The sequence below is a fragment of the Limanda limanda genome, chromosome 12 (genome assembly GCF_963576545.1).
Source record: "Limanda limanda chromosome 12, fLimLim1.1, whole genome shotgun sequence".
NCBI classification, from domain to species: Eukaryota; Metazoa; Chordata; class Actinopteri; order Pleuronectiformes; family Pleuronectidae; genus Limanda; species Limanda limanda.
Window position 1 is genome coordinate 18,966,186 of NC_083647.1, and position 72,089 is coordinate 19,038,274.

The following is a 72,089-nucleotide window of genomic DNA, read 5'->3' on the forward strand; positions in this document are numbered from 1 at the left end:
AGATTCCCCTGATGAATTCTCAGATGGGCTCACTCTGACATTTACCGGACATTTCTGGAGTTCTGTTAAATGTCCGGAGCAACTGACTCAGGCATTTGTCTTGGCACAATCAGCGTTATTCATTTTATGTGTATAACAATAACTGCATAATGAGTCACTGTTAAATTCCTGTGAATCAAACAAAGCTTACGTTTTGTTTGGCTTGCCTTGTGTCTTTTGTGTCCTCACTTGATCGCTATGGTGCACGGAACTATCGCTGCTCCCTGCTTAGAATAAATTAAGTAAATAAAACTATCAACAGAGCAAAGTCACTTTCATCGTCACCCTTTGGATCTGCCTTCATATTACGTCACATAAGCTTAAAGGGAAAAAATTGGACGGTCACTCCTGTTCCAAGAGCAGAAGTGTACATGTACACACGGACACTAAAATATCTGTTCGCACACGTAGAGACACAAAAAGGCACAGACAGAGGACAGAGGGATCACAGACAGAATTATCTGTAAGGTGTGTGACATATTGTAAAGGGCACACAGATTGGTTTTCCAACACTTGGAGTCCTCAGACTAATGTAAAACACACAGATCAGATCTTACGATCATAGTTTGTCAAGCAAGGGCACATATATTATATCTGTTACTATATTATAGACTTAGAATTGGATTCATATCTTGAGTAATTGACTTATTTTCACACCAACACTTCTATTTATTAAGGATCATAAAGCAAGCCGGCTGGGTTCTGACATTACCGCAGTACGTAAATTGCCCGTGCTATCGCTTGCTCTCTCCCTCCCTCTCCTTATCGCCTCTCTCCCTTTTCTGCCCCTCCCCTTGTGCCTCAGTGAGTAGCTGAGACTAAAGGTTAGTGAAGCAGGAGACGAATGATCTGCATACCAGCCTGCCATGCACGCCTAAAATGACAATGTTGGGAGCACTCCTGCAAATCGTCCTTGCCTCTCACGATCCAAATGTACTTCCCTGCGTATACTCTCTCCATGAATCGTGTAGTCAGCCAGTCACAGTCGGTTTTCTGGGAATGACTGTTGACGCAGGAAAGTTGGCAGTGGTGACAGATGGTGAGCTTGTGGAATCAGAGAGGAAGCCACGGCTCTTGATTCAGTTATTGAAGCCAAAAATGGCCACAAGGGGATCGCAGTTCATAGATTTTATTAATTGTGTGTCAATGTTTTATTTTCCATTTGCCCATCTTTGATCTGGCTGGAATTCTCAGTGTAGATGCTGCCACTGTCAGTTTCCAAGTTGAGTTGAATATGCAACAGAAAAAAGGGTTAACTAAACATTTCCTGTCCATTAATTTTAGGATTTTCCTGTGCGCGTGTGTATGTATTGAAGAGTCATCCTATGATGGAAACTAGAGGGTGTTTCCCAGTCGGTCAGGCTTCTCGGATGTCAATGAGGAATAAAGCCAGCCTGCTGCCGGCTGAGCAAAAGTTTACGCTACATATTTAGCTACATATTTATGCCCATGAGGCCGAGAATACACTCTGTGACTGGTGACACAGGTTTAAAAGAACTGGACATACATTTTTCACCTAATAACCTTTTAATCCTTGATGTTTCATTTGCCTTAATCTGGATAGCTGTGAGATTAAAACATTACGAGGCTCTGAGAGGGTCAGACCTCTCTGCTGGTTGTGACATCAACGTATAGTCTGGTTTGGTGTGATTAAGAGATGATTGTTAGCCATCCATAAACGTCATGTGTTTCCTGTCACACACTATAATCTATGACACAAGTAAAGGTTATTGTTCCTTATGAGGAAGATTGTGTGCTTGGTGAATACCCCAGTCATCAGGCAACAACTATTTATGGATGGACCCATCAGTGCTGCGATGGCCAAATGGACTTCACTGATAGCTTAGCAAATACACATCCTGTGTACTCAGCAGGTCTTCCTCCTCAGACTTTCACCTCAGCTGAGACACACTCTGCTGACATTTGCAAGTCTGATTCACTGAGTGAGTGAAGCCCTGGGATTTGTAGACTTTGCTGATTTGACTAACAGATGCTGAGAAATCCTTTTTTTTTTCTTCAAGCCACACCCTGATTCAGAGATTTAAAGTTAATAGAACATGGTTTGATTGAGCTTCAGCTTTGAGCGAACTGTTCAAGATTAGCATACAGACACATGAATTTAATTATTGTGGGGTTTTCCCACGAGGAAAATTAAATTAGATTAGTTTTTTTTATCAAATCTTAACCTTTAACCACTTGTGTCAGTGAAGGGTTTTAAATGGAATTATTCACTCAATTGCCAAATTATTATTTCAGTTTTATATATAAAGTGATGTGTGTTACTGTGGAAAAGGGGCATTGTTTCACGTAAAAGATCGATGCTCACATTAATGACTCCACTTACAGAACATTAACATCATTATAAATAACAAAATAATACACTTTCAGGAACATCTGAATTTGGCTCAGGTAAAACATTTGCAGCATCATAACTACTTATTTGACCCATTTTCCCTGCAGAAACTTCCCTGATTTCATAAACAGAATTCTATCACATATGTTCAAACCTCGTTCTCTTTGTATGGTTATAGCTGGTGTTTGTCCCTGGCTCTGAATGGGATTCTGTTTTCAATAAGTTTTAAGTCTTAGTGTTAAGAAAGTGTGCTTTTATTTGTGTCTCGCTTTAAAAAAAAAATGTTCAATAACTTTTTGCCATTTTATATACTTTCTTTTAATTTTGTCATGATCTGTGTTGTTAACTATTTTCCCCAAAAGTGCTGAGCAAACAAATTTTAATTAACGCTTTCTTTTTCATAAACTTCCCATTGTAATACAAACACAAAAGTTGAAGATTTTAGAGAAATTATGCTTAATAGTATGTTGCTTTTATGATTCACATGAAAGTCTACCTCAGTCATCTACCTCAGTATGTCAAGAAGCGCTGCATTTTGGGTTGTAGACTCTTATATACCGCAGCCTATAACTAAGGCTTATCTCCAGCTTATTTCCTTGATATCTACCTGCAGCCACCAGGCCCTGTCGATAACCAGTACAGGCTCTGTGTGTTGGTAACCTGATAGCAGCGCTACTTGATAGATCGGCCTGTTCAAGAGCGATGACAGTGGTAGCATGTGTGACTGATGCCAGGCTTGTGGCCGTTACTCACTCTGTCGGTTGTTTAGTTTTCTCCCACCTGCCTCCTTTCTACCTCCCTTTTCTGTTCAAATGGAGTGGATATCCGACGAGTGCTAAAACTACATGTCACAAGCGAAAACGCTGTCAAGGTACTGTAAAATACCAAATTCTTTGTTTTGTTTTATTCTACCACTGCTGTATTAGATCTGCTAGCTTGAATCCTCTCTCCTCGTAGAACCTATAGGTCTCCTAGGAGCCTGATTTCCCTTTTGTTCATGGTTCAGACCTTTTGAAATCTAATAGATAGAGCTAGACCTAGGCTCAGTTAGAATTGGTTGTATTCAATTGATTTAGGCTGCTCTCCCTCTATTGCAACCATAACTGGGCCTAGTTGCTAGAGCGTCTCCTTCTGTGCTGTGACCTAGAGTTTTGTACTTCTGCTGTAGCTGATGCTGCTTGATGACCTATTGATCTATCCCTCATCTCCTTGCTGGGATAGTAACATGGTTCAGTAATCTACTAGGGCAACACCCCTTAAACCAGTGGATCTACAATGAATAAGCTGGTCCTCAGAAAACCTCCTTTACCCATGTTTATCTCGCCAACCCTGTCTCCCTCTTTCTCTCTCATTGCTTTCTTTTTCTCAGTCCCCCCCGGCAGTTTGAGCTTCATTAATGAACTGCTATCACTTGCTCCCGCGCTCGGGGCAATGAACAAAGCGCTCTGTTAAGAGCCCTTGCACAAGTGATGAGCTTCACAGAGGAGCCATTGTGGCCGTTTACTATAGCCCCCAAACATGCTGTGTGGAGTCGGCCTCTTAGAGGTCCATCACCGTCCTACTTCTAGGTGCCCCATCATATAGTAAATCCAAGGGGCCGTTGACCTAAAATCTAGTATCCTAAGTAGAAATCAACCGAGACCTTGAATAAGAGTATTATAGTTTTTAAAGTAGCACTTGTATATTGTAGAAAACCATAGCCAAGAAAAAATGGATCCTTAGGAAACAACTGTCACAGCCCCAGACTACATCATTATTATGATTCATTCAAGGAGCCCTTCCTTTTCATCTCTTTCCACCCCTCTGTTCTCTGCTCATTGCTTATTGCATCACTCTCAAATTGTCTCACACAAATTCCCCTCTTTACTTATTAGCTTATCCAGCCTGTTCCCACAGTCATGTACTTTGCCCCTCACTCTGTAATGTGAAATCCTCCCTCACCCTCAGTAGATCTCCGCAGCCATCAGAGAGCAAGCTCAGTAAACTCTTTAACCTTGTGTCGGTTGACTGCCAGTTCCTCAGTCGCCCCGACCCCCCTCCTCCTTTCCCTTTCCTTTCTGATGCATTGGCCTTCATTGTAAAACAGGAAGTCTTCTTGTACAGCACATAAACATCTCTCCCCCTTACTGGCAACATTTCCCTTTCTTAAGTCTCATCAACTTTCACATTTGATATGAATATAATATTAAATAAAAAACTGCAGAAATATGCATGTTGTAGCTGACTTCAAAGACTTCCTGTCTTACAGTGAACTCTGCTAACGATAGGGCTCAACAGTCTGAAGTGGCCCTCCTCGTGTAACAGTTGCAGGTCTCATCTCTCAGATCAGCTTACTCCTCCGAGTCTTCACCTGTGAGTGCATGAGGTAGAGATAAGAACAGGGGGCCACTTTAAACTGTGCGGTGGTAGAGGTTAAGCATCCGCTTCCTTTTGGTGCAGAGCGGTTTCATCTCAGGACCTGCAGAGGTAAATGGAACCGCGTGAGAGAAGAAACTCAATCGCTCACCTCTCGTTTCACAGGACTTCAGCTTTATTATTTTATATCCGGGGTTAGATTTCTTTTTAATTCAAAGTTGGATTAAGGCCCTTCTTCTGTCCAACAAATGTTTCTTGTCGTGTTCTTCTTCGGGACCCTGCTTGTCCGTCTCCTGTAGAGGCAGTCATTCATTTTCAGACTGGCTCCACTCACTGTGAACAGGTCTCAGTCAAGGTACGATAATTGCTCAGTGTCACATGACCCACAAGTCATGCTTGTCCAAGGAAGACATTAGTCTGCCAGTCAACAGAGGTTCAACCCCACCATGTGACACACACACACAGATAGTTGATATGCAGTATAGATTGTTTTATTGATTCACGTGGGAATTGGAAAGAGAGACAGACACATTTTTTCGAAATTTCTTGACAAAATGTCATTTACTTATTTCTGCCATGTAAACCTGGCTGGTGAATTATCAAGGAATGGAAAGGAAGGCAAGTTATTAAAAGATTAATGAGCAGGTAAAACAACTCTTGAGAGGATGCAAAGATCTGACACAAGACATAAATGATTCCCTAGTCTACTCCTGTACAAGGAGCATGTACAAAAGACATTAAAAAACATAACACTGTATGTCTTCTACACTTGTGTCCTTGTTTGTGAGGCAATACTGTTTTGAGCTCAAACAAAAGCATTGCGTTTCTCCAGCTCTAAAGGGTTTTAATCCCTAGATTGGTTTCGAGCAGTACAAAAAGCCATGACTATGCACTGGACCTACGCCAAAGCCTTCCACCAATCTCAAGATGAACTTGACTGCACAGGACATCTAAGGGACATGCTGCTGCAGGCACATAAATAGATCTCTCGCCAATCTACCAGTTTCATATGTCATCCTAGCTTCTGTAGTAAAGGGTGTCGCCTCTCGAACCTGACCTCTGCTCTCATTTACTTCAGTCGCTGCGACGTAAGAGCGACTAGTCATAAAATATATTGAAAACAATAAATATGTAATTATCTAAATGTTGAGGATGCACATGCAGGACGGACAAGCAAGAGCTGAACTATTCAATCGTGGTGTGTGGTAGTTTGATGTATTTTCTTACTACATGCAGATCAATGCTCCAGACTGCATTTGATTGGGCTGTTCAGATGATTCTAGAAATGTCCCTTCTTTGTAACTTGGTGTTTACTGGTGCTGGATTCAGTCTCTCACTCTTTGCACTCAAAACACTTTGTATCGGTGAACCTTTTTCCTTCGTCCGTTTCCCTGGTTTTTCCCTTCTCTTTGCCTAATTTCCCACTCTGTCTGACAATGCCCTCCTCTCTTTCCATTCATTCGATCAATCACCCTCTCTCTCTGCCACCCTCCTGCAGCCATCCACAGTCTGAAGCTGAGTCGGACCCACATAGATTGGCACAGCGTGGATGAGGTCTACCTCTACAGCGACGCCACCACCTCCAAAATTGCTCGCACCGTGACTCAGAAACTGGGTTTCTCCAAAGGTTTGTAATCACCCACTGTCATCGTCTTTTTCCAGATATTTAATGGCCCCCTTTTTTTTCCCTCAAGCATCACCTTGTGGTTGACATTAGCATTTAGCTCAAAGCGCCATTGTGCAGTGCAGTACAGAAATGCTAGCCTGGCGCTCCACCCTCAAATATAAACAGTTGATCGCTTTTGCTAAAGCTCTGGTTATAATTTGTGTGAAACCAAACACCACTACCCAATTCTGTCTCCATCTGATGTGCAAATTAAATTCTTATGACTGTAATTTCATTGCACAATAATTTTCTTGTATCAATCACTTTTGCAACTTGCTTAAACATGCCTGGGTACAGTTCAGTCTCTTAAATGGATTAGCCCAGATAATCACTGTGTCCATCTGCTGTTATGAGGGGTTAGTTTAGATGAAATGGCTTAAGCCTAACTGTAAAGATGGCGACTGCACTTTAACCCACTGTGTGATGTTTGATCTGTAAAGAATCCGAGAGACTCCCAGCTCTACGGTACATTTTCATCTCTGTAAGAGGAGGAGCGGGCCCTATTTATCTCCATCTCCCCTGACACACAAATGCTCTCTGAGGGGAAATCTCCTTAGTGCTATCCAGACAGCAACCAATGCCATTGGCTCCTGTCGCCTTGCCGCACAGCACATGACTGGACGAGACTATAGATTCTAAATAAGGACCCACACTCGATCCTCCAGAAGCACCACCTGTGTTGTCACGGAGCATTGGGACACGGTGCCAGCTGAACTTTGTGTCTCACCTGCTGGCCTATTTGGAGTCAGAACAACACATTACTTAACAGTCAACAAGATATAATTATAGGCTGCTGGTGAACAAACTAAAATTGTGTTTATTTAGCAGGGCTGGATAACAATGCTGTAAATAATGATTTAATAACGACCCCACCCTGTCATCTTTCCTCCTCCAGCCTCAAGCAGTGGGACAGGGCTCCACCGGGGCTTCGTTGAGGAGGCCTCACCCGAGGACAGACCCCCTCAGACTACACACATCGTCTTTGTGGTCCATGGGATTGGACAGAAGATGGACCAGGGACGCATTATTAAAAACACTGGAATGTGAGTTGCGGTGTTAAATACGATGATTCAATTGAGTATTTGCTTGTTTTGGCAGTTGCACAATATTTCCTGTTTTATTCCTATATCCAATGTAAGTTAACTAATGTAGGAGGTGAGAGAGAAAATCTGCCCGGCATGAGGTGATGTTTAAAAAACCATGAAGTTTGTTTGCTCTCTGTTCCTCTTCTCCTCTCTTTTCAGTCACAATCTGTCCCTCACACTTCTCGTTCTGTTTTTCCTGTGGCTTTTGTGATGACTGTCCTCTTCTTCCCTCTTTTCTCTGTTGCTCTGTCTGTCACGAAGCAGGCACAAAAGCATGATAATGAAGTGTATTAGAGAAGATTCTGTGGGTTCAGTGCTCTGGCCTCCTCACTAAGCTGCTTATGCACATTGTGGTTTTTAGTAGCTGATCAGGGGTTTCAGGTATCAACCTGTCTGACAGGTTCTTGTGATTCTAGATATGGTCATTTCGGTAACTAGTCCATTTATTGATCACAAAGCTAAAGTGCTTGCAGAAAATGAAGGGACTGCTCATCACTGTACATGTTAAGCTGTTTTTAAACATGATTATACAATTGTAAATTCAGTGAATGTCAGTGGGATAGTACTGCATTAACTAAATCTGGTTTACCCTCTGCTTCATTCATCCAAAGCCTCTCATAGTCACAGAAGAGGAAGTTATTTCCAGCATTTCTCTTGATACCACTGCACCTGCAGCCTTTGTTTCTTTTTCTCTTCCCCTCCTCCCTCCAGCTTTCTCCCTCTCTTTGTCTGCTCAGGCTGTTCTCTAAACTTTGTCCTTCTATCGTTATTGTGCCAAGAAAGCGCTACACACAGAGAACCGAGGCAAACACAACAGAATAGGGAAATGCATTGCAACATAAACCGAAACTGTGTAAAATGCTTGCAATGCATCTGCGGCGACATAATGTAACCACAGCAGGAAACACTAAAGACTTTTCAAATTATAATACTTAAAATTCAGATGAAATGATGAAAAGCCCTTGATGAATTCCGATCAGAGATATACAACCCAGTGTTAAAACTCATATAAATTAGAGCTCAGCAGAGCACATACCTCCGAGGCCGCACAGTCCCCTTAAATCCAATCGAGCTGCACCAAATTTTTCACTCTCGTAGATATCACTCCCCTAAAGACGACTGTTTAATATCATCAAGCTCCATTAATTGTTACCTTGGAAGACTGGGAAAATTCTGAAAAACTTATCTTGCATTGTTAAAGAAAGTGAAACAAAATCCTGAATCCAGATCCGAACCAAAATGTAATGACTTTTGTGGTTTTTGTTTAATCTTTTTTAAAGACAAACAAACAAACCCACAGGGGTGAAAACATAAACTCATTGAAGGATTTGACAATGATATCATAATTTTCCAGCCTGTGTGTCCAGACGGCTCAAATGCAATTCTTGGACGGTTTGAGATGCACAACCAAAATCTCAATTACTTCCATTTTGTTTGGGTGGTGGCTCAACCTTCAGAAAAAGATACAACCCAATACTGTGAGACTGTTAGCACAAACAGTTTAATCAGCCGACTGAGATCTTTGTGTCTTTCACCTGCTTCATGTTGGAACTCTATTAATAGTAGATGTTTCTAGGAAGTTACAATTGCACCATTGTATTGACCTCGCAGTACTACTGTCAGCAGTAGAAGAGAGGAACAGTGCCATGTGTGTCTGTGTGTCACAGAGTTGCTGTCGGGCCACCGGCCGTGGCTTAGGTCAGCTAAGCAGGTAAAGTAGAGCGAGTCAAGCTTCAGAGCTCCATAAGCCTCACTGCCAGCTCCTCGTGGATTATAACATAAACACTTTCCCCAGCCAAGAGGAAAGATCAGCCTGTCTGGCCTTTTCATTGTTTATGCTTTATTTATGTTGAACCTGAAATAAGTTCAGCCTTGTGCCTTTCAGTGTTACATGATATCATCAGCAGAAACGGTGGTGGTTTAGGGCGTCTCTTTAAAATGTGAGTTCCCCTGCAGACACACTAGATGGTCCGGTCAGAGCTCAGTCGTCTAAAAGCCACTCTCAGCCTCTGTTTACTCATATCAACACCGCACCTCACCCTCTCTCTCCTGCGAGCTAATGCTGCCCCATATAGGACTAGCAGCGATGCAGCCTTTGTGTGTGTGTCTGTGTGCATGTGCGTGCACGAGGGAAGCGGCTGCATCAGCGAGCAGGAAAATGGACGTCGTTATTCTCATCACAACAGACTCCGTTCAGGGCCAGACATCCACTCAGAACCTGTCATGACTATAGTGCACTGCTGCCCAAACAATGTGATACCCAAATACACTCTACACACTTAACTGTTGTCCTGATCTGTTGTTTGTTCTTCATTGTCATGTGGTCATTCAGGCTGAGGGAGGGTGTGAGGAAGATGGAGGAGAAGCACTTTTCAGAAATCAGTGAGGAGCGTGTGGACTTTCTGCCAGTGGAGTGGCGCTCCAAACTCTCACTGGATGGAGGTTAGCATGTGTTCTGTGAAAGTGATCATGTATGTGACTGTATGCACGTTTATTCCTCTTTGTTTAGTTTGTGTTTTATGTGTGGGCAGTTGAATAGAGTTTTGTGGTTCCCATGTGTCACTGGATCCTCTCCCAGCAAGGAAAGCGAATGAAGCAGAGCTGTCGGCATCCGTTGATCTGCTGTTCATGTATCAAACCTCCTGCCAAAACTATTGGTTGATAAATAACTCTCTGTGATATTGTTTGTATGTCTCCTTAGACACAGTAGACTCGATCACACCAGACAAAGTGAGAGGATTGAGAGATCTCCTCAACAGCAGTGCGATGGACATCATGTACTACAACAGCCCTCTTTACAGGGACGAGGTGAGCGTCACCCACTATGAGAAACTCTCTCACTTTGTCAAACACCGTCCGTCCATTAAACTCCTCCACATCCTGTCCGTCCCCAGATTACCAAAGGCCTAACGCAGGAGCTTAACAGGCTTTACACACTCTTCTGCTCCCGGAATCCGGAGTTTGAGGAGAGGGGAGGGAAAGTGTCCATAGTGTCCCACTCCCTCGGCTGCGTCATCACCTACGACATCATGACGGGCTGGGATCCCGTGCGCTTCTGCCTACAAGAGGATCGCGCTGTGGAAGAGGAGCTGGACCTGCGCTGGATGTCGTACCAAGAGAGGCACATTTTAGAGCAGCTACGGCTCACGAGGATTAGGTTGGTTTACTGATGTTGATCTCGGGGGTTGTATGTGTATCTGCATGTGTAGGATCACTGAGAGATCTTTTGACCTGAGGTTCAAGTTTTGATTTATTTTCTGTAGGCTCAGCAGAATACAAAACAATGAACTAGTTGGACAACTTAAAATATCTTTTCCACTCTTCTCTCATTTAAATTCAACATTAAACTGACATTTTGTTTTGTTTTTTAATACACATAATACAGCGTTTGCTTTTCGTATACTTCATTCTATGACAGTCGGGCACCAAGTTGTGCCTCCTGCTTGGGGCAGTGAACTGGAAGAGAAGAGGTTTTTTATTATATCTCCTCATTCTGTTTGTGCAATATAATTTAATGTGTGCACCATTACCTTCGTGTAACAAGAAAGAGCTGGAGCAAAGGTTGATCTGAGATAGAAACCTGGCTTAAGAATAGAAGGTCTTCAGATTTTGAATGTTTGGGGAATGGGTGGGGAGGTACCTGCAGGTTATAGTAATACATACATGAATGTATAAGGGGAATTATTATACCATTTCATATTTTCTCTTCTTTTTTATAATTCATAGTCACTGTGCTTTTTGCTTTCTAACAGGATGCGAGAGCTGGAAACTCAGCTCGTCACACTGGAGTCCTCTAAACCCTCCGCACCTCCAGCCCTCAAATTTAAGGTAAGATGCCTAAATGTGCTGTATGTTTACCATTACAGTATTACCTTCCTCTATTTAAATAGATATTGATTTTGGTTGTTTGTGTTGTAAAGATATCCTAGAAAGACAAAAGAGAACAAATCCCAAGGCTTAACTTTCTGTAACTGTTGGCTTTGTCCTGTGAATATTTATCTTAGTAATGTAATAATGTGTTTCTGTATGTTGTTTTTTATGTGTCTATTATTTAAGGTAAACAACACAGAAGTGCACACATTTAGGACCTATCGTTTTTCTTTTTCACAGGTGGATAACTTTTTCTGCGTGGGTTCTCCTCTGGCGGTGTTCTTGGCCCTGAGAGGCATCCGCCCTGGTACCAGCTGCCATCAGGACCACATCCTGCCCACCCCCCTCTGCAGCCGGCTCTTCAACGTCTTTCATCCCACAGACCCTGTGGTCAGTCTTACTTTTACCCCACTCTGTAAAGATTCTTTCTCACTCAGCGTAATGACGGCATGTGGAGACTTTCTTTTCTTATTATCGCCTCTTCAGCTTTTCTTATTTCGTTTTTGCTTAGTCAGCACATAATTTGGGTGTTTGTTATAAGAAATGAGCTGTTTTTTAAGAAATGTTCTGACATATAAGGTAACTGAAGTGTATTGCTCTCTGCAGGCCTACAGACTGGAGCCCCTCATCCTCAAACATTATAGCAATATCGCACCTGTTCAGATACACTGGTAAGACCTCGACCTCGATCTTCTCACACTTGATATTCTTTGTACATACACACATGTTTTTAAAAGTATAACTGCTCTGAGTTGCTGTGATCTTTTCTTCTTTCTTTCTGGATCAGGTGTAGCGCCACAAACCCCACATCCTACGAAGAGGTCCGGCCAACCTTCCTCACCCCAGTCAAAGACCCAACATCTGACACCGAGAGCATTCCCAGCCCGAGCACCTCCCCTGTCCTCCCCCGCAGGCACTATGGAGAATCCATCACTAACCTGGGCAAGGCCAGTATAATGGGTACAACACGAACCATCCCTTTTCTAATCTTGTATATCTGTAATAGGATGCATGACTGGAAGAGTTGTTAACATTCTTTTAAACATACTAAATCAGCCTCAAGGTAGAGAATACATTACCAAACAGTATTCAGGACCGTAAAACACTTTTCTGTGAATGATTTATATGTCGATTACTCTTATTGTATATGTATAAGTCCAGAAGATTTATATAACTGCTGAAAATGAAACTAAAATAATCTATATTTAACTTTGTGTAGTTGTGTGAGGTTTGCATATGTAAAATATTCTTGGTATTCTTGTTTTAAAACTGGCGGAGGTGTCTAATATGAACTCGGCCAGTAACACAAGCCCCAGAGAAAGAGCAGAGCAATTTAGAGTTTATAGGTAAATTAATTCCTCTGCTGTGCAGTTTGAAGTAATGTGAGATGCTCTGTTCGACTCCAGTACTACATCAACAGTGCCATCATGTGGAGAGAAGGAGAGTGGGCTAATACACTTTGCTCCCCCTGCAGTTTTAAATAGAGTTAATTAAAGAAACGTTAAAAGGAAAATACATTTCCACCATTTCTCGTATTTGCTCTTGACCACATCTCACCAGCTCTTTCTCTTTTTCACTGACTCAATGCAGGAGCGGCGAGCATAGGGAAAGGTATCGGAGGAATCCTCTTCTCTCGTTTCTCGCGCTCCAACAGCCAGCCTTCGGTGTCTTTAGGACTGGAGGGAGGGACGAACACCGAGGAAGAGGAGCAGAAGCGGGCAGAGAGCCATTCGGCGTACGGCCTCTCCACCTTGATCCGGCCCACCTCACCCATCGTTGACACGTCATGTAAGTTTACTTACCTGTCCACACTAAAGACGCTAAATATCCAGAAATTAAAACATATATACGCTGCCATCTTGTTCTGATGACCGCATTTGGAGCCCATGCTATAGTAGGGAGGGAGGTCCCACTGAGACATGCTTTCGACCAATCACCAGTCAGTCTCAGCCGTCAACTACCTAAAATGACAGAAACCATATTTTGATTAAAATGTATTTGATGTGTACTTTGAACTTGTGGTCCGGCCCATGTCCCGTCCGAGAACATGGAGGAAGGCGATCAAGACGCCTGGGATTCTTTTTTGATGGGCCTTCATGCCTTTCATCTTTATTTACAGATTATGGTCCACACCAAACAATCCTAGAGGAAGACTCCTTACCAGAGTTAATACAAAATTTTAACCTTTAAAGTGTTTTGGAAAGGTATTAGTTATTAACTCACAAATGTTTGTACAACTCTGTTTCTCACAGTGGAGCTGGAGCGGCGTGTCGACTTTGAGCTCAGAGAAGGTATGGTGGAGAGTCGCTACTGGTCAGCAGTTACCTCCCACACAGGCTACTGGTGCTCACATGACATCGCACTTTTCCTGTTGACTTTCATATACAAGCAGAAGACGACCTCTGACTTAACAGAAGACGCTCCAGAGCCAGACTGAGTCTGCACATTACACAACTCTTGAATAGTGTCTGACAACTATAAAAGGGTTGCCGAGACACGGAAATAGACTTCACCCATTTATTTTTATGCGCACAAACTGATTAAATACACCTATCTCTTTCCTTTATCACCCTGTGATCCAGCTTTTTGGAATCTTGGAAATCAACACAGACGAACTGATGTAACTCCAAGATGTGCATTTAATGTCTCTTTTTGTTTATCTTGTACACAATTGTGCACCCTACGGGTGACAGTGTTGGACTCGGAACCCCTAAGGAGGTGCCCCTTTTACTAGTATGAGCAGAAGTTGCTTATAAACATGAAAAAAGAACTGAATGATTGATTGATGCACCAAGTGGAAAAGACTTAACTTCGTCCCAGACAACAGCAGCATCCTGTTGGTGAAGTGTCCATAAGTTTACGGTTGATTAATGCTTCTGCCCAGCATCCTTTCCAGTGACTCTGTCTGGAGCCTTGTGACACACATGCCTGACCCTCGGTCACTGAGGCTTTCAGATTCAAGTCGTCTTTGACATTGAGGAGAAAGAAATAGAGCTGTCAAAAATAGTTTCATCCTTAAAGCATTTCTAACCTGTAACATCTTTATCTCTACTTTATCTCTGATGCTAACAAGAAAATTGTATGCCTTTCAAAATTAGCCAAACAATGTTACACATGAAGAATGTGTTGTCTGTTATACGTATGAATAGGTATCTCTGTTAAGTCCTTTTATTTAATTTTTTTACAGACCCTGAGGGCATTATCCCTTTAACAATGTTTGGGAAGCATGAAGAGAAACATAACAAACGCATTAGTTTGTTTTTCTTATTCTATGCCATGATCACCTCTTTTTTGAACATTCATTCCTAAATCAGACACCATGTGCACTGAATCAAACAAGAGCAAACCACCACTTTTATACCACACACATAGTTAATCATCCAATGTTGAGTTTCCATTAACTAAACAGTTTTGGGGATAAAATGCCTCTTATTACAACAGTTACAGTTTATCAGGACATTGTTTTCCATAAATGTTTACAACCACATAAGGCTTGTATCATGATACTTATACTTTATCAACAAAGCATTGAGCATGTGAAAATATTTTCTTACACACAGTTTATGAATCCCGATCGTAGTCTAAAATGCTCACAAAGTCTTTTGCTCAAAACAATCTTACTCATTCAAACTTGCATGATTCTATTTAACTGATGTGATACCGAGATAATTTTCCATGTTCATGTCTTTATAACGATATACAGATGAAATCCGTGGGACTAGATGCATTTTTTTTTCTCAAAAAAAAAAATATATATTCATATATTTTTCCTAGCGATTTTCAGTCTCTTGTGGGCATGAACATGGTTCTCATCTCGGGAGTGCGACTCAAACCTGTGGCCAAATAACGTGTCTAGCTTGCTACACTCGGATTTAGTGGTGCAAAGGCTAATTCATACTCCATGAAGACGTAATTGACCTAAGGTAAATGTAGCTTCTGTTTTCATTTTGTGGCCAGTGCACACAAAAGTTAATTGTATCTTATCGGCCTTTTTTTGTGAGTTGGTGACTGGTTCACACTTTGAGAAATGAATATGATGCAGCCTGTCTTTTTATTTGTTTAAAAGATGGGCTCCTTCACACTTAAAAACCTGTGTGTTTTCTAAAAAGAGAAAACAGTATGGACAATTAGCAAAAGCAAATCATTACCATGTTTTTTTATAAAAAGTTTCTGCTAATCATGATTTATGTAGATGTCTTTTCTTCGTATGGTCCTTTAACAACACAGCCAGTAGCAATTATGCAGAAATGAAAAAAGCTCACTCACTTTACGTGGTGTCGTATATATTGTAAATGAATGCTGGAAGAAAAAAGACATAGCAGAGAGTGCCAACACACATCTAATGAACTGTGTTGATGTCTTTATCAAGTAGGAAATCTCTCATGAATGTTAATGGATGTCTAATTAAATGATTTGTAACACAACCGCAGTGGATGAAGAAATGGAACGACCCTCAGATACACATGTGACAGAGCGTGTTGCCGTCTGTGTCAAATTTTCCTTGTTAGAAAATCAAAGAGCTTATTTTAATTAGAGACTGTGCGTGCTGCTTCTTTTACGGCAACATCGTCACGAGCTGTTTGGGATCAATTTATCGGTGTTGTGTGTCTGTTATGTCCGCAAAGGCCTAATGACTGAAACCAGGCTGCCTTGTAGTCGACCAGATGGTATAGAATGGACAAAATAGAAGGGAGTAGGATATGGAAGGATTTCTACATTTGACCTGGTGGATCTTGCACATTCATCAGCTACGAGTTGCACAGAAAGGATGTAGAAAACAGCCCGATAATTAATGATTTTATTTATACTTGTTCGCACGTGTTACATTGCAGCAATAGAAACTTGAAGGGTTTTCTCGGACGGCAGGAATGCTATTTACCTTGGAGACCGTAGGCGTGCAATGCAGAATACGTAGAACACTTCCATTGTTGCCTCTGCACCTGAAAATCACACTTGCAAATGCATATTGTAGGAGTGTGTACAGGCCCTCATAACAATCACGACAAGGTTTGTGATTCAGCTCCAAGTTTCCACCATTTATGTGAAATTTGCACATTTTCAATCGGAGCAATTCTTGATTCCCGCACAGATTTTAAACTGTGCTCACTCTGCATGAGAACTCAATAAATAAACAACTAAACTGAAGAGAATGACAGACAGTTTTGTCAACGTACATTGTACTTTTGACTTCACAAGCATTTTATGCACAACATTTTGAATGATGACCGTACACTATATTTTTTTGTCAAAGGTACAAGCATCAGGGAAAAGTCTACTATACATTTTTGTAGATTTAAGTGTTGAATCCAGTTCGAAGCCATTATTCCTTCAAATGAAGTGCTGTCACAGGTGTGTTGTCAGTCTTTAAAATATTCAAAACTTAATCAAAGAAGGGCCTGCAGCCATATGTCATCACACACTGGGTGAGAAAGAGAACTGCACATCGAAAGTTATTGTGTTTTTGAATGAAGATTTGTGTCAGTTACCACTGTTAACTTTGAATGGATGTCTGGAAAAGTTTTTTTTTTGTCTATACCTAGAGCTGTGCAATAACCCATGCCTGTAATGGATTCTAACTGCCATCCAAAGCATTGTATTTATTTCCTTTTATTAAAGTATTTCTTTTCCTTTTTGGATACAATGACTACTTCCTTTGTCTGCCATATGTCCGAGACAATCACCAGGGAAATGTTGACTGTAGCTGCTGCGTAGGAGGAGGTTGCAAATCATCAGAGAGATCTATTGTCCATGTTTTTTTGGACAATAGAACTGTTTGTTCCTCTGAACCGGGTCAGATTCCTTCCGAGCGACCCCCTCACGAGAACATCAAAGCTGAATTATAGATCATAAATGGGCTTCATTGTGATCCTCACGGCTTCCAGATGAATTACTGAGGGTTTTCTTAATGCAGTTTAGTAACATCTGCAGAGCGAGACTCACAGATGGGGCCAGTTAGCGCCGGGGTTATTGGGTTATTCTCATAAATAATGGATTAGGCCCTGCTGTTCTGTGTTTGGCCAGAAGAGGTCAGCCATCTCTCAGTTAAAACACGAACAAAGGCCCCTACTGACCATTTGCTGTTTTGTGCTCTTAAGTAATTTAGCTATTTGGACAGATGCTAATGCTCTTATTTCTAATTTAAGTTGATAAGATATGATGTTAAATATGCTTAGGATAATAAAAGGAATTTTGCATAAAATACAACCCAGAAGCTGACTCCCCAGGTCATCTTTTTAGCCGTGGAGATGATGTGAACCTCCTGGTCTCCCCTCACATCCTCCACCTCTCCGCCTCAGTCTCCTTCACCTCCTCCCTCCTGATCCACATCGGCAACATCAGCAGCCAAGCCAGCTCCGCATCTGCCTGACTCAAATGTTTACCCTGCAATTAAGACACGGCCTATAAAAGGCAATGGGTCGGCCGCCAGACACTGACGAGGGGGTCCGAGCTGCAGGAGGGAGAGAGAGGTTATAAATCGTTTGATGCAGACCTGTCGTCTGAAGGCCCAGATTCCTGAGCTGGAGGACTGGAGCTGGAGCGAGATCACCAGGGGACCGGGCCAGAAACACAGATGATTCATGTGTCTTTCACTGCAGACCACTTGGAGAGTGTGGGTTGGAGTGTGCATTGTGCTGCTGCTGCTGTGGGGAGAATGGAAACACGTATAACCCCTCCAACGAGTCGTTTGTGTGAACATTTGATTGAATGCTCCTATGAAATGCTATTTGTCATCTGAAGCGGTGAAGATGTGAACAACAGCACGCAGACATTATGGCTGATTGTCAGCATGAGACACTTCTGCAGATGGTTTTCCATGTGTTCAATTTTATAAGTAAATCAAAGTAAAAACTGTTATTGAGTTTCTGTAATTTATCGACTCTCCGACGATGACCGAGTTTGTGTGAGAGTCAAATAGTTTGTACACGTCGGAGACCATTTAAAGTGTGATTTTCATATTTAGATAAGTTTCCACAAAAGTGATGCAACTATGCAAAAAGTACAGGGTGTATTTAATTTGTTATCACTGTGGCTCTTGTCATACTCCAGAATCAGATAAACTTATATACTTTAAAAACGGCATATCATGTAGTTGTCTGGTATTCAGTAAAACTCTGCGTGAATATCTGGGATGAGTCAGGAAGTATATGCACCAGTTTTTCACTGGAGCATTTACAGGACAACACTTTTTCTTTACTTATAAAACTAAAGTGACAATACAAAAAGATTCTTCTTCTTGTGTTCTGCTGTTATTCCCGGGACCAAAGACCCAGAGGTCCCTGGGTGCTGCTGCAAGCCTCTGCACTAATATTGCCATAAAAGGCAGCTTGAGATTTGAACTGCACGTCCATTATCCTTGTCACAAACTGTTGACTTTTGGACTGTGGACGGTTGCACTTTGCCAAAATCTACAATAAAACACATTAACAAATATAAGCGTCACTTAATGTGTTCTCATTTACAAACATCTGAGAGTCACTTTTTATATTGATTGGTATTTAACTGAGCCCACAGGGAATTTGACTCAGAACTTCACATTTCAGGATTGTTTTTTTTGTCTTTATAAATTACAGAAGTGGATAATTGGCCAGATATTAAACTGAAATTTTGTCAGAGGTTAATGCAGTTTGTAACCTGATCTCACTTGTTCTGCTGCCGAATTGTCAATGTGTGTGTGTGTATACTTGTGTTTGTGGCCTGTGTAGGGACTTTTTCCAGCATAAACACTGATCTTGTCAGGACCAGTAAACCTCATGGGGACCAAAGCCCAGTCCTAATGAGGCAATACATCATTTCTGAGATCCTGGTATAGGTGAGGGTTAAGCTAGGATTTCCGGCCATAAAACAAATAAGGCAATAAGTCAATAACAAATTATAAAGGGAAGGTTTAAAAGACCACAGACACTTGTGAGGCAGCGGGATTGTAGTTCTGATGGTTAGGGTCAGGACGAGGGGCCAGGACATATTGTTCATAAGGGTCCTCCCAACTATAGAAAGACAAGAATGTGTGGTGGTTGTAGTGTGCGTGTGTGTGTGCGTGCGTGTGTGTATACTAATGCACCAAATCTTAGTCCCCCAGGAATAAATTCCAATAACACAACAAAAAATATAATGAACAATAAATAATGAACGTGCAAAATAAAATAATAAAAAGTACAATAAGTGTTATTTGAACTGATTAAGACCACAAGTGAGTAAAGTACTTCACGATAAAAGTGCTAAGATATGAAACACACAATATAAATGAATAAAATCAGGCAAAATATAGACTCAGGTTAGGGTCAGACATGTAGCTAGAGTGAGGGGCTTTAAGCCAAAGTGTCCTCATTAAGATAGAAGTACAAGTGTGTGTGTGTGTGTGTGTGTGTGTGTGTGTGTGTGTGTGTGTGTGTGTGTGTGTGTGTGTGTGTGTGTGTGTGTGTGTGTGTGTATCTAAAAGGAAAAGTAGGATGGTGGAGTGACGTTGTGAGCTGGAGAGAGAGAGAGAGGCATAGGGGCAGAGAGAGGTAGAGGGGCAGTGAGAGAGAGAGGTAGAGGCAGAGAGAGAGAGAGGTAGAGTCAGAGAGAGAGAGGTAGAGGGTCAGAGAGAGAGAGGTAGAGAGGCAGAGAGAGAGAGGGAGAGAGAGAGGTAGAGGCAGAGAGAGAGAGAGGTAGAGGGGTAGAGAGAGAGAGAGAGAGAGAGAGAGAAAGCGAGAGAGAGAGCGAGAGAGAGAGAGAGAGAGAGAGAGAGAGAGAGAGAGAGAGAGAGAGAGAGAGAGAGAGAGAGAGAGGCTGGACTCCATTAGTGTGAGGGGGAAAGTGTTCGGGACTCTTCGCCTCTCTCTCTTCTTCTTCTTCGGGGATTTCTCTGTGTTTTCCTCGCGGGACTCGGACTCACACATGGTGTAAAGAAGGTGGAAGTTGCAGTCGACGGGTTCAGAGTGTTTTTCTCTTCGTGAAGGTGAGTTACACACACAGACACACACACACGGACACACACACAGACGGACACACACTCTTCAGTGTTCCTCCGCCGCTGGGAAATGTGGAAACGTCGATTCTCCCTCTTTCTCTTTTCGCCTTCAACTCGTTTCCACTCACAACTTTCCCGACACTTTCCCGCTGGTTCTCTTGTAAACACACTTTTTCCCTCTCGTCTTGTGTGTTTAACTACACAAAAAGACACCGAGGCGAGTGTGTGCGTGCAGCCGGGGAGTGTGCTCCTCGTCCCGGGCTGAGCTTACATAAGTCGCCCCCTCTCGGGTCTATTTGTCTCCGAGGCCTTTACCGTTACTTCTAACAGGTGAACCGGGACTTCAGCGGAGGGAAACGAGGACACACACCCGGGCTGGACGTGTCCTCTCCGGGCTGAAGCCTTTGTTCACTCCCGTCGATCGATTATGAGCTGTTTTGATCGCCTGGATGATTCGTGTTAGCCTCCATTCATATCTCAGGATGACAGCTAGAAGGCTACAATGTAACTTTTTGTTTCCTGGCGACTTCACTTCAATTCTTATTCAGTGTAAATGTTTCTTTTCTATCAGGATTTGTTCTCCTCCATCTTTTTCTAAATCACGTCCCAGGGTTAAATGCTCCTGATCGAGCTAAGTTACCTTCTGCAGCCTGGGGCCACAGCAGTGTCCCACTTTGACACCTTCAACACAATGACCCCCAAGGAATTATGAATCTTGTCAGGGCTGGAGAACACAAGTAAAAGAGAAATTACAACTTCCACCTTTTAAATATGGTGGAAGGATTCAGTCACCTAAATAAAATGCTGAGGTTTTGACATTGACGGTGATATTGATGTCAAGACACGCCTTCAATGTCATAATCATAATGGGACAAATTGTACTGTCGCAAGTGGGGAATATAAATAGAAAATATATGTACTGTATATAATAATATTGGTTTATTAAAACATATTTATTGGATCAGTTGTGTTCTATGGAATCAATAACCAAATGGACATCTAAGTAGTTGTTTTTTTGTCTATCCCATGTATTTCATGTCTGACAAGTCAAGAGATCATAGTAAATTCTCAATGCTATGACTTGCAACCTTTCCTACAGTGACCTTCCTTCTACACTGCAGAGGTTTTGTGTTGTACTTCCATAAAGCTGGTGGACCTGCAAGGGCGATAATGTAAACTTTTAATATGGAAAGTAACTAGCAAGCACAGCTGTCAGGGCAGTGAAGTAAATGTACAAAATCACACAAATGTACTGGAGGGATAGCTTTTAAAATGAAAATATTCAGGATTTGTACTTTATTCATTCAGAAATGTGTGCAGAGTCCCACCCCTGCAAATACCAATTAAGAGATATCAGCCTAGTGTCTGTTTGGAATATTTCCAGTACAATTCCTTTTCAAAAATCATGCCTAGCTTCTCCAGGGGGTCAAAATGTTTCTTTACACCAGTGAGACAAAAGTTTAACGGGACCCTTTCTCTCCGGTTTGTTCGGCAGGATGGCGCTGGACGGGATCCGGATGCCCGATGGCTGCTATGCCGACGGGACGTGGGAGCTGAAGATGCATGTCACCGACCTCCACCGGGACGTGTCGCTGAGGGTCACTGGGGAAATCCACATCGGCGGAGTAATGCTCAAACTTGTGGAGAAACTAGGTAACGCTTCCATATTATTTGCAATAAAGTGGAAATGAGTCAGGTTGGCCGCGCTTGCCTTTGACCTCTTACCTTGCACAATGCTCCTATAGCTAGTTCTGTGAGTGTGTCAGTGGCTGACTTTAGTTATCTCTTCATATTTCTTGGGCAATAAATACCTTTCTTTGTGCGAATAGTTACCATTTCCGAGATGTGAGATTCCACTAAGTATAAAGCTGTTTCGAAACGCTGGCAAAGTGAAAAACAGACCTGCCTTCTCGTGGCTCGGAACTTAGAAGTAAGAATTATGTCTGGGACACTAAGGGAAAACGCAGAAAATCACAGGCTGAGGATCTGGTTGTGTACAAGACCTGTTGTTTGAGGAGAAGAACTGGAACCTGTTTGTTTCCTACTTGTACAGCAGTGCAGGATATTCACAAGAACATATGAGCGTTGAGTTTAGTTGTCGTTGATATGTGTTGCTTGGAACCAGGTCCAACTGAGGTAAATGTTCCTCTTTGTTACCCTGCGGTGAATATGGGTCAGTTACCCAAGGTATAAAGAGGCCATAGACACTGCCCTCCCCCCACCGTATCATGCACTGTTCTGCAGCCGTGCACTTGACAAGTTTGGGTACAAGTAAGCATAAGAGTCCTCTGTTCCAGTCACTTGAACACTGTCCTGCTTCATGCAGGCTGGAGAAAAGGTCAGAGCTGGTGGCGGCAGTGCAATTCGGGAGTGACAGTGTGTTGTGTGTGTCGTTGGCGCTCGAATGCTCGGCATTCCTGCAGCGCTCCCAAGGTTTTATTCCCTGCCCGTGCTCCCGTTTTTAGCTCTCCTGTTAGAGCCTCCACATAATTGAGGTCTTTGTTCTCTGTGGTCGTCTGTGCCGAGCAGCATCTATGCAAGGCGGGTGCACTGTTGACTGCTGGAAGTGGGACGTCATGATTCCATTGGTCCTCCCAGACTCCACTCAAGTCCCGGCCTTATCCGTTGTTTGCGTTGTGTTGGCGTTGTGTGTTAAGGTCTTTTTGAAGGGTATGACTTTCCAGAACGTGAAACCTGTACTGTGGTGTAGGGAGAGGGAAGTCTGGTGACATTGGTTTGGTTTATCATAACAGTCGGATACAAAGACTTGTATAACGGCTAAAAGAAAATTGACCACATGTGTTTGAAGTTGTATTCATTGTGTTACAGTTATATCACATGCTATTGGGTTCTTTTGTTGTCACTGTCTAGTTTTCCTTGTCTTAAGGATGCAGCTATTTGGCTGATGACGCCCTTTTTTATCTCTTCAGGATTCTGGCGGTTTGTTTTCCTCACATTCACACTGAATATAGTTTTGATTTGTTTACCATGATCTGTTGTTGACTTGCCCAAGTGAAATAATAGGACATGGGTGTGCACAGTTGTTTCTGCTGCCGTCCTATCAAAACAATACTATAACTCCAGCCTGCATGGGTTAGTATTCTTCAACATATTTCAGTCTGCATCATCAAACTATAACCACCACCACCATGTAACAGAGCCTTTTTTCTGAGGAGCAAAACGCTTGAAGTGGTATTAACAGCTCTCTGGATATCCACGTGTGTATTTGAATCCATTGACTGGTCGTAAAAAAGTAACATTTAATTTGCCTGCCATGCCCCTGCTACCCTGGGCCAACAGGTTGTTATTGCATTGTAATCATTAACCGACTCACAACATGGGTTTTCCACATGGCCACACGCAGCTCGTAACTACACACTGTTGGTGTGAGACTTGATCATTTGTGCTTGTTACAGGCAGTGCAGATATCTTTTTTATAGTCCTAAAGAAAAACCGCAACATCCTAAGTGTGATTTTTCTTTCATGTACAAACTTTAAGTTGAGATAAAGCTATTCGTGTAAGTTCAAATGTATTAGTTAAAAAGAAGTACGCTGCACAATCTGTTCTGTTCTCAACGTGACAGTGCGGCACAGGACTCACTGAACACCTTGTATTTGTGCGTATGCACTTGTATACACCTCCACAGTGCTGTGAGAAGGGTCACGTAGATGCCACTGTGTTTTGACAGGCAGTGCGTCACTCTAGCACCGAAAGGACATCCTTGTGCAATGACACATCTCTCTCTGTCCTTCCCAGCCACCTCTCTCTCTCCGTCTCTCAGTCTCTTACACTTCAAAATGAAGGACCTCTTGTGTTCAGAAATTGGCTGACCCTGCCATTCTTGTTCTATGGTCAACATTTGTTCCTTGATACTTTTCTTTGTCCAGTGAACATTTTTTGTCTGTAGCTTTCACAATTATGCGGATGTGTGTTGACGTCAGCTGTCGTCTGCACATCTACCAGTGTTCACATTTGTAGTATTAGTGCACGTGTTTCCACATGTGAACATGGCTGTGCGGGTCGGTGGGTGTGTATCCTCCACATGTATCCTGCTTCCCTCGCTCGGCTCTTCCTGTCGGCCGCAGGTCTCCCGTCCACATCTCAGGCTCAGATGGCCTTCGATAATGGATTAAATAGATAAATGCCAGGAAGGCACTTAGCTATTGATCATGGCAGTGAACGTTGCCTCGATTTCCCCTGCAAACCCTTGAAGGGGAGTATTTAGAGCAAACTGATTGACCACCCTCTGGTCCCCAGCTCCAGTAATCATTTCATCCCTCTGCTGGTTTCCATCATCGTTGCTTTTTCTGCCTTAGTTGATGTTTTCTAAAAGCTCTGCCGCCTGCTCTGATCGCAAACATTGCTCCATTACAGAGGGAAAGCAAATAAATCACAAACAACATTAGCTAGCGGAAATTTTATTGGATTTAAAGGGGTTTCTCCCAAGTTACATAGCTTTTAGGACCTGGGCTTGCAGTAAGTGTTTGGAGTATCTGTTTCACACAAATACATCGCCACTTTGCAAATGCTTCAGGTAGACAAGAGCTTTTTAAGTGCAGCCTGGGCTAAATGTCAAGGATGCTGTTTAGCCTATGGAGGAGAATAATGCATTTTAGCTAATTGTGAAAACTGCAGTAGAGGCAATCTTGGAATGAGTAGCGTGTGGGGAAATGGGGAGAGACTGATATTTCAGTTGCTCTCCTGCAGGCTCTGCTTATCCTCACCAGGACAGCTGAGGGGAGAGGGACAGGATGGAGAAGAAAAAGGGAGGGAAACAGCGAGAGGGGGAGGAGTGAGGCGTGTGGAGCAAGGAGGACTGCCCTGCTCTCTTCTCCTCTGTCCCTCTCTTGCGTTGTGACGTTAGCCATGCTGCTAGAATTCCATAAAAGTCTTCGATGGAGCAGGAAATGACTTCCAGGGTTTGGCATGTTGTTCTCTGGTCACTGTCGTCACTGCTGGATTCTCTGCTGACTACTTCACACACGCCCCCCCACTCCCTGTCAGCCCTCCCTCTTTTCCTTTCTCCCGCGTTCCCTCTTTTATTAGTCCTTCTTCTTCTAAATATATGGTGTGGAAACTATTTTTATGATTTAGTTTCACTTCTTCTCGGCACCGGCAGCCACGGCTTTGTATTTTGACACCATATACTGCTCCAGCCACGTAGTCAGGCCTTACTATCAATTGGAAAGTTCACATTGTTCACATTGTCATGATTTCAGAACCAGATTCATATACAGTGACTGTTCATTGTTCCTTAAATAGAACATGAGCAAACTAATTGCTCTGGTCTGACTCTGATAGTCCATGCGCTTGTTTCCAGTTAGGGGCCTCTAGTTTTTTGGCTGAGGGAGCACCAGTTAGCCACAGAACTTTCCCTGCATGTCAGAGAAAATTTTAGTTTTTTTATTTCATTTCAGATGACCCAAATATTGAATTTCATCATCCCACATTTATTTAAATTGTTGCATTGAATCATGCAGGAGCTGTACTATTAGTTTGTCATTTCTACACCTCTGTTCAGAACCCCTGACAAAACACCTGGAAACTAAAATCCAGTTATAGTTTTAACGTTCAACTAAGAATGAATGTTTTCACGATATTTGTGTTTTTTGCCAACTATTTGAATTCTGTGTTCTTTTTGACCTGCTAAGAGCCCGTCTGCTGAAGTTGCGGTGGCCAGTTGTCGCTTTTGACAATGGAGCACAGATTTCTTTAGGAAACAGACCCGATTCAACACAGGATGCTGAACTTCCTCTTGGCTTTTTTTGTATGTGTTCTCCCTTCTGCCTTCCCTACATTCTGGCCTTCCTGCCCCTCAGTGTGTTCATGTCGGAGGTTTTTTCAAGGGACATGATTATGCAGAAAGTAAGATGAATCTTCTCCTTCAATATCACAAATCAGGGGAGAGGAGTAATTTTTGGCCAAGTCCCCTTTCCCTCTGCTCATAATCTTGCCATAATAAACCCTTACTGTGGAGCCATCCTAAAGGCTCGGCATTATGAAGTGTGAAATCTCCTGGCATCCTCTGTGATCGTCCTGCTCTCTAATCTCTCTGACAGGAAGTAGTTAGCCTAAGTAGCAGTCCTGCCCAGGCCAGAGCTTTCCTGTTTCACTCCAAGATGCTGCAGTGATTGTGCTGTTCTGTAATCAGACGTCCACATATGTAATCGTACTGAGACTCCTTGTTCTATACATTTCCATGCATACTCGTTATTTCTAATAGAGCGTGTTCATTTTGGCATCCCAGCAAAGTAGATCCATTTTTGTTTACTTTCAATATTCTGATCCACAATGCAGCTAACACTTTGGATTTACTAAAAAAGTTTGAGTGTAACTTGAGCTGAAGCCGATTTAAAAAAAACAAAACTGTGTCCACAGCAAAATGATTTGACCCCGAGTGAATGCAGATCGTTTCCATTCTCATTGCACACACAAGCCAGATGTTGGTGAGGGTTAGTGGGTTTCTTGACCAGTGGAAAAGGGCCTTTATGTTTTTTTCCCTGAACAAATCGCTCTAAACGGGCATGTTAAAGAGATCATGTCAAGTAAGAGAACCAGCTGTAATTTGCGCCGTGCTACTCAGTTTGTAAGTAAGTGCTACTTTCACATGACTTTAAACTAAACCAAACTTGACTTTGACAGCTGGTGGTTTTCACTCCCTTTCTGAAGGGTCATGTGGGAACAGAATCAGCTGCTTCGTGCTCCAAATATCACAAGATGCATTCATCTGAACGAGGCAGTCTGCTCTGGACTATTTTGCCATTTTTACAAATTTCTCGATGAAAGGGACAGCATGATCGAATATCTGTAGCTTTTCACTGTTTGTCCAGTTTTCGTGGAAGGTCACTGTGCTTGCCAACATGCAGTGGAACAAACTTTCATGGCTCCTCTGGGGAATCTTAAGTCGGTTGCTTTTTAGCTCCTGTAGCGACCGGCCGCCCAGTGGCTCCAGTGGAAGGAAATGTTAGAGGAGCACATTGTTGTTGTAACACCACACCTGTGTGTCAATGGAGTAAACTGAGCTGGAGTTTTTGTTGAGGCTATAAGCCGACATTTCATTCATTTAAACCTGTTCCCGCCCGCAGCCTCTCTCTGTACTCTCCCTCTTCACAGTGCAAGGCAGCAGGCAACCCAACTTTTATACCTTTTACTAGTTTGTGCTTTAACCCAAAGTCTTTCTTATTTTGAAACTATGTTTGAATATATAAAGTAATGATTAAGAAAGTGGCCATCCTTTAATTTCAGCTCCTTCAAAGCCTGAGAACCAGCAATTGTCTTTGCTCGACATTGTGCATGTTAGTCCTGTCACGAATTATAGAAAAGCAGCTAATGTTCCCAATTAAAAAGCTGTAACTAGTAAATATTTGGTTTATAATACAAGTCTTTCTGTTTTACTTCTTGATACTTTATTATTCTGTAATCATAATTTAAATATTGCTGCAGTTTTTCCAAATATTAAACCTGAAAACAATCATACTTAGTGGCCTCCAATGTTCAAAAGTGTCGCATTAACGTGCAAGCTCTGATGAGGTTTTCTAGAAAAGTGCAGTGAGAATCTGTCGAGTGACTGAGCTTCCTGTTGACCTTGTAGATGCATCACTGGGATGGCTTATCGCTGTCCTGAGGGGTTGTCTGGCAGGATGCGTCCATGGGTACAAGGAGAGATGAATATTGTCTAACTGCACCATTGATCTCAGGCCCCGAGTTTGTAATGTCATTATTCCAGCGGGTCCCTGAACACTTAATTGTGTAAAGCTGTGTGAGGGCGGAGGGGAGTACTCCCTCTGTTTGGATGTGTTTGGATTATGACACAAATGGATACAAACTATATGTCTCCAAGGAGGTTTCTTCTAATGGTCGTCCAGGCCTTTGCTAATGCATCAGAGCCAGCAATGTTCTGTTGCTCTCAATGGATGCTCATAAATTTCCTTTTAAGATTTCTGCTTCACTATACTCGCACAGGATAATATCTGTTTTCTATCAATCAGTTAGCTTTCACATCTTCACCTGAAGGCCTCTGTGTTCTGTCCCAGCTCTTCTGTCGACCTGAGCTCTAGCAAAACAGTTTCATCTCATCCTCTGGAGATCTCCGATGAGCTAAGATGTGAACCTTGCTGCACCAGAGATCTGGCCTGAAGCCCAAGATTTATCAGCTTGTTTACAAGGTTTATCCTGAAGCATAGCCCAAGCTCATCTTACATTCTTAAGGCTGTAGGTATGTGTGCGTGAGTACATTTGTGTGTTGTGTAATCCGGCAGAATGTTGCATTCTGAAAATATATACAATAAATATATACAATAAGTTATATAGTATTAGCCTGGATTGTGTCTCTGTGTGAAAAACACTGTCCATTTGAATAACGTATATGGCCCACCAAAGCAAGTATCGCAATACTTTAGTATTGTACAGTATTTTGAATTGTGTTATAAACTGTTTCTATGGTGACATTCCCAGAAAACAACTTAGTTTAATTGCTGCCATCCTAAAAGAAAAATTTGTGACTCCACAGCTTCACAATAAAAGCATTTAACAGGTGAAATACACGTTTAATTTCATCATGAAGAGACCACAGGAATTGCAGTGTGTTAGAGAGCTAAGAGCTAAGGGCTTACTGCTGTGCTTCATTAAAACTGCTTCTACAAAACAAGACAACAGTCATTTTCTGCTGTATTTGACTGTGGATCAAAAGAAAGTAATTGATCAGGGAGGACTCTTTTCACTGTGTCCTGCTGTTTCCAAACTCAAGCCGTGTGCAGAAATAAATCAGATCCACAGTTGCTCACAGAATGACAGGCTTCTTTCTTAAAGCAATCGTCTGCTTTGTGGCCTCCAAACCCAACCTCTAATATTAAACCTCATATGCTGTTACCACCACTAAATGGAGCAAAATCAACCAGCAGTAAAATCTTTAAGATGACATGAGATATGAGCTGTGTGTGTATCACTGACGTAGGGAACAACCATGATGAACTTTTGTTTTCCCATTTCTGCATCTGAAGGCGCTTTAACACCAGCGTCTTCCTGTTTGTCCAAGTGCTTTGTTATGTAAGGTTTTACCTGCTTGAAAAGTCTGTTTGCTAAATCTCCCTCTGAATACAATTTTTCCTGCATAGTAATGCCTGTGATAAATGGCCTGTTTTGAATTTTATTGACTGTTTGCAGAAAGCTGAGCTGTTGTATAATAACTGACAAATATGAAAATGTGAAATATGCTCAGTAACCTCAGTCAACTGGGCCTGTAAACGGAAAGCACTTGGGTTTAAGTGGTATTGGTTAGTGAATACACGAGGGACTTGACTGAAATACATCAACACTTTAGTCAATGATTTCACCTTTGCTGGTGTCTGGAGTCTGGCATCAAGACGTGTAGCCAGCTGTGTCAAGGGATGATACATATGCACTGAAAAAGACGAGTGAGATTATCCTTCCATCTCCTGTCACGAGTCCAGAAACGCGTTTGTCTGCTCCTCAGATGCAGGTTGTTTCGAGTCCAAGCGTTGTTGAATTCCCTGTATCACTTCAATCTCCCATTGTAAATGTGACACTATCTCATGTCTGCGAGACAGATAACATCATCGCCTGTCTCTATCGAACCGGTTGTATACATGTTGTGTATCTGATGGCGATATAATCTGGCGTGACTGCAGGAGCAAGCTGCTGCCTCAAGGCCATTTACAGTTCCAGATCTAATTTGAGGAAGGGACAGAACACTTGCTTCCTGAATCTTTGCTTGTTAATAGCAACCTTCACCCTGCATCAGACCTGGAATATATTTCGAAAGAGAAGGGCTTTGATGTTGTAAAGAGGGATGAACTCTGTGTGTGTGTGAGAGACAAACCTGCTGCTGTGTGCTTTGTTATATATAAAAACACATTGTCGCCACGCACCATTGCACCTGTGGCGTCAGCCAGGAGTCACCAAGGAAACAGTCAGACCAGCCTCACCCCCTTGTAATGTTTTTATCAGCTGATGGTGGAAAATGACAAAGCTTTCCACTGGTTATCACTGGCAACAACAGCTTTGCTCTGACCCCTTGTAAAAAACATTATTAAAAAGAGCTCACTATGCAAACACAGTGAAAGGTCCTGGCACAAATTGTGTCTCCTCTCAAATCGCCTCCATCAGTGATGCTAGAAATGAGTCTGCGTGTTGCCTTAGGAGTCAGCTGACTGTCGCAGCTTTTCTAGATACAACCTTGTAAGGAGAAAGACTAAATGTTCATCTGAAAAGATTTGCACCAAACTTGGTGGAATGATGAGGCATCAGTCAGGAAAGAGGCAATGAGCATGTTTGTTGCATATGCAGTTAAAGAGGCAGATCCAGGATCACTTTCTAACCACTATCACTTCTTTTTGGCTCTGTCATCAACCCCTCAGGAAGTAATGTTTGGAAATTTGGTCCGGACGAAATGGATATCAAGATAAAACATGTTCACATCAGTCAATTTGGATAATTGTCACGTTAAATATCACATTATTTCTTTGTTGCAATTGATAAAAGTTATACTGCGATAATTATGGATATTGTTTCATTGCCGAACGAAATCCGACATAATAAGGATTGTATGACTTTGTTTGGCTTTGGTGGAGGTATTCGTATTGTGTATGAAATGTACACAAACAAAATATTCTAGCATTGAATTAAATACAGCAGTTTTTTCTCTTCACCTTGCTCCGACTCCCTCTGATATTCTTTCGTCCCCAGTTTGAGCTCCTCCCTGTCCTCTGCTCATCCTCCTCTTCTCTCCTTTCCATGCCCTTTCTATCATTCCTTCTGTCTCATCCTCTCCAATTTTGTCCCGTCCCCTCCCCCTCACAGACGGGCTTCTACAAACATAACTGGCCACTTGGAGTAGGAGGGGAGGGACGTCGCGAATAAAGTGGCTGGAAGGAAAGCGACAGTTTAGTTTCCTGTATTATTCAAATGAAGGCCCTGCAAACTGTTTATTTCAGCTTAAATGTTTCGTTTTTGCTTTATCTTGTTAAATTGCTAGTTAGAATATTACAGTACTAATCCATGTGTTTTGGAAGCGGCATCTCTATTTTTGTTATCGGGTTCACAAACCTGAGGAAGACGTCTTGGCCGAGAGCTTCGGCGTTGATGGCGCTGAATGAAAAGAACTCAGTTTGACAGAATTTATGGATTAATTTAGCTTGTTAAAGCACACACACGTACAAACACACAGAGCTAATGTCGTTAATGGATGGATAAGAACACCCTCCCTCCGACAAACCTGCACACACTTCTGCACGCATAACACACACACACACACTCAGTATCATCTTTCACGTACTGCAGAGGTCATAAAACATGTCTTTGTCATTCTGTTTCCCCTCCCCTTGTCTCTCAGGCCCTCCTCGCGCACACACCCACATACACACGCATGCATCAGTCCACTCGGGGTCTGTGGGTCCACATTTAATGCAACCAATTACTTAAGCCACCCCCCACTCCCGCTCTTCTGGCTGCTGCATTACGTCAGACTTGGCAGGCTGTATTTTTAGCTGGGAGATGCCATTGGCCCTCTCTCCCTCCTTCTCGGTGGATTGAGTTTCCACCTTGTTGCTGAAAGAGCCCAATGGACGCCTTTCCCAGCTGCCCTTGTCCAATCACGTCCCCTCGAACCACTGTGTAGGAAGCAGAAGGAGAGAATATGTCCAGTGAGGTTTTGGTGGTGAGCAGAGAAACAGTGGAGCAGGGGCCAGTGGGAGTGTGTTGAGGGTAACTGAGACCTGCCAAGATGTGCATTCATGCCCTGCCACAGATGGTATGGTGGTCATGCATGCTGAGTATGAAGACGCTGCTATAGAACGTCTGTGGTGAATGCTGGAGTGCCAAATGTTAATGCTAGCTGTTTAGCATTTCTCCCAGACACCAGAAATTATAAGTTTGTGAGAGGAAAAACAGTGAGAAGAGTTATAGAAATACACGCAGCTCTATTTTCAATTTCCCCCTTCCTTTTCCCCTCTTATTATTTCAGCCTTTAATAGCGGCTGTATACTTAAGGGAACAGTTTTTTCCCGACGGTGGCAATGAAGCCGTGTCCTGCACAGCTGAGGCATGAGGATGGAGCGATGACAGCCTGACCCCATGCTGCTAGAGCAACTCACAGAGGGTCAAAGAAAGCTTGGAATGTTTTCACTTGAGTGAAACACCCAAGTGTTAGCCCATCGGAGTAAACAGTATAAAAGCCAACAGCTTGACAAACAACCCAATGCAGTTAACACAAGGCCGTCACAGTGACATGTGCATTGAGATGCTGTCGGCCACTCTTCTTCTCAAACTTTCCTCTCCTTCTCAATCACCAGTGTAATCTCCCCCTCGTCGCAGCCGTCATGTTTCCCGGGTCAAAGCGGCCAATCTGTTGTTTCACCGATTCAACCGCTAATCCCATTCACTCCGCTTTATACACTGGATCAGCAGGAGGGTGTCAACAATGCATACGAATGCCCCTATGTAAAGTTAAGGTCAGGGGAAAACAATAGCAACTGGTGGAAAACGGAAGGCCACTCGAGGTTTAGGTTTCCATGGCACCAAGCAGCCTGATTGACAGACAGAGGAGATCACCAAGGGGAAATGTTCCGTGTCATTCAGGCGTCTTTTTGCATGTAAAAAAATAAATAAATCTGACTTCAGGATCATACTTATGACGCATGTAGGTTGCAGTTACTCGTAATAGAAAAACTTGGACATTTTAGGAGTCAGAGATCAGCTGTTTCTTACATCTTGCAGGTAATTTGTCAAACTCTTACAAATAATGTTGCATTACTATTTTGTTATTGGACAAAATAGAGAATAACAAGAGAATACAGGGAAGAAGAGTGAAGAGCTCCACTCGTCTAACCCCTCCTTTATTGTTTGGATTATGTGTGTATATGTTTATTAAGTTTATTATGTTTATGATATATACTTTATTTATTATGTTATTTGTTAAGTGTGTTCAGTAAAGTGCCGGCTTTGAATTTAAAGTACCTGATCTCTGGCTTATTATTTATGCTTTCACCCCACTCCTTAAAACCCAGAACCTAGAACTAGTCCAGTATTTGGCCCATTAGAGGTAAATGCTACATTTGCAACAGCCGAAGCTTAAATCAAAAGACTGCTTACTACGCTATGTACTATAAGTGCATTATGGTTTCAGTTTGTCCATTTGTAGCTGTGGTCTTCCTCATGTAGTGTGTGTATATATACCACATTTAGCTAATGGGCCACCAGCCTTGAACACAAATAGATGTGTTTCCTCATGGGGATCAAAATGGAGCTGGGATTCCTTGACGTAAAGCATTCTTATCTTTGATTCACTGTTATGTATTCATAACTATGGAAGATCACGATCCGGGGGATGGGGGGTGGGGCAGCATAAAGTTATCGTGATAAAAGTTTTAAATAATCGTGATAGTGATTTGAAGTCCTATCGCCCAGTTTTACTCATTACAATTGTACGGCTGAAACAATATTGATATGTTTGTCGATTTGAAAGAAACTCCAACAAGTCTGATAAATTGTATTATTTATCAAAGAAAAAATACAAAATTTGTGCTGGTTTAAATATCCTAAATGTGAGACTTTGCTGCTGTTCTGTCTTTTATATAATTATAATATAGTTCTCAAAGTTTGTGATGTGGCTGATTGTGGACCGATAGTACTGTGCAAGGCTACCTGACAAGAAAAACTCAGAGTAAGGCTGCAGAAGCGATGAAGGGGTGTGTGGGTGGAGGAAATGAGACACTGCTCTGGGAAGTGCCTTCCTGGACTAATGCTAGAGTAATGACCTCACTGTTCAGGGGGATATCTGGAAGTACAATTAGCTTAAAAACTTTTGGCTCATTCTTATCTATCATAATCTGCACAAGGCAACATGCATGACGTGGGGAACACGTAAACACTCAAGACTTCTGTTCTTGTGCCAGCTAACCTGCAGTTAATTTGGACCTGCAGCCTAGCATACTTAGCTATTCAGTGAAGGTAAAAAGTGCTTTTCTAGTCTTATCAACCATTCAAAGGCTTTACAGTACAAGCCACACTCACCCATTCATGCTCTTATTTCATACAGCGCTACTATATGCTGCCCTTTAACCATCACCCTTCACATACAGCTGTCAGGGGTAATTTAGGGCTCAGTATCTAGGAGACTTCCGCATGTGGAGTGGCCCAGAACCACCAACCTTCTGGTTAGCAGTCAACCCGCTCTACCTCCTTAGCCACAGACACCACCTGCCATTAGAGGGTTAAATAAATGTGACATGGAAGCAGAGAAACAAATGCTCTTCTTGAGTTTGGGACTACTGCGTTTTTTTACCTTTTTAGCTTTGAAGTGAACTGCAGCTCAAACCCAACCTCAGCCCGTACAGAAACCAGAACAAGGTGATCCTGAAAACCAGCTGCTTCGAGTTCCCCTTAAATCCCTGCTGTTTTCACAAGTCAGACACCCATCATGAGAGCACAGGTTCGTCCCCATTGTTCTGAGCCCCTGCGGAGCAGAAGCCTGGGAGCTATGTGGGGTTTTGGGTGGCTTGCGTCTGCTTTAGAGGGATCATAGTGTGACTATAGAACAAAAAGGGAGGTATGAAACTGATATCCCCACAGTGTCATACAAACAGCCATGTCTTTCACGCACTCAGTTGTCTCCTCCCTTTCACTTTGACTTCACCGCCCCCGTGCAAACCTTTTCTTGCCCCCCCCAACCAAAACCTGAATGTGACCCCTGCCCTGAAGGGACAAATTTGGTGAGCTTAGGTCAGTACAGTGAGAGGGATACAGCCTGAGCGCTCTGGTTACACCTTCCCTCTGCCTACAATATCTTCACCTTGCTGATACAAGTGACACACAAATAGTCACCACCAATATAGTCTACAACCATACTACAACAGCTTTTTCAAAATAAAACTGTCCACACAAGCATTTTGGCTCCATATTAGTATTAATCCCAGTCCATACTAACACACTTGAAAATGCATATCACGTGACCTCTCAAGTACACTGGGCAGGCACATACCGGTGTACAAGAGAATTGCTTGTCTTCTATACATGTAAGCATTTGTAGCAGCGGCTGATAGCAACACTTGCAATTGATTATCCATGCTGCTTCCTACACTGGTTGTCGAGGCTAATGGGGCTGGGTTGTTTCCTCTGGAAGGGGGTCATGTCATCCATAGGAGCCAGCATTTCCAAACTAACATGTAGTAGTATGGATGTAGCCATTGTCTTATGAGATAAGATGTGTTTCTGTTTTTATTTTTATCCCTGCAGTTCTTATTAAAACTAATCCACTCTATTTGTTAATTCCTCTCCCCAGATGTGAAGAAGGACTGGTCAGACCATGCTCTGTGGTGGGAGAAGAAGAAGACATGGCTGTTGAAAACCCACTGGACATTGGACAAGTACGGCATCCAGGCCGATGCCAGGCTGCTCTTCACGCCGCAGCACAAACTTCTGCGCCTCCAGCTGCCCAACATGAAGCACATGAAGGTCAAGGTCAACTTCTCGGACCGTGTCTTCAAGAATGTGTCCGACATCTGCAAAACCTTCAGTAAGTGGAGCGATGGACGGAATCATTTAGAGAACAGCAGGCGAGGCAGTGTTCATATATTTGGTGGTGATGTGGAGTTCAGTCTTACTGAAGGTGTCCACCGGGCTCAATCTCAACTTCCCCCAGTTGTTACTATTTTTGGAAAGTTTGTGGACATAATCTAAAGCAAACAGAGCTAATCATGTTCTTCCTCTAACTGTTTTCATCGCCGCCAATTTGTTGTGTTTATTAAACACACTGAGCTCTGTGCACCGGAGTCACTTCTCCTGACTGGCAGTCCACTGTTCAACTGTGGCGTCTTGTCCTTGGAACCTGGGCTCCATCTGCTTTACACTTATGTTTAGTAAACGGAGATTATGAATCCATCATAACACAGACGCACACCAACAGACTTATTCATGCACACGTAAATAACTCCTGCTCACTGTCTGACTTACCTACCTACCATCTCTTGCACTAATAACATTTCCAAATTTAACTGTCCCACATGGCGTAAGTAATACCGAGGGGCTCACATGTATATAGCGTCTATCATGGGCCTCCAGTCAGAGGTCACACACTGGACCCTGCGGACCACCTGACTTGCTAACACCCGCTTTTCCTTGGTTCAGCTCTCACCACTTGCCCCTGACTCATAGTCGGTGTCTACACTGGGGATTTGCAGGTTTGTAGAACACCCACACATCAAACTCCTTCTATCAGGCAGGGTCATCTCGAGCAGTCGGGATCAGGAGCTGCAGTGTTGCTCTCCTGTTTTTATTGGCTCCTAGCGTTTAACCTTGTTTTTACTTTGGAACGAATGGAATATTTAAATGATTGATCAAGAACAAATAGCACATTACATCTCTTTGTGTAAATACAAAGAGGTTGTTTTTGAAAGCAGACGCAGGGGCACGGGGGAGAAACCGGCGGGCAGTGTTGTTCTCAGCCAGCTCTGATGAGGAATATGTCTGTTGCTTCTCTTATAAATCTATTTCAGGACAAATTGCTTTTGGCTGACTTTGTTGTGTTCCAGATTGTTGCAAGAAGTATGGTGGCTTTAAAGGGCCCTACAGTGAGATGTGCTTCACTGTTGCATTTGAATCACTCTGTATTATACCTTGTAAAAAGCAGAATTTAAGGTAGTGGACAGCGGTTACCGAGATTATGACAACTGACTTAGCTGACTTTTGTTAATTTTGTTATCTGGGCAACTTTTGAGATTTACAATTTCCCGGACATATTTTCTGCTGACTGCCTGTGAACTGCACAGCACAGAGAATCGGAGGGGACAGGAAGAAACCAAGCCTTTTCCAGCTGGCCTTCACTCCAGACAGAAGAAAGGGAGCGGTGGAGATCCTGGAAAGACAGTGGGGATTGTTCCTAAACTGTTTTCAGTTTCTTTTGCTCTGGCAAGTCCACTCAGTTGGTGACACAGAAGCTATTTCCTCTTCCAAAATAAGTTCCGATTTCAGTCCTCCAGTGAAGTATTTGGCTGTTTCTTATCCCCACCCTCTTCATGGTGGATTTTTCTAATTATTCTCTACAATTTAAGATTAATAATAAGCCATCAACACTCTTGTATTTTAACATATAAACAATCCACTATGTTTCTACCTCAAACTTTCTATTTTCTCTTTAGCACAACTTAGATTATGTCAGTGCGCTTCCCATACAGGACCAAAGCATATAAAATCAACATAACACTCCCAAGTTAAAAGCATAAAACCAATTATCACTGCTGCACTTCTCCCATGTCCATAGCAGCTGGGTCCTGACACAGACACAGTCCATCTGGCCCGGCTGGGAATGAGGAGGACTGTGCGAAAGGTCAATTTACTGTAACAGATGAAAATCACTCAGTTTCACTCCTGTTCCGACCTCTGTCTCCATTTGGCAGTTCCTACGTCCTGTGCTGCTCTGCTTACAAGATAGTTACGGTTAAGGAATTTGGGCTTTTCCATTTTTATTTGCAAGATAACATTATGATAACGAATGAACTCTGACAATTCAGAGAATTCTCTGCATCCAAATTTTTTTGCCTTCAGATGTTTCTGAATTTGTTGTGCAATGGTGCCACTTGAAACCCTGTAGAAAAGCTCTAGGGTTTTTCATGTTGACATCTTTGTCTGCATCTTCTACGTGTGTGGCACCTCTTCTTCATCCTGAGATATTTGTATTCTTTTTTTTTTTTGTTAAGTTATTAACGCCATTTCCCTGCTGTATTCTCACATGGGCTCACTCTGACATTTACCTGACATCTTACTAGGTGACTGGCAGGAAAAGTTCTGGAAAATGTCTGGAGTAACTGACTATGACATTTGGATTCTCATAAACAGCACCTCTGGAAGATTTCAAGAAAATATCCGGAGTTCAGTTCATGTCAGAAATCAGATATTAACAGGGCTTGTTTTGTCTCAATGGCCGTAAACCCCTAATTTTTATTTGACAACTTTCTAAAATACAGAACAGCCATGGATACTCGCATACAAAAAGTCAGAATGTACAAATATAATGATCTTTTGCTTGATTAATTATATTATTTTATAAAAAGAGTGATTGTTGTCAAAACATCCAATAATCAACTAATAATTTCAGCTATGAAATGCAGAATGAGTTACATAAAGTCATGTCTGCAATGAATTGGATCTTCTGGCTTTTCTAAACAACGATTTGCCAAGTGAAGACTCATAGTCAGACATAAGCTTCTCCTGTCTAGACAACCTGGACTCACTTCCACACTCGCACACACGTCCTCCCTCTAACAGAAGGCTTTTTTTTTTCTCTTCCTGTGGGACAGCACACAAAATGTACTCTTCACAAACTGACTAACACATGACTGTGGACCTGGGACTCGAGGCATTACAAAATGAGGCTGCTGCTCTCTGCGAAGCACCACTTCAGGGTAACAGGAATCAGGCTGTTCCACTTAAGCACTGTGTGTTTTTTGGTAAGAACTGCTTTGCTACCATTTGTTGGAAACCTGAGGCACCAAAGCGTTCGGTGGAAAATAGCAGGGGCAGCAACGCTACTGTGACTTCTCTGCAAGTGGAGGTAGCAGGGATGAACACAGAGGGCACAGGAGGATGAGTTTGACAGTCGGGAAGTGTTTGCTCACTGCGCGCTGTCCTCCAGAAACCTTTCTCAATGTGTGGCACTGCTGCTCCATCGTCTTGGTCCAACAGATTTATGGCACATCAGCCCTGTGGTCTGCTTGACTGGCCCAAGCCACTGTTGTCATAACACAGGAGGAGTGCGGTGTGTCCTCTGCTCCGGTTCCTAAATGAAAGTGCATTATTGTTCTTTCTGAAAGGCCTTTTAGCACCTTTTCAGCATCCAGTCTGATAAATGAAAGACTCCTCAGATGCCAATTCCTGTTATCGTTTGTCCTTAAAGTTGGACTGAAAAACACAAATACTGGTCTGTGACGTCTGTCTCATGTTATTGCATTAAATCAAAGCATCACTTGACTCAGCTCAGATGCCAAACATCTGACCTCACTGCACTTCATCACAAGCTGAATTCCTTAAACGTTAAAAAAATCGTTGTCTGTTTCGGTTTAGACCCAGAATATGCCAGTCATTTCTTAGCCCTGGTTTTATTGTGTCTTTCCTGGAACAAATGACAAATTTATTGTTCCACAGTATTGATCATTCCAGCGAGTGCCTCTTTGAATCAGCAAGAAATGTGCAAAGGGGAAAAATAGTTGATGAAATCTCTCCTCTATAATTTCTTTGTCCATGTAGGGTCTCCATCTGTTTGTACTGTAAACCTCAGTGCTGTAAAATTAGACTGTGACGGTGTTTGTGATTCTTCTGCGGCTGGCCTTACTCACTGCAGTGAATCATGTGTTCCGAGGAGTAGGTCCTGCGAGCCCAGCTGGCTCCAGTTCAACCCCCCTCTCCTCTGGCTCCCGGCCTGGAGTCTGCAGGATGGAGGATTGGGGGGGTCGTATTGTCAAAGGTGTCATTTCTGCTAATGGAAGTCGACCAAGCTTTTGCAGTGCACTTGAACCATCACTCACTCTTCCTCGTCCTCCTGACACTGGCCACAAGTATGCAGTTGGTGCAGGAGCAGTCTTTCCCACCAGTTCGCAATTTCCCTAAATTGTCTCTATAAACATACAATTCTGAGCTCGACTATGTCAGCAGAAACTGGCTGTTTCCTGTCTAGTGCAGCGTTTTAATATTGTTTTTGTCTTCTTATATTTTGGATGGTGTTTGTGCGTCAGGATACATCCGTTACACCTTCATTCCTTTCATAGGAGTGATAAGTACATCTGTCAATTTATCTACCGTATCTTCCCTCTTTCCCACAAACTGGGGCACAGCAATCTAGTAAATGGGTCTAAAATATTGATTTTACGGAAACAATAGTGTTTTAATTTTCTCCTCTGATAATGGACTGTTTTTTCATCAAACTGAGTAATTGGTTGAAAAGTCTTTGTGACCAAAATTGAGGTGCTTTTGAGCCACACGTTTGATCTATAGATGGTTATAATATTTGTCAATGTTAGGAAGCTACAGTATCATTGAAATACTTTCTATTTTTATGTATAAAATGTATTTACACAGTCTAAAAACATTCTAAAATTCAGTAATCTGAGTTTTAGGCTTACATTTACAGCACCATAATTAAACTGCAACCAAGACAAATGTGGAGCTGTCGTTTAGTTGTGGGAAAGATTATGAATACCTACTGTCTCTGCCTGTAGTGTCGAAGTTAACGTGGCATTTCGAGTATTATTCTAAACTCAGCTACTTCACCTTATCCTCAATTCTGGGACTTTGATATTCCTTCATATCTGTCGTACTTGACATAGGCCTTAAATTGATTTCATTATGGTATTAAATACTCTTAAATTGAACTTGTTGAAAGCGGCAGAAACCCTGTTGTTATCACTTATTACACTGGTCAGCTTGTTCTGTAGATGGCTCATACTGTACTTCCAGTGTGGACCATGAGGTCATATGTATGAACAATTAAAGCAACTTTGTAGTAGAATACCACATGCCTCTGTAATGCCCCAACAAAAGACAGGAGCCCTGTGTACATACACAATTTGATACACACTCCACTGTGTGTATTAGGCTGCTTGCACAGCTCCGCGGGCCTGAAGCTCGGCAGCATGCCTTCAACTCACATGGCTGTATAAGGGCACAGGGATTGCACTCCACCACTGCAGCGGAGCAAGAATGAGGGAGGAGGGAAGAGGGATTCAGCGAGAGACGAACAGAGAGGGTGAGCTCCCATCTGGTAGTTCTTAAAACTCCTGGAATGCTTTTGCTTTAGTTACACAAACCAAACAAGATCTCTCACCAAGCCAAGACGTTCGCTCTCTCCCCTCACACGTTTCTGCTTTCCCCCACCGGCCCTCAGCAACTATTTTTTTAATTAATGGCCCTTATTATTATTATTATTATTATTATTCTGCAACACCTTGTCAATTCTTAATCTTTAGAAAATGAAGAGAGGTTTATTTCAACTGATCTCAGAGAAAAACCTTTTATTTTTTTAACATTCTTGTGTAAAACAAAGTGAAAATAATGAAATAAGAATCTCGGATATCGGCTCACTCCTTAATTCACATGGAATCTTTGACAAAACCAGATCCAGCTGAGGATCCAGATGTTCCTAAAGCTTCTAGACTATAGCCGCATGTCTCCTGGTTCTGACACTTTCTGACTGTCTCACCCACTACATCAGAGCCGTCCCAAACTCATCATAAAACGTCATAGCTGCCGCTGAGTGATGGCTCCCTGGCCTCCGAGCTCCAGGGTAGGAGGGAGGAGAGGGGAGAGAAGTCGGGGGAGAGAGGCTACTCTGTTTTAGTCATTATCTTCAGTGCGGTATCTTATTTTCTGATCGGGATCTTGCACACGACTCTTTACGCACGCAGAGTTAAGTCGTGGGTGTTTATTTAATTTATACTATCTGAGGACCATCAGTTTTGTTCTGTCTTTGTGAAAGCTGCGCTCTCTTCCCCCTGGTTCTGGTTTCATGTGTGTGAGAAGAATGATCCAGGTTGTGTCTGGCATGTGTCTCGGTTGGAGATTGGATACAGTTAAAGAAAGATTTGTTGTGGCCCAGAGAGAAGGGATTTGCAATTTTCCACCCCTCTTTTGCTCAGCTCTTTTCTTGCCCATCTCCTTCATCCCATTGCTTTCTCTTACTCCTTCTCCCTTTTTTTGCCTCTCAACACATTTCAGTTTAAGTTTCTTTAGCGTCTTTGTATTCACTCATAATAATAGTTCTATGCATTTAAAGCCCATGCAAGAGGTTGTGTGGTTTATATGAGGCCTGTAGTTGAACAACATATAAATAGGTATATGCTTTAAGTAGGATTCTAACCTTAAACCCTGCCCATCTTGGTGTCCAGATTGCTTTTGCTTCATTGTTATTCAAGGTTATTTTTATGTAACTTTAAGTGAACTTTCTTTCTCTCTCCCTCTCCAGATATTCGCCACCCAGAGGAGCTTTCTCTACTGCGTAAGCCCCGTGATCCTAAGAAGAAGAAGAAAAAGCTGGAGGAGGCAGAGGAGGATGATCTTGAGCTGGAGGGTCCACTGTTAACCCCGGGATCAGGTGTGTTGATGGACAGTTACTCCGTCACTAATGTGGAGATGAAGCACGCCTGGCTTCAAACCACTTGCTGCAGTATTTTCCAGCTGAATATGAGGAAGGAAGAATATAATTTAAAGGTTATTCAGCAGTGAAGAAAAATGAGACAAGTGCCAGTTCTGCTGAGATTAAAATGGTGAATTTATAGAAATCTAAGTCAGAGGAATCAGGTCGTTAAGTTCAGATCTCCTATGAAGTAATTATAGGTTTCATTTTTGTATATTTTGAAAAACAATAATCTAATTTCCCTCAAGCAGCAGGGGTTGAATAACCGGTTCCACTGGCTGCTACAGAGCATCTTCCACTCTTTTATTTTGTTTGATTGCACTTGTGGTTCAAAACAACCCGCTAAGAAAACTCCAGATTTCTGCAGCCTGCCTCTAATGACCAAATATGAATGTGTAAGTTTGAGGCCTGCATGGGATCTGCAGCCTGGGCTTCCTGCTCCTTGGCAGGGAGGACGAAGAATGGTTGAGATTCCACGCATAGTTGGTCACGCTGCCATTTTAAACCCAAACCACTCTGCACGACTGCATATACTCCAGCCACTCCTCCCTCCTTCTGTCGCTATTGGGAGGGTTACGACCATGTGAGCCGAGAGGGGCAGAACAAAACAGGGTACACCGCTGTCACAGAGTTAGCATTGAGCAAAACTGCAAACTCTATGAGACAGGGTGAATGGGACTCTTTGTACGCTCTGCTCTGGCCTCGAGTCTGTTTTCTTTCTCCTTAGACCCAGCTCAACGTGCATATAGACACTCGTGAGTGGGAAAAGGCCTAAGCTGTTACTTTGAACTTGGTGAACCCTCACAATTCCCTTCAGTAAAGAAAGGCTAATACTGCTGATGTGCAAATTTAAATTCACTGTAAATGACCATGTATAGAAATATGAGTGATGGAAAAGGCTTAAAAGCAGCGCTCTTATTCACTCTTTTTCTTTTACAGTTCATTTTTATGGACACAGCTCATGATAGTCACACCCAAAGTTGCACCATTACATTTCATGGGTGTGCTGTGTTGATGCCTCTATTGTGGATACATTTTTTCCCCATTGGGCAACTGTGGTCTCAATACTAGGTGGTGCAAAAATAACAGTTCCATCAGGAATGTGCAGCATTTGTTCACTGTCACTTCACCCACACACTTACTGTCATCCTATCCATCAGATCAGTCACATGCTGCAGTCAGAAAGTGTATTTCCTGGCCAAGTTGAAAGGCGTTGTTGTGTCCCTTGTGGGGAAGGGCTGACCTCTCAGCTCGGGTCTCTTGATAGGAATCACAAGTTTTTCACAGAGGCAGCGATTCAATCAGAATCCCAGTGATCTACTATGAAATACTATACTGAACACACTCGGATATCTGTCCCCAAATGTGCCTGATTTGTTCCCTCCTTGGTGGAGGTAATAATATTTTCTCCCAAAACCGACGCATGGAACTGGCATTGTTGTCAAAACAGAAAAATAACAATTTCACAGCTCGGACACATGCAGTAAAGAGGATGTGCAACTGTACAGTGAGGTGACACTGACCTCACATCTCTTGACATAGATGGTGACTAATTATTTCTACTTTAAGACTGGCAATCCTTTTCCATAACCTCAATCTCTGTCTTTAAAAGTACCATTTTGGAAACTGGGTGTCCCTTGTCTGTCCGCACGCTCGTGTCAAGTTCCCACAGAACTGGTAATTCTGGGAGAAAAAGCCATGTTACTAATCCTCAGCTGCTATTTGACTCAGCCTGAGATCCACTATGTCTCCCAGCACTTTATATTTGTGCTGCTGTTAATAACATGCAGGGCTGGGTCACACTGACCAGCGTCTTGCTTGGGCTTCCAATCAGTTGCTCTGCGCTGGATGGCAAAGAACACGTGGATGGAAAACGACAGAACCTCGCTAGTCATGCCAGGGTGTTCTCCCTCTGCAAAGAGGGCAAACTGAGTCATCCGCTCTGAGGCTAGCAGTTGGCATTCTCCTATTTCTCTATTTTTTTTGTCTTTTCTCCTCTGTGTCCTCACCGCCCTTGTCGAGTTTGTCTCAAATCTGTCCACTTGATGTTTTTTTTCCATTCCTTCGTCCCCCTGCTTCCTTTCCTGTCCTCCTTTCTCTTACTCTTTCTCTTTTCATCCTAGCCTCTGAGATAGTATACATCGGACCTGTCAAAGGTAAGCTTTCCTCTCCCCCTGTCCTTTTGCTCTTCAACACTGCTTCCTCACCCTTGCCTCCCGCCTTCTTATCTACCCTCCAACCCCCTCCCACAGCCACAGTGTTGAGGTCACATGACATCTGTAACCTTTGGGACTAGCGGCCGAGTCACCTGACCTCTCCTCTAGAGGAAGTCAGCTGGTTTGAAAGGTCACATGATGTAAAGACTGCCTCTCCTTCGAAATTGGTTCAAAGCTCACTTTTTCATAACAGCTACTCCAGGTCTGCTAACAGCAAAAATTAATACCATATTTTTGTTGTGGTAGCTGCTAGCTGACTGTAGGCTAACTTTACATGCTGCTCAGGCACCAAAATGATGCACCAAAATTTGCAGTGGGATTCAATCCGATAGGTACTTGCCTTAAAGAAACTGGTGCGCAATTGGCACCAGATTTTGGTACCAAACCCTACTCACGATTGGTCAAGCTCTTGTTTTGATGGGACCTTTTAACGCTGATCTATGCTATGATCACTACTGCGCAGCTTCTGGCTCCAAATGATGTCGAAAGAGCAACATGACCGCACCCTCATTTAGGACATATTAGTAACATTCTCGTAAAGCAGAAGAAGCTGAGACCCGTTGTCCATCTTTATATACAGTATGGTTTTTGCTATACATTTAGTCCAAGATTCTTATTGGTCCACCACTGTTCATTCGTTAGTGCAGCCCACACAAAAACTTTCTTATAAAAATCGAAACCACCAGAGACACATCTCATTATTTTTCAACCCTCTCTTGGTTTACTTCTCGTCTTAACAGCCCATGGTGGTCCAGCTCCTTCCATCTAAGCCCTCTACAAATCCCCAGTGTGGGAGCATTAGGAAGTCAAGTCATGTTGACATTCTTTTTGTAGTTTCGTTTGTATTGGAGAGTCAGTAAACAGGATGGAGGAGGACCAGTTGTGTTGTTCAGTGGGCTGCCAGCCTTCACCTTATACATGGTGTCTCTGAATATTTGGGATTCCTGAGGAGCCCCAACGGGAGATGGGAGAACTCTCCCTGACCCGATGAACTCAGCATCAGGGGGAAAACCCTTTAAAGAGTCACTGAATAAAGCCTTCCCCCGCAAGGGATGGGTGGCCATAGTCTGCACCCTGTTCTCATGACCTCAGCTTGCAAACACAAACACACATGTACACACTCACAGACACAAGCCAAGCCCACTTCCTGATTTCAGAAGGGATTTAGTGGTTTAGCCAGTGTTGCTTCTTGACCTGAGCCCTACAGGGGGAGAGAGGGAGCGGGGGGTGTGGGGCCAAAAATACTCCACAAGGAGCCGCCAACAGGAAATGCAGATAACTTCACATTGGTGTCCTGCTTTTGTTTGGAGGCAAAAGCCAAGATTAAAAAACAAGTGGTATATTTGCAATAAACCTCATATGTATTGGAAAATCCACATTTAAAAATATTTAGACAATTTCCTGAGGATTTGACTTTACAGTTACATCTTATTGTAATCCAGGCATCCTCCTCCCACATCTGTGCGTTCCTTCTCTCCTCTCTGCAGCACGTTGTGCAGTAGTTTGCTGTGTGCGGTGCATTCCTGCAGGTTTTTTGACTGTGAGTAAGCGGGTGACCCCGATCATGTAGTGCATCATCTGCATGCTGATCCACATCAATCCCACCATCAGCAGGAGGACATGGATGGTTGAAGTCACTCATCTGCAAAGTGTGGGCTCGTAGTCACATGGTTGTTGTTGACTGCTAGCTGGCCTGGCTATAGGCTGCAAGTGTATGTGTGTGTGTGTGTGTGTGTGTGTGCTTTTTGGAAGGTGTTCACCATTTTATCCCATAGCTGTTTTTAATAAACTATTTGTGATCGTACACCTAATTGGATTGTCTTAAGCAAAAAGTCAAAATTATGTTTATTTAATAAATACTTTGCGTGTATTCTTTGCACTACAAGAACTGATTGATTGCTCTGTGTTTCCAGGGAGCATCTACTCCAGTCCGGGCTTGTACAGTAAGACAATGACCCCCACCTACGACTCCAGGGACGGAAGTCCGCTGTCGCCCACCTCTGCCTGGTTCGGGGACAGCCCCTTGTCCGAGGGAAATCCCAGCATCCTCGCCGTCAGCCAGCCAATCTCCTCACCAGACATCCTGGCGAAAATGTACAAGCCCCAGTCGCTGCTGGACAAAGCCAAAATCAACCAGGGGTGAGATGAACTCTGCTCAGTGGTTTGGCCCTTTGGTTAGACTGGTTTAAGTTTTTCAATTGATCAAAACAGTTGCAAGCGGCCGCATCTCTTCCAGAAAGAAAGTGTTTTAAAAGACAAATTCTAAGCAGCTCATTCACTGTCTGCACAGGTGGTTGGACTCATCCAGATCTCTGATGGAGCAGGATGTAAAGGAGAATGAGGTGCTGCTGCTGAGGTTCAAATACCACAGTTTCTTTGACCTCAACCCTAAGGTACGTCCCACAGACAAAGCACAACAACTTAACCTTACAGTCTGCTGAAAACATTCCATACTGATAGACTTTTAACCTGTGTATTTTGCAGTATAATATATAAAATATGACATCATACTGACCCTGACCATCTAAGACTAACATTCGAAGTTCAAAATCAGGGTAGAATATAACACATACAACCGTGAAATATTGCATCACCAGATTTACTGACGTCCTGTGTGTATCGGACTGTGAGACAGCGTTAGTTTGTTTACTCTTTATTTGTGCGTGCCCACAGTATGATGCCATCCGAGTGAACCAGCTCTATGAACAGTCCAAGTGGGCCATCCTGTTGGAGGAAATCGAGTGCACGGAGGAGGAAATGATGATGTTTGCTGCCCTGCAGGTAGGACGACTCAGCATGTTTGTGTCCTTCCCTGATCCTATTTTTTTCCTGTTTCAGCAGTGTTTAGTCAGGGTCTGAAATTTGAAGATTTGTACACTTCTCTTCATCGGCCAATGGGCAAATTTCCTTCTCAACCGCAAGCTAATAAACGGAATGGGCTTCCAGCCCAGAGCTGAGCCATATGGCTGCCAGCCCTGCTGCTGCATGCATACTAAAACTTGGCCATTTCACTGTCTTGCAGAAGGAGTCAATAGGGGGATTATCGCACAGATTCCCAATGGACTCATCACGATGCTTTGATATCAATCAATTCCATTTATTTCTGACTTAGTCAATGGAAAAATGAGTAATTGGGCTTTTAAACCAAAAATCTTTAATGAATAATTAATTACAAGTACCTTTAATGGACTTACCTTACTTAGCTCAACAGAGTGAAGTCACTTTGATTCCTAGAAACAGTGCAATGAAGAAGAAATTAGATATTCTTATTTTCATTAGCATCCTTGTTGGTATCTAGTAAGTAACAACAGAGCTGTATTCTTCACTGTATTCTCTGCTGAGGCTTTTAGCTTCATGTGACCAAGTCATTTCTGCCAACCTCAGGGCCACCTTGCTGTAGCCACTCACACTGAGTTGCTCTGCCCTGGACAGTCACGGCATCAGACAAACTTTCTCTTATGAGACAAGTTTAAAGTACGATCAGAGGAAAGTGAAATGACAACAAGTGGCTTTAAAGGGGATCAGTGGAAGTGATATGCAGATGTGAGCACCTTTGCCCCCTCGGGTTGCCCCCTTCAATCTGGGGTTGGTGCCCCTGCTATTTCTGACCCTCATAAACTGTCGGTGCCAAGACCAGAGGACGCCATCCTGTCCTCACCCCCGGGGTAATTATAGAGCATCTCGGTCCCGGGACCCAGCGCTGCAGCCCAGACCACCCACCCCATCATGACACTGTGTCCCAGACAGACCTGCTCACATGCCTCTAAAAGCCCTTTTACACTCTGAGGTGTTAGGTGTGTCTCATCAGGCTGGTTATAATTACACTTAACTAGTTTCTTCTTTCATTTCCTCAGAGAGATGCTGATCTACTACACTGTTGCTACCTGTCTGTTAGGGAGCTACTACTATATTTCAGTTGGGTGGAGTGGGCTACTGTTTCACCGTCCAGAGTGGATACACAGGGTCTAAATAAAGAGCGATGATTGTCCACTTCCAGCATGTAGCTGGCCTGTGCTACTGTGCCATCACCTGGAAGTGTCTCTTCGGCCGAACATAGATCATTAGCCGAGAACAGTAATCGACCTCAGAGTCACTCTGCCCACTGGAGAAACATAGGGCACAGGTTGTACTTTGTATCTCAGTAGATAAACAGTCGGGTTCAGCCATTTATACACACAAACAGGAAGCAAGCCCCACACTTTGAAAGCATGGAGGTTCATCGAGGGCCCTTTGTCCCACATTCTGTAACCTTAGCTGACTAAAGCCTCACATATCTCTGTCAAACTCTTGTCTCTGTTTCTCTCATCTGCTCGACAGCTGTTCATTCATATATTGGTGGGGGGTTGGTGATGGGTTGACATTATAAATACCATTTGTCAACAAGTTGTATTTAGTATCTGTGACTCACGGTAAGAGGAAGCCACAGGCGGGTTTTTCAGTAATGAGTCCCATCTTGATGAATTGCTCTCTCCATTGTTAAAAGAGCACACTGTCTCTTATCACATGCTATTGGCCCAGTTGCACATGTGTTCCCAGTAAAAAACGATTCACGAGGCTGTTATAGTTACTGAGAACATATTGTCTAAATCGTCTAAACTATTTCTGTTAGTGAATCATCACCACCAAGCACTTTATTCTCTTCTTGAAACTAGTCTTCTCATCTTTAAGGACATTGTCCCATCGCTCCTGAACTCAATGCTGCACAGTGGCATTATTTGCTAACATAAATGCCAACATAGCCTTTCACTATTGAAATGGTAATTGCCGAGACCAGTTCCCTTTTATAATGCAAAGTTGTATTGTTTGTGCCCCAGTCGCACACATTGCAGGAAATCAAAACTGTAGCTAACATTTGCTAGTATTTCTGCAACAGCCTCAGTCCGTTGCTGACTGAGGCTGTTTCTCTTTTTCTTCTGGAAGGCTTCCAGTTATCTGTTGGATAGAAACTTTTTGTAACTGGAAGAGTTTAGGTTTTAGTTGTGCTGTGAGGATAATAAACGTGAAACCATTTTCCATAGTACTTCAGACTTTTGCTACAACTCTCTTCCAGTAAAGTACATATTGCACGTGTGTGTCTGAAAGGAAGACTGTAATAAATATTCTTACATTTCTGTGTATGTGACTGTTTCATGTGCAAGTCTATGTGTGTAGAATTGTAGAAATATCACCGCCACTCGTCCCAATATATCATGTTTGTTTGTCAGTTCATTTAACTTGTACAAACCCTGGTTTAATGCAGAAAATGGGTGTAACTGGTGCATTTTCTCTCTTCCGTCAGTACCACATCAACAAACTGTCAATCATGGCTTCAGACAACCACATGAACAACAGTGAGAAGGAGGTGGACGAGGTGGATGCAGCCCTGTCAGACCTGGAGATCACGTTGGAAGGAGGGAAGACGTCCAACACACTGGTACGACGACACTGCCACATCATCACATGCACTGGAGGAAATAGCCTCTTGCACTGGGCTTTTTATTCACTTTGTTTCTCTACTTCACTCTGATGAAGTCTCCTTTCATAAGTCTCATTAAACAGGAGCATAAACCTGCGTCAACACTGCACACTGACCCAGGGGAGGGGGAATTAACAATGTCCTTCACTGTGAGAATTAAGTTTATACAGCTTATCAGAGGAAACTGAGCTCTGAGATATTACGCAACAAGTGTTTTCTTTAGAATATTCCCCTGAGTAATGACATTGAAAATGAACAACGTTGATCCTGGAGTCATTGTTTTGATTTGAACCACTCTCTTATTCTTGTCAATTAAAATGTTCTGTGTTTTAACTAAAATGTCTCCTTTCCTTCCAGGGTGATATCACATCTATTCCTGAGCTAGCTGACTACGTCAAAGTTTTCAAGTAAGTCCACATTCACTTTCAAAGTTATCAAAAACTCCCTGTGTGTAACAACTGTGTATGAGTGTGTGTGCAATGATTTAGTTTGTCCAAAAGATGTTGAATCTATTAGAGGAAATAGCATCTCCTGGCTAAATACTAGCAGCCTTGCCTGTTTTGCATCAGTGTAATAGACCAGGTTGTTTGCCAGAGGACATTTGCAGGCTGAGCTTGCAGTTTCGTTCTTTCTTTTTCTAAGTGATTACAGTTGGACCGAGCATATTTTGAACCACAATCATTTTTGGCTGTAGGTCTTTGCTGACAGGCAGGTGGCCCCTGGGGTGGTTGTCTCATAAAATGTCTAAACCATAAAGGGGGAGGACGATATCGAGAGGCATTTCCTCTTTAATGGTTTTCCATTAATGTTCATGTCCAACGCTGGCTCCTTTCCTGTTCACCTCGCTGACTCTGCACTGGAGAACAGCCCCTTCCTCCCACTCCTCCTCCCTCTTTGTCCTCACTTATGATCTCCTGTCCCCCATTAACAATAAGAGCAAGTTGTTGTTTTTTCCATCTGAAGTATGACATGTTTCCCTCTGTCTCTTGCATATTTTCCAGACCCAAGAAGCTGACGCTGAAGGGCTATAAGCAGTACTGGTGCACATTCAAGGATATCACAATTTCCTGTTACAAGAGTAAAGAGGAGGCGCACGGGACACCTGCTCTACAAATGAATCTAAGAGGTGCAGACGCTCATACAATTTACATAGAAACAACAAAATAAAAGCTGTTTTCAGACACTCCAGAGAATGTCACAATGAGGTCCGGACTTTCTCCAGAGGTGGAGGTCCGAACCCTCTCATTCACATACGGCCCCTCAGGAGAATATTAGGAGATTTTCCAGAATTCAGTGCTTGTCTGAAAGCAGCTTAAATCACTTCACACCCATACAAGAATTTAATGCTTTATTTTTCCACTGCAAGTATGCTTTCTTTCTGAATGGGCGTGACCTTTGACCCATTTTTCCTCTGCACTATGGTTTCACATGTGTAGGTTGTGAGGTAACTCCAGATGTTAACATCTCGGGTCAGAAATTCAACATCAAGCTGCTAATCCCTGTGGCTGATGGCATGAACGAGATCTGGCTTCGGTGTGACACAGTAAGACTTGACATTGATCCACCCTTTATGACAGTTTCTCATGGTTTGTCGGGTTTTTGATCATAAGCGTTGTTTGATTTTTTCATCTTCAGGAGAAGCAGTACGCCCACTGGATGGCCGCGTGCCGTTTGGCCTCCAAAGGGAAGACCATGGCTGACAGCTCTTACAACCTGGAGGTCCAGAACATTCTGTCCTTCCTGAAGATGCAGCACATGAACCCCGACCCTCAGTTCATTGAGCCGATCACCACCGACATCAACCCAGAATGCCTGGTGTCGCCGCGCTACCTGAAGAAGTACAAGAACAAGCAGGTAAGCGTTTCTATCGGGAGCTGTCACGCAATTTCCGACATCTTATCTGTCGTCATGTGTGTTTTCTGGGAGGCTGTTTACTTGTTTGATGAGTTGCTTGTGGAGTTAGACCGAGCAGCGTTTGATGCTTCCCAGATGGGCGCCTCCTGGCATCAGGGTTGTCTTGCGATGGAATGCAGCCTCTCCTCTACTCCCCCTCCTTTACATTTCCTCCTCCTCTTCCTTCTGCTCCTCCTCCCCACCCCTCCCTGTCCGAGGGGAAACCAGGACAGCAGTCATCCAAACCACTCAGGGCAGCACACAGTGGAGCTGCTCATGTCAGACTGAAACAGATACTTAACCTCAGCTCCCAGTCATTGTGCTTGTAGACAAAAGGGCTTATAGCGAAGAGATCCCAAGACAAGACAATTTCATTTATTTGTCTTTTTTAAGGAAGAAGTGACTATAAGCAGCTGTCAGTAGCAAACATCCTAATAACCAGGTGTAACATTCAAACACTGAGAATGAATCTTTGTAGGCGTTAGGTAAACTCTGCAATGTGCTCAGCAGATTTGCATGCAAGCAACAGGCTGGTGTGTGTGCACTGGAACAGCTGAGTACACGAGCCCCATGACAGTGTTAGATGAGGAAGAGAGGGAGGGGTCTGCTCGCATTAGCTTACTCACTCAGCCTGGTTTTATTTAAGTCATCGTAGAAAAGTAGAACATTGCAAGGGGGTAGGAGAGATGTTGGTACATTAGGTAATGACTCAGAAATGGTCAGAATTGTAATGATTGTCCAGAAAGGGAGGAAAGATTAGAGAAGAATGGAAAATGATTGAGAAATGATGCACCACAAGGATCTAGACTAGGATTTATATACAAAATCAGTGACTGATAATACAGGAGAGAGAGGATTCCAGCAGACACCTTCGGTACTAGACGAGTAAAACACCAGTGCTTCTCATTTCTTTGATACTTTGTCATACAGGAAACGTGTTAAAGTTAAAAGTTTGAATTATCCAAATACCAAATGTGGCTTCAGTTTGCCCTCTTTCTATATGTCTCCTGTTAGACAACCCTTTTAATATAGTTGGAACCAATATTATAGATTTTTTTAATCATTAGTTTATTTTTTTGCTGAAAAGCTGAAACCTGATTTCCTGATCAAATATTTGAGGAGCTCATCACTTCAGTGAGATGAAGGAATACTACATTTGTGTGCATTCAAGAGTTAAAGCTCCTGTGAACCATATGCGTGTTATCAAGTCCTAATGGGAGTTGTTATTGTTGAAAACTAACAAATTCCTTACAACGATAAGCTGCTCAAATATCACAGTTCACTGTTTACTGACCCAGTTTTGAAAAGAAGACTCCAGTCATATCGTATGTCAGTGTTTTATACTTAGACAAATAAGGAATATAAACCTCTTTGGCTTAATTCATTGCCTGGAACCCGAGGCCAGATTGAACAGGAGGCAGGACGTGGACTAGAGAATGACCCCAGCAGGGTGTGTGTCTGTGGTTCTTTCTGGCTCAAGTCCAATATCTTCTTCTTACCCCAGTCTGATAGCGGGTGTCCCCAGGCACAACATGAAAGTATGGTGGCATTAAGTACAGTATGTGCATGTACACACATACTCATGCAGTTGGTGTGAGGCAGCAGGAAATGAGCCCTTCCTGGGAATGCTGCGCGGGAAAAGTGTCTGGGAAAAGCCCGTTAGCTCTCAGTCAGCTGTGACCCCGCCCCACCTCCCTCAAACTGGACTTTCTGTGGTAGGATTTGTCCGGGGGGACTTCCGGGCTGCAGCTCCCAGCGGATACACACACACACACACACACACTCACACACACACACACACACAAGGACATACACACACACACACATAGTGTACACTTTGCCATGATGATCAGATCTGTACATTTACATGAGAAAAAACGAATGATAAAGGCACAATAATAATCATTTGGAGCTTGGAGACATGGCACTCCTTCATATTGGTGCTCCCAAAGTGTGTTGCTTGGTATATATCACCATCTTGTGGATGAAAGAGGAATTGCAGAGAAGATGTGTGATTCCTATAATGACCCAATGTTAAAGTCTATAAAGAATAAACAGTAACTATGTAGTCCTGAAATATATGAATCCGATACACAAATGTTGTTCTACTTTCTCCCTTTAAAAAAAAATCTCATGATTGTACACTGTGTTATTGCTGCTACACATCCCTCTTGTGGCCAAACACTGCATGACATGCCAAACCCTCCTCTTCCAACTTCTTATTTTCTTTTTTTATACAGTTATTGTCTACTTGTTATTTTGCCTTTTTCCTCCCTCAACATTTATCTTATCTGCTTGTTCTCTTTATCCACTCTGTCTTTTTCTCTATGCATCTCCTTCATTCCTCTGCATCTTCCTTCCATCCCCACCTCTCCCTCCTCAGCCAGGCTATATCAGGGACCTGGTAAGTTGAGCTGTGTGTCCACTGGGTGCCGAGCAAACCTTAGATATGTGCATGATTGTCTTAGCTCTGAGCTCGTCACTTTACCAGAGAAGTAGTTGTAGGAAGTCAGTGTTTCCCACAGATCAGAATTATACTTGTGTTGGTAGCTGGTGAATATGGGAAATGGTATTTAACATTTGACAAACTGGAAATAAGTGTGACCTTTCACATTTTAAAATGAACTGAATTTATATTTAAATTAAAATAATTTATTTCACAGATCCAGAATAACCCAACCCTCCCCTCCATTTATCCATATTTTTTTTTAAAACAGTATAAAGGTCTTTCTATCTGGGTTTTTCAAAACAAGAGTTCCAGTGTTTGTGCGTATGTAAATTAAATATACAAAAGTAAGATGCAAAGTATTTGGCGCTGAAAGAAAGATAAAAATCCATCACCAGGCTGACAAAGGAGACATAGATTAAGCGGCGCTGCTGCAGATTTGAAGCCGAGGTAAAGATTTGTGCACTGAATAGACTCTTGAGTCTTGGATCCAGCAATGCAGAGACTTGTTATTACTGATGTCTGAGAACATAATTACACAATAAGCAGATAAACCTTTGCTTTACAAAGATGCTTGAACAGGAGGGTTAGAGCAATGGAAGGTTTACCATGAATTAAATGATCACATTCTGTGAAAGAACTTCCAAGATGTGTCACCGAATACATCTGACAGCCATTGATCCACCTGTGCATTCAGCCCAAGTAAAGTCTGTGTGGGAAACATTGGAGGTAGTCATAGTGGCCGATACAGTAGAATAATAAGAAACCTTCTTTATAGTTTTCTGTATCTTCTCTCAAGTTTTCCTGGTGACATAAGACAGAAAAATGACATTTAACTCTATCGATGTGAGATCGGGGCGTCACTGCTGTGTTTTATGTCTTATTACATTACATGGAAGGGACAAGTAGTGATGGTTCATAAGAAATTCATTTCCACCGACCATTTATCAAACCACACCACAAGTTATTACTTAGTTTTAATGTGTTTTGGAAAGTTTCTTACCCTGCAGGCTGATACGGATTTTAATTCATGCTTTTTAATATAAAAAGCAGAGACTAGACACTTGCTGAAGGTAAGTGATCCATCACAGTGAAGCTCAATAATTACTTTAATTATTTAATTGGAATGTTGTTAAAGTGAAACGTTGAGCTCAACTCGAGAAGGGAAAAGCTGCGTTCTCGTGCATAACTCTTTGATTTGATTCAGAAAGTAATCAGCAGTGTGTCTTAAGACAGAGAAGTCAGAATCCTCATGTTGGGTGAATTATAACTTGAATAAGTTAAGGACAAAAGAAAAGGACTTAAGGACATGAATACACGCATGCATGCACATTAACACAGACTAAACACTTCTCTTTGCTTTTTAACCGTAGTCTGGATCCCCAGGTGCTCATGAATTCATAAGTGTGTGTCTGATTTCTAGCTGTGTGTAGACTTGTGACACCTCTCTGGTTTATCTGTTGACACTGTGTGTGCTGATGGCTCTGTGCAGTCGGCCTCAGCTTGTTTATACAGCGGGTGTGAGGATGGGGGTGTATTGGGTGGTTTCAAATGTGGCGATTTTCTGGTGATTGGGAAACATTTGTTTACTTTGGGGAATGGGTCAGTGTTTGTAGTGACTCAGGTGGGGGGGAACACACCGAGATATTGTGGGTGTAATGTGTGTGATTGTGTGCTTTGTTAGATTTCAGGCCGGATCCTGGAGGCCCACCAGAACGTGGCCCAGATGAGTCTCATCGAGGCCAAGATGCGTTTCATCCAGGCGTGGCAGTCGCTCCCCGAGTTCGGAATGACTCACTTCCTCGCAAAGTAAGTTTTGTCAGAGCCCGACAGAAGTTCAATAAATTACTAAACTCACTTTATAATTTAATCTCCATTAAGCACTCATTCAGTTTTACGTCCTGACACAGACTCATTGGGTCATTTTCACATTTTCATTCGCCAACTTCTTTTTCAAACTATTTCTCTGCAGGTTCCAGGGAGGAAAGAGGGAGGAGCTGATCGGCATCACCTACAACCGTTTGATCCGGATGGACGGCGGCACCGGAGACGCCATCAAGACCTGGCGCTTCAGCAACATGAAGCAGTGGAACGTCAACTGGGAGATCAAGATGGTAGGAAGATATAAAAAGTGACCGTGTGGTGGATTAGCATTCCAAATCAGCACGACAGGTATCATTAATATCTGTGAGGATGTGACACAGAATGTCTGATGTGACCCGCTTCGCTCTATACACAGGTGACGGTGGAATTCGCCGACGAGCCGAGCCTGTCGTTCATCTGCGCCGAGGTCGACTGCAAGGTCGTCCACGAGTTCATCGGCGGCTACATCTTCCTGTCCACGCGCGCCAAGGACCAGAACGAGTCTCTAGACGAGGAGATGTTCTATAAGCTGACCAGCGGCTGGGTCTGAGCTGCACCCCCCCCCCACCCCCCGAACAAGCCAGGGTCAACGATTGTGGGCCAGGAGGGGAGCGGGGGGAGTGGAGCCACGTTGTATGGGTTTATTTTATTCTACTTTTTAAAGTTTTTTTTGGAGCTGTGCTGAAGAGTCCAGAGCAGCAACCGTTGCCATGCCGACAACCGTGTTCTCTGTTGTTTTGCCGACGAGGTCACTTGTTCTAACACTAAATTGTGGTTGAATCAGTTCAGACGAACTTTGAACTTAAACTCCTGTGGTTGAGCAGAAGCCTGTTTAACTACGACCCCCTTCCTCCTCCTCCTCCTCCTCCTCCTCCTCCTCCTCCTGGACCGACGGCCATCAACTTCACGTCCATGACTTCCCTTTAAACACCAATCAAACACCAAATTTAATCCCAAAGATCCTTTGATTTTCTTTCTTCCTCTTCACTCTTTTGTCTTTTCCTCTTTCTCTTCTAGAACAGGACTAAAGAGCTGACGTCAAACTGTCGTTTAAACATTTTAGTGCCACAGATGCCCACAGTCATATCTAATTATTTATCCTAAAACACGGACTTCCTCAGAGTCTGATGGGGGGGGGGGGGGGGTCTGTAAACAGCAGCGTACATCCTATCCGCTCTATGAAGGGTTTAATCTCTATGAAGTCACGTGAAAGCACTTCTACACTACACAGTCCTGATTTTGAATAAGCTGCTTTTTTTTTTAAATGTCCTTTTTTTCTTTCGATGTCTGTGTCTCCACAGCCGGAGAGAGTCTCTCCTACGAACTTTCATCGTGTTCTCTGACCGGTGCGACACTGAGAGCCTCAGTTTAGTTTTTTGTATTTAACGGACTGCTGCTAGTGAGCATGTCTGGAAACACTACAGCTCAGTGCACTGTAACGAGCGTCCCGTTTGTTTAAAATCTGGAAAATAAAGATGGACGTCGCCTCGCCGCTTCCTCCCATTGTACAACAATTAAGCTCAGATATCTAAAATGCGGCCGTCTTGCACTTATGACTTGATTGGAGCCGGAGTCTGGGCAGTAGTGGTTGTTATGGAGCTGAGGCGTCGAGGTCCTGCTGATGCACGCGCTCAACCAATCACAATCATGACGTTTCAACCCATTTTTATAGCATCAAATAACTCATTAAAACACTTCAACGAGCATGCGTGATAAGAACTACCTAAAACAACCTATTTTAATCCATGTCCCATCCACTAACTTATACTGCCGCCAACCACCAGGGGGCGATCAAGATCCTTTTGAGCATGTCGACCATCTTTATATAAAGTCTGTGTTTCAAACGAACCTCCACGAGTTGAACAGCAAAAATAGCTCCATCTAAAAAGTCATTTATTCTCATGTTCGCGACATTTAGTGTTTTCTCAAAACACATTTTTATAAACACTAATCACTAAAGTTGTCAGTGTGCGTTTAAAGTGTCTCATCCCATCGATAGGTTTTTATCCTTGTTTTTTAATATTTAAACACCCAAGAAGCTAAATGATTTGTCAACATGTCCACTACGTTTATGTTCTTTCCTCGTCATGTGACCTGGAAAGTGTAAGTTTAGAAACCATCAGTCGGCTCCTTGTGGTCGTTCAGTCTTTTGTCCCTAGGGTGTTTGAGCAAAGATCTTCAGGTTTACTGCCTGTAGGTCTCACTTGAAATGTCGGACTAGATGTTCTTTCACTTCACGAACTCTCTGACGGTCCCTGTTAAATATGCAATATCTGCGTTTTCTGTAAATCGGGTTGAGATGTTCATCTCCTCTTCATAGCGAGTGGCCGTGTCTGTGTCGTCCATGTACTAGAACCAGACTTTCATCCACGGAGGATGAAACACGTTTGCTGGTGGGGTAGATTAATGAGTTTTAAAACATCTCATCCTATTGGCAGTGATTTTTCAAAGCGTCCACTCCCTTTCTCCAACCTTCAGCTCGTCTCTTAGGCCACGTTCTTTCCTCTCCTGACCTGCAAGTGCAGATTTAGAAATAATGTGCATTAACATTTATCCATACGTGTGTTTTTGGCTGCATTTGAAAATTAAGGATTATCATGCGTTCGATTACATCCACATTTAAAAGCCCTGACATCTCATTGCTCTGTGCATTGACACTACATAACACAAGGGGGCATCGCTCCCCTCTGCCACCTTTTTCCTCTTCTCGCCTTTCTGTCTCTCACACCGTATAGTATTAATATTGCTGTTGTTATTCTTATTTTTATCATTACACACCAGCAAAAGGTCACTGAGTTTGAAGAATGAATATGCAAAATGTTTTTTCTTTTCTCCTGTTCTCAGTTATGAAGGATCAGTCAGTAAAGTATTATTTTTTTTGTAACTAATGTAAAAACACAAACATTTTATAGAAATTGTACAGTTTTCTTTCTGCTTTGGGGGGGTGGGGGGTGGGTTGGAAGTTTTTCCTTTCGGGAAAAAAAAAAGAAAGAGTGGGGTGTCATCTGTCAACGTGTAGTATTCAGAACCGTGCCTGCTCATGTTGTGGTCTTACCGGGTTTTCAGATGAAGATATATATGATTATATATGAAGATAACACTAGTCTCAAACTCCAGATTTGATGAAGATGTTTGTCGAGTACATATATTTTTTTTTTCTAAAATACAGATACGTATGCCTTCTCAATTTGTTCTTTGTTTTCTTGTATAACTGCTTAATTTTATTGATTTTCTGCCTTCTCTCCGACCACCTGTGGCCCAGAGTCGCATTTTACGCTCATTCTTTCGACCGACGGTGAAACTTTACGTGCAAATTTAATTTGCTCTGTGCCTTTTTTTTGTTGTTGAAGTACTTCACCTATTCGTCTGATATTGTGTCACAACCGAAGTGTGCCATTTAATAATTGTCCATATGAAGGATGAAGGAGTTTGAGACGAATCACCAAAAATGAAGTTGGGAGGAACATCAAGCCTCGTCTTTGTTCTCTGATGTGTTTGTTCGCCTCCAGTGTCGGGAGCAGCAGTGCATGTCCTGCTGCTCTGTTTTCTGACTGTAAAAATGCATTTATTTTAAAAAATAATAAAGTAATTTTTATTTAAACAGGGTGTTATCTGGTGTTTATTATACACTTTAAGCCACGTTCAGTGACCCCCACTGAGTGATATCTGACAGTCCGTGTAAGATACGCTTAAATATCTAATTTGAGATTTACAATCGACTGGCCACGGCTGCACCTCGGTTTCTGTTATGTCTACGCACCACTACCAGTTGTCAGATGAGGTACAATCCACTTTTTAAATCCAGGAGATGTGGCTGAAGACGTATAAAAACGTGACGCAGGTGACAAGAGTCTTGCTCCATCAACTTGTGCAAAATTGTAGTAAAATGTATCAAAGTTTTATGATGAAAATGAAGCTATGGTAGTTTAGAGAAATTACACCAAACAGTTACAGATATCAGAGATGAGCTAGACCTTTTGTAGAGATCAGTCTGAAATCTAGTTTTAAAAATGGCAAAATTAAAATCTATTTATTTTATAAACGTGTATATACTGTATCTATAGTGTGTGCACTGGTTATGTGTGTCCATCAGAGGGCAGTGTTTAACCACCTTCCTCCCCTGTGCTCTCTCCCTCTGAGGCCTCATCCTTACTGCTGTCCAAACTTCTCCAGATCTGACATGTTTACCTGTCGTCCCATCACCGACTGAGCGGCAGATTGAGGAGGAGATGAGATCAGAGCCGCCTGCAGACAGGCTGTCTATTCGCAGACTCACACACACACACACACACACACACACACACACACACACAGTTGACGTGGCACATATTAGTGCTGTCCCCTGCTGAGCAGCTGGTATATGGCAGTGGCTGCTTCCGCCCCCTGATGTCCACTGCAGTGTCATTTAGAAAAGACATTAGTGTCTCTGCATTAAAGAACAATATCTCTTCTCCCTTGTTGGTGCAATAAGAACCCGACAGTCTTTGCTGGAACGTCCACTATCTCTTGTGCATCTTATATTTAGATTTATCAGTTCCTATAAGTATTGTCTCAGTTTCAGCTGACACACAGATATCTGCAGCTCCCAGTCACGTCTCAGATCAGACCAGTGTTGCAGTGGGAGCAATGAAAACTGAGCTCTGCATCAACATCCTCCTCTTCCTGAAGACGAGTCTCAGTACAACACTTACACTGTTGTGTTTGACAGGAGTAACTTTCAAGGAAGCTTTCGAACGAGGTCCCCTGTTCACCCTGCAGCCACAATATTAAAGCAACACTACAGAGCAACAGCGCCCTCTGCAGCCACACGTGGTGATTGATGCTCTGTGTCCGAGCAAATAACTTAACAACTTGTTATCTCATGATCGGGAGTCTAACGGTTGTGAGTTTACCCTACGGGCTCACATTCAACATGTTGTCTCATCAGGAGAAACCCTCTACTGGTATGTCTGCTCTGATTGGCCAATTTGTTTAGATATTTAGACTCTGGAAATCTGTCGGAAGAGGAAATGTGTCGGCGAGCATCTTGAACAGTTTACATATTTCTGTTATCGAAATAAACACCGACTCAGCTCCTTTGACAGCAATTCCAAAATGTGTAGAAAATCTGGTCAAAAATCAAATAGTGGATTTCATGTGGAGCCTATCAACCTTTGACTGGAGCTCTGACTGCCCAGTAACACTCACTCAACTGAAACACAACTGACCAGTGGACATCACCCATGAATCAGAGGAGCTGCCACTGCATCCACCAAAGCATTGTTAGAGTTGCTCATATTTTAAAGAAGGACATAAAAGCTAGATATAACTGACTTAACGCTACTTGACTGATCTACTCTTCGACGTCGCTCTTGAACTTGGGCCTGATTCCTGGAATCTAAACTGTTACATAGAGCGAGAGCTGGTGTTCAGGGGGAGGAGGAGGAGGAATGAAAGAGTCACCGTTCTCCTGATTCCAGGTCAGTGAACCATCAATATGATTTTGAAAAGCTGCTCTACTGTTCCTTTAAAACCTCTTTTAATGCTCCCTGTACAGCAAATATTTCTGAGGGACTCTAGCTCCACCTAGAGACGAGGAATTCCTCAGAGACCTCTGGAGGACGGAGGTGGATGGAGGCTTTGATGTGGAAATGTGGGAGGAGACCTGATGTAAATTGTGCTGCTCACAAACAATTAAAATGCACGAAGTGAAAACATAAAAGAAGTTGCAAAGGACCAGGAGCAAAGTTCCGGGAACCATTCAACTGCAGCTTCCTGGGTAAACATTGTTCAGATTCAAGGAAACGTTGATCTCCTTGTTCCTGACGTTCACCACCAGTACAGTCACTGGTATTGTCTCTATCTCACATTCTCTCTCCTGCAGTGAGCAGAGCTTTAAAGACAATGTCAGACACGGCAGCTGAAGTGCAGATTGAAATCTTCCTTGAAGAATCTCACTCTTATTCCCTTCAGACTTTCTGACCTTGTCGAGGAACAACTGCTTTTTAAAAGACATTCTCTCTCTCCACTGTCACCAACTGTCAGGAGGTAATTTTCGCAGTTCACATCATAGCAGCTGCAGGTGAAAGCTGCTGCTGTCATGATGACAGAAAGAGATGAGATCCTGCTGGTTTCTCTGGGGACGGACATGTTGGTCTGTCCGTCCATCCACCGCTTTGCTCCAGACCCAAGTATCTCAACAGCTGCTCGATTGATCCCCACCAGATTTTATTTTAAAGTACGTTCATGGTCCCCTGATGTTAAATCTCAATGATTGTCATTTTCTCTAGATCCACCGTGAGGTTATGTGTGAAATGTCTCATCAAATGATTCGATTTTGATGACATTTGATGTAGAGATGTTCCTGTCAAGATGAGTTTAAATGACTGTGACGCTCCTTCATCTTCTTCAAACATTCACGTCAGCCTCACTTGTACTAATAAGTGATTGTGAGCGTACTTGCATGCTAAACAAAAATTGTGAAAACATGTTAAACATTTGGTTCTTCAAGTCATGTTAGCATTGGGAACATTTAAGCGTCCTCCTGTTAGCATTTAGCTCAAAGCACCTTGAAGTTGTCATGGATGGACACTGTATATTACAGACTGGTATAAACACATATGGAGGCTTCCAAGCGGCTGTTCACAAACCACTGAGTGAGGTCATAGTTACCACTTGATGCAGACCTTAAGTCTTGAGAGGTTTTGAGTCACTGTTTCTCTTTAATTTACTTTGGTTGCAAGAAACGCTCCAATATATCTACTTTAATCAAAAGCCATAATTTAAATTTTCTACGTAAAAGTTCTTCTCAGCATAATTGAGAGCCTTGGGTATTTGGGTTTGTAATAAATAGCAAATGGGAATCACTTTAATTACTAAGAGGCTGGATGTGTTTGCTGCATTCATCCCCTCATGAGAGTTTTGCAAGTCAAACCATTTTGGATTCTTACTCGGATATTAAAAGTTGTATTTATTTGCCATAAACAGCAAAAATAAATCGTTTTGATGATTTCCAGTCCCTTCCCTAAGTAGAGTCTGTGTGTTTGACCTCTTTGTTTTCCCATCCCTACCTTAAAAAACCTCACATATGTTCTTCTCATCATCTCGGACGGTTCAGTTTAAATATGTTTCAGTGGAAAAGGCTCAGTCTGGGCTGAACACAGACGAGAGCCAGGACTCTTATCTTGATGTCATCAGTTCTACTCTGGAGCTGCTAAACTGAGCCTGAAGGCTCCAGGAAAACATGGATCTGGAATTTTAAAAAAAAAGTTCTCTTTGGTTCAAAGCCTAGAACAAACAGTTTTATGCGCCCAGAAAATCATGTCCAATTTAACCATTAATTAAGTCATGTCAGTGACATTTGTTAACAGATGTAACAGGTCAAGAGCTTTCAGTTTCTATTTCAGGAAGAAAAGTTTACAAACAAGTTATCGTCATGACGTTCTTCTCCCTGACTCCATCTCCATCTTCTCCAGAGACGATCCCTCATGTGTTCTTTTCTTCGTATGAAACCTGAAACAGTGGAATCCGTAAACAACATTCTGCGCTGCTGCACCTGGAGTATCAGGGAAGCCTGAGGTCATCCTCTCTGTTACTCCTGCCTTACAGTCTGGGACATCACGCGTGCCGCTGCAGAAATCCGAAGCATGTCATTAAAGTCTCTGAGCCGATCCGCAGGGTGTCCTCTCAGCTGATGAGGTCACGTCACATGTTGTTTAAAGAGATGAGATGGGACTGTTATGAGCCAAGATGCTAAGATCATCACTTTGTGCGGCACGCAAGAATTGCACGGTCATTTATCCATGCGCTAGTATAAGCACACAGGCGTTTGTTAGTGTGTGTGTGAAGTTACAGCTACAGATGTTGTGTATTCCAGCTCACATAACAAATTCAAGTTGAATCTTCTCTTGGGCTATTTGCTGTGGAGTCTTCTAAAGTAATGCACTTCTCCCCGTGGTGGGGGATCTCTGGCTTTAAGCACTGTTGCACAAAATTGGGTAATTTGCATCACTCACTAAAACCTGTTGTGTTTGGCGAAATCCAGTTTTTCTGCAGAGTTAATGCAATTTAGAGGCCTGACGTTGTTATGGAATACAAACAGACCGAGTGTCAGGTTCCTTTGTTGTTTGCTTTACGTGGTGGTTAAAGAACCTGTCACTGCCTGGTGCACGATGGGAGCATGAAGCTGCTGAGTTTTCCTACAAGAAGGAAACAAATCCAGGGGAGATATTTCATCCGAATCATAACATGACAAAACTCAATATGGAATCCAACTTTAAAAAGAGGAAATAAAGAGCAAACAGAGGCTGAAATGGGACACCAGGGGCAACTTTCAATTAAGCTGGCTCCGTGGCAGATACTCAGATAATTTAACTGTTTATAAATTGATCCCCGTGGATCCACAAGCTACACCACATATCAGAACCTCATTGGCGCCTTCATCTTCAGTTCCATCCATTTGCTTTTATTACGTTTGCCTCAAATTGTTCCCCGACTTAATAGGAAACAGGTCTGTGTTAATCTCGATCTCTCCGAGCCCCCTGTGTGCTTCTCTACGGCGTTACGAGTGAGACATTGTCTCAGAGTGACACCGCTGGTCCAGCGACAGTAAAAAGACCAAATTGAACTTGAAATAAAATTGGATTCTTGGCTTTTTGAGTGACCCAGAGGTGCACGTTCATTGATCTGCCAATTTAGCTGCTATTGACTGTTATCTGCCAACCAAAGGAAACAAAGGGAAGAGAGGGAGTGGGTTTACTGGCAGAGCAGCAGGGACAGGAGAGAGAGGACAGTGGAGACACGACTTGCCGAGGTCTTTCTGTGTCTTAAATTCAGATTTTCACCAGGAACTCCGGGTTCCTCCCACAGTCCAGGGACGTAGATTGGGGATGGGTAAACTGGAGACTCTAAACTGACTGTGGGTATGAATGTGAACCCTGTGATACTCTCTCTGTTTGTCAATGCCCAGCTGCCCCTGTGACCCTCAGAAGGATAAGTGGTATAGGCAAGGCATGGATGGGTGGATGGATGGATGGATAGGCGGACGGGTGGACAGGTGAATGGGTGGAGGGATAGATGGCTGGATAATGGATGGATAGATGGATGGATGGATGGATTGATGGATGGATGGATGGATGGATGGATGGATGGATGGATGGATGGATGGATGGATGGATGGATGGATGGATGGATGGATGGATGGATGAATGGATATATGGATGGATGGATAGATGGATGGATGGATGATGGATGGATGGATGATGGATAGGTGGATGGATGGATGGATGGATGGATGGATGGATGGATGGATGGATGGATGGATGGATGGATGGATGGATGGATGGATGGATATATGGATGGATGGATGGATGGATGGATGGATGGATGGATGGATGGATATATGGATGGATGGATGGATGGATGGATGGATAGATTGGTTGATGGATGGATGGATGGATGGATGGATGGATGGATGGATGGATGGATGGATGGATGGATGGATGGATGGATGGATGGTTGGTTGGGTGGATGGATGGATGGATGGATGGATGGATGGATGGATGGATGGATGGATGGATGCTCAAAGGTTATAACCAACTCTGACTGATACATGGAAATAGCATCTGTTTCCCGACAAGGCTCCGACATTTTCAATCATTCATCGACCAATGAAGCTGAAGAAAGTGAAGGGGTCGTATTCTTCAATATGACTGAGACATGGGGTCTGAACCCGCTATTGTAACAGAGGTTACTTGGTACATTGAGGACTACCACACACGACACACAACCACCCACTCCCCCACACATCTATCACACCAGCTGTCTGACTGCCCCGATGGAGATGGATATAGTTTGTGGTGTTTAATGGCGTGTGGCTCCATTAGAGAGTCTTCTACCCGGCGAGTTGCTCAGAAATCTGACTTCAGCTCACCCCAGAGGATTCACTCTGCTTCAGGACGGGTTTCTTCCTCTGAAAATCCTGTTTTCACTCCCGAAACCATATAAGCTGCCGCCTGTGGGAGCAGTGAGATTAAATGTTTCTTCAGTGTTGGCATGATGTGTAACAGCAGGCGAGGAGGAAACAGAGACGTCAGGCTGAGAGACACATCTCCCTGTTTTCTATTCCACTTGGTATTTCCCTTTGTAGTCTGTAGTGAAACAGATGTAGGGCTTACACTACGAGGGTTTATGTGTTTACCATTTTCACTTCAAAAATGGCCTTTTCATAACACCCCAGATGTAGAGAATGAGCTCTTACAGTCAGTTGTATAGATGTTGTGTTAACTGCATTGGCACCGATTTCATACTGTGACAATCTGTTATGTGAAATCGGAAAAAGTGCTTTGACAGACAAAGCAGACAGAGGGAATTAAATGAATTAATGAAAACCGTTAAGAAATAGAAGCAATTAGAAGTCAGTATCACGCAAACACAATAAAAAGTTGACATTATATAAAAGTAATTAAGTACCAATAAAAAGAATAAAAGCAATAAAACAATAAAAAGTTTAAAAGATGACATCACATTTAGGCAAGTCTGTAAAAAAGGGTTTTAATAAGTGATTTAAAAGAAGTGACTGAATCTGCAAGTCTCACCAGCCCAAGCGGGTCGTTCCAAAGCCGAGGGACCCTGATGGATGTTTATCTTTAGACTGGGGTCTCGATTGTGGGACGACCAGAAGGCTCCCACCTTAGACGGCTCTGATCCGGGGCCTCAGCCTCTCTGCTGTTTAGTTCGGGGCCAGACCAGGTGGGCTTAGAAAGTGATCAGTAAAATCTTCAAATCAATTCCAAACCGAGCAGGGAGCCAGCGATTGAGAGAAGCCAGGATCCTTCTGATGTGACTTTGTCGATTAAAACCAGTAAGAAGCTGAGCTGCTGGGCTCTGAACCAGTTGGAGGCAAGAGCCTCACTTGATTTATGCCAGAGAGACAAAATTTGTCACAGTAGTTGAGTCCCGAGATCACAATTAATAGGAAGAACTTCTACCAGGTTAGAGTGGGAGAGAAGAAGTTACATTTTTGAGATGGTTTACTTCAAGAAAAAGACAAAACCTTGACCAACCAGATCACTTAAACACATTAATATTGTTGCATTAGCGAAACCTCCCTCTTTCCCTCAGAAACCATCCGTCTAAATGTGATTAAATATTGATTTTTGTATACATATTAAAACTAAATACGTCACCGGCTCAACAACAATCTCTTTTATTAATAATGCACAACTCAAAAACTGACTCAGAACAACTTTCTTTGCCATATTTTCTGAATTGTCAAAGCAGCTATGATTGATCAGAGTTTGAAAGCGGTTACTTGAGGCTGGCTGGCGTTCACATGATGGATGGTTAATATTTGCTTCAAAGACAATTAAAGTGGCTGCTGCTGGCACAGAAATGTTCCAATGACAGATCCCTTAATCCACACTTGAAAAGATTTCAAAAGCCATGTCCATTTGAGAAGTTAGGAAAAGATGATTTTAAAAGAAACGACAGGCGCCTCTGTTCCAGCAGTGTCTCATATAGGTCATGTGCCTGATTCCCATCATGTGACAGATCATCTTGTCTAATCAGATGAATCCTTGTTACAACTATTGACCCAGAATCACTCAGTGTAAAAAATAAATGAAGACATGGCTTCAGAAAACGGCTGTGAAAACTGGTTCTGCTGAAGAGAGAAATCTTATTTGTATTTCCGCGCTACACTGAACCCAATTCTGCTTGAAAAAAAAAAAAGAACATGATTTCTGGAAGTGCATTCCAGAAAATTTCGTTTATCCAGCTTCTGGTGAATCTAACAGGATCGTTCAGTGGCCTCATGTGAGAGATATTCTATCAGGATACGTGCAAGTTAAATCAATACCAGATCTGAGGTATTTGTAATTTCAGTTTTTACGCCTCTCAAATATTATCAAAGTGGATTGTTACACTTGACCTGGTTCGATAATGTGAAATGTGCACACACACACACACACACACACACACACACCCTCACACACACGCTGATCCTCTTACTTGACAAGTGAACCTGAAACGATTGGTTTCAAATGACCTCCTCCCAGGGGCCAGACCAGGGGTGGGACCAGGGGGCACTGATAGACCCCCAGAGTGCACCTCTCCTCCCAGCAGTCTTTTTTTATTATTACAATAAACAAGTCACTTACTTACAATACAAACAATAATATACTATGCTTTTTCATGAATAATTAGAAATTTCTCAATATATTAAATGATGTGAGGCTTTGCTATAGATCAATCAGTAAACAAGGAATCGTGTATCGATGTTGGACATATGTACATTGTGGATTTACACAGAGGGGCCCTGTCTGGCCCCTTATTTAGAAACATTCTAGATCCGCCACTGCCCCCTCCTCATATAACCACAGTCCCACCTCCCTGAATGTGCAGAGTTCCACGAAGTTACCGAGAAACCACAAACCAACACAAACACAAATGACAGAAAATCAAACACATGTTTGATTTGCACACGCACACATGTTTGATTTTCTCCACTTGGAACACAGAGAGTCTTGCAATGAAAGCTCAAATAAAAACATGCAACAACACACACACACACACACACACACACACACACACACACACACACAGTCCCCTTTTGAAGTAATGTATGCATGTCAGCTCAACCACAAAAAGACATGTTTTCCCCCCCTAGTGCAGTTCTGTATAACCAGTGTGTGATATGTGTGTGTTTCATGCTTCACACTGTGAAGAGTAAATATCAAACCACATGAATGCAATGTTTGATAAGTGCAGCAGAGAGACGGAGGGAGAAAAAAGTGGCGATGAAGTATATTGGGGTGTGTGAGTGTCTGGCGGCCATCTGGCCATTTGGGGGAGAAGAGAGGCAGCTGGTGGGTCGGAGCAAAGGTTCCCTCGCACCGTTCCATTCCTCCATCGTCAGATCTCCATGTTTACGCTGCTCGCCACGGGGACTGAGGCAACTCCTTCTCCCTAATCCAGCCAGCGCGCACTGCTCCGGGAGTGATGTCACAGGCAGGAAGGATGTTTATGTTTTCCAGGATTTTCGGATGAGGGATAGAATGGGGGGGGGGGGGGCGCCCAGAGAGAGGGAGGAAAAGGGGGAGAAACACCAGGTAGAGCTCTTGCTTTCTGTGGGAGTGCTGCAGTGATGGACTCAGAGAGAAGTCACTGGTTAACCCCTCAACCCCACAGATGCTTTTTAGATTACCGACATGATTCTAAGGTTTTATATATCGCCAAATACCTAAGACAGAATTGAAACGTGTATAAAAGGAAAGGGATGTATGAGTTGAGTCAATCAGGAAAAGAACAACAACAACAGGAAGTAGTAGGAACGATAGAATCAAAAACAAAGCAAGACAAAAATACTTTAAAGACTAAAGTGACAGATTCAAAAACATGGAATCATTCTAGGCCAATGGACTTATTATACATATATGTATGTAAATGACAGAAACCATATATGGGAAAAATCTTTTGAAGTGTTCTTTGATATTTTAGTGTGGTCCAGAGCCCATCGATTAACACGGAGGAGGCAGGATTTATCTCCTATACTGCAGCCGGCCAGCAGATGGCGTCCAATAATATTTGGCTTCAATTTTGAGGAGACGTCATGTCGTCCATCTTTCTATACAGTGTATGGGCGACACTGCCACAAGCAGGTACACATGATATCAAAGTGTATTATTATTACGTTTTTCAAAAAGCTTATGGAAACTCAAAAGAGAACAATTGGAAGACACACTTTTCATAATTACGTGTGCTCAAGGTCATGGGAAACAAAGGTGCTCCAGAGAATTGCTCTTCAACATTAAAGGAGTAGCTCAACCATTGTGTAAATTTGGCGTGGTGTTAAAAAAAAACTAGCCCAGTCAGACCATATGACCACTGCATAGAATATTCAGGCCAATCCACAAGGAGAGCCGCGATTGGTTACTTTCCCCTCCGCCGTTCCCAAAGATTCCAATCCTATAACACATCTCGGAAACTTCAGGCCACGAGAGCTAAAACCTGGAGGATGTTTCCGTCTCTGTGGTGTGTCATGGATCCAGAGCCCAACCTCAGGACTGGATTGAGCAATAAGCTGTTTGCGAGCTTTCCACGTGTTTGCTGGCCGCTTATTCGGCAGCCCGAGACCGGCCCTGCCATACAAATACACAACCCGGACGTGGTTCAGTGTTTCGCCTCTTTCATCAGAACACATCATCAGCAGGCGTTTCCCTGGAGAGACTCAACTGCCTGAAATCCCAACCGCACCGGCAGGAAACAGCTAATGCCCTTTTAACCCTCTCTGCTGGTGTGCATCACTCTGTGTTTGCACATGTGTGTGTGTGTGTGTGTGTAATGCATCATTTTCCCCCCCTTCGGCATTCTGCTCTTTTCCCCTCCACCTGGAAAAAGTGACTCATTACTGTGAAAGTGTTTGCTCGTGCAGGGGAGCAACAGAGATACAGTTCACTACTTCTACAGGGCAGCTCGGTCCCCGTGGCCCCCCCGGGCCAAAGCAACAAAACACATCCCCCTTTAAATCCAAATCTCTACAAACACACACACACACACACACACACAGCAGAAGAGGCTGTATGTGGAAATCAAAGCACATTGTCTGGAGGTGAACGTCTCAGAAGACTCGGCAAACCTTTTTTCAAATCTAAATTCTTCAATTGAACTCTTTCCACATGCTGCAGCAGATGGTCGAGCAGCTCGTGGACTCACTGAGCCAGACGAGCTGTAATGTGATCCAGATGAAGCTTCAAGGGCCCGAGAAGAATGAGGAACATCCACATTTGATTATTGTTGTGCCAATGTCCAAGTCTGATGTTGTTGTTTTGTGTGGAATACAGCTGTTGTCAGTGTAATGATGCTAGTTGGTGAAAAAGCAAATGGCATGGTCAGCTGGTCCTGCTTACATGATATATTAACTGTATTTATAAAACCTTGTAGAAGGTTCCCGGTTCCAATCCCGGTTTGGCTGGGGTCTTTCTGTGTGGAGTTTGTATGTTCTCCCCATGTCTGTGTGCGGTTTCCACAGGTACTGCCCTGCAGATTGGGATTATAGGTTAATTGGACTCTCAATCTGAGGGTAAATGGTTGTTAGTCTCTGTACATTGGTCCTACGATACGCTAGCAAGGTTGGCTCTAGCTCCCCCTACGTGCCTCAAAGGATAATAGATAGATGGAAAAAAGACTTATACCTCTTTGACCCCATAAAAAGCGGGTATAGGCAAGTTTTTATCAAGTGAGTTAACCTTCTAAACAAAAGAAGGGTCGACTCCCTTCCCATTGCCAGTAAAGGAGTTTGTCTTTCTGATTTATTCCCTGGTGCTGAAGAAAAACTGAGTCTCTCTCTCACTTATACGTCTTGGAAAGTTAAAGCGTTCACCCAGGTTTCTCGTTTCCATTGCCGATCGCGTCCATTCCCACTGCAGACAGAAGCCAGTTGTCAGAAGGTATAAGTGGGTTTTTGACCAGTAGAAAATGGGTTCAACATCATTCACACTGTTGTTGTCAGGGGCAATTTGGGCTTCACTATGTTGCCCAAGTACATTTCCACATGCAGACTACTAGAGGATGTCTGGCCATCGAACCACGAACCCTCTGGTTAGTGGACAACTCGCTCTACCTCCTGAGCCATAGCCGACACCTTACAAGGACGGAGGTTCGTAGCAGATTACTGTCGCATGGAGACGGACGACCTCAAAGTGTTTTCAGTTAAATCTTGAAATAAGAAACACATTTGATTACAAAGCAGCTGCTTGTTAGCCACAAGTGGATCTGTTGTTCTCG

The 72,089-nt window shown here is 43.0% G+C and overlaps 2 protein-coding genes across 2 annotated transcripts in view; both read left to right on the top strand.

Moving 5' to 3' along the window:
* The window catches only part of ddhd1a (DDHD domain containing 1a), a 21,126-nt gene extending 4,117 nt beyond the window's left edge, over window positions 1-17,009 (top strand). Inside the window, exons 3-13 of the mRNA XM_061082788.1 lie at window positions 6,246-6,374; window positions 7,309-7,456; window positions 9,831-9,940; window positions 10,200-10,306; window positions 10,393-10,655; window positions 11,251-11,326; window positions 11,609-11,758; window positions 11,975-12,039; window positions 12,156-12,328; window positions 12,959-13,156; window positions 13,621-17,009. Coding sequence (XP_060938771.1) covers window positions 6,246-6,374; window positions 7,309-7,456; window positions 9,831-9,940; window positions 10,200-10,306; window positions 10,393-10,655; window positions 11,251-11,326; window positions 11,609-11,758; window positions 11,975-12,039; window positions 12,156-12,328; window positions 12,959-13,156; window positions 13,621-13,805 — 1,604 coding nt within the window. The 3' untranslated portion in view covers window positions 13,806-17,009. The remainder of the gene's footprint in view (window positions 1-6,245; window positions 6,375-7,308; window positions 7,457-9,830; window positions 9,941-10,199; window positions 10,307-10,392; window positions 10,656-11,250; window positions 11,327-11,608; window positions 11,759-11,974; window positions 12,040-12,155; window positions 12,329-12,958; window positions 13,157-13,620) is intronic.
* Window positions 17,010-20,126: 3,117 nt separating this feature from the next.
* Window positions 20,127-57,467, top strand: fermt2 (FERM domain containing kindlin 2). The gene is made up of 15 exons (XM_061082310.1): window positions 20,127-20,306; window positions 21,814-21,971; window positions 35,615-35,848; window positions 42,284-42,412; window positions 46,584-46,809; window positions 46,961-47,063; window positions 47,344-47,451; window positions 49,949-50,083; window positions 50,483-50,532; window positions 51,127-51,251; window positions 51,562-51,668; window positions 51,761-51,979; window positions 56,149-56,273; window positions 56,437-56,578; window positions 56,704-57,467. The coding sequence occupies exons 2-15, from the start codon at window positions 21,815-21,817 to the stop codon at window positions 56,875-56,877; spliced, it is 2,034 nt and encodes a 677-aa protein (XP_060938293.1). The 5' UTR covers window positions 20,127-20,306; window position 21,814; the 3' UTR covers window positions 56,878-57,467.
* Window positions 57,468-72,089: the final 14,622 nt, after the last annotated feature.

Bases quoted from the DNA above. Each gene is read 5' to 3' on its own strand.
- fermt2 (XM_061082310.1), top strand. From the start codon at position 21,815: ATGGCGCTGGACGGGATCCGGATGCCCGATGGCTGCTATGCCGACGGG. The intron at 46,810-46,960 runs GTGAGATGAACT...CTGTCTGCACAG, and splicing joins AAAGCCAAAATCAACCAGGG to GTGGTTGGACTCATCCAGAT. The intron at 50,084-50,482 runs GTACGACGACAC...CTTTCCTTCCAG, and splicing joins GGAAGACGTCCAACACACTG to GGTGATATCACATCTATTCC.